The sequence below is a fragment of the Tiliqua scincoides genome, chromosome 5, assembly GCF_035046505.1.
Source record: "Tiliqua scincoides isolate rTilSci1 chromosome 5, rTilSci1.hap2, whole genome shotgun sequence".
Lineage (NCBI taxonomy): Eukaryota > Metazoa > Chordata > Lepidosauria > Squamata > Scincidae > Tiliqua > Tiliqua scincoides.
The window spans coordinates 84,166,316-84,235,536 of record NC_089825.1 but is presented as its reverse complement, the minus strand read 5'-3'; the positions used below and the strand labels follow the sequence as shown (position 1 = coordinate 84,235,536).

Sequence of the window (69,221 nt, the reverse complement as noted above, 5' to 3'; positions counted from 1 at the left end):
AGTACAATTGATCAGTTGTTCACTGAAGGGAAAAAAAAATCAAAGAATCAAATTTTTAAAAAAATCAAAACATCAAAAATCATTATTTTCAAGGTTGGTCTAAGAATGGGACAGCGGGCACAGGGGTTTGATGCCATCCTCAGAATGGTCAGGCTTCCTAACTCAGTGCTAGAAGTGAAAAATCGAAGCCACCAGTTTTCATCCTATAGAGGGTACAACAGTACCCCCTTGTGGAGGGTGCTGACTATAAAAGGTACTACCAAACTAGAAAAGATACCACCTATCATCACTGCACTAATGCCAGGGTCAGAGCATGGGATTTATCTTATCTAGTTATTCAGTCGTGTATATTCTGCCTCTCCACCTCTGAAGGGGCCTCAAAGGAGGCTCTTAACATTTCAAAAATAAGGATAATACAGTAATAAAATTAAACTGTACAACAAATCCCAACGCAACTGAATTAAACACCCCACACACACACACACCCCTTTTGGATGCATGATTTTTTTTTAAAGTTCCAATAAAGGTTCTGATATTGATATTTTAAAAAGCTCCAACCCTGGAAACTCTTGCACCTAAGAAGGCCTCCATGCTCTGCTTAAGTCGAACCAACGCTCATGCCAGGAAAATGTCATACCATTGCATGGATTGTTTCCTGTATGTCAAATTTGGTTTTAAATACTTAATTTGCCACTTTGGAAGCCTTAAAATAAATTTAAAAAATCATTCACGCAAATATGAACTAATAATCTATGGAGAATTCCTGAATGATCAATTGCCTTCTTCCCCTCCACTGGACTATCCCGGCTAACAGGTTTCTCTCCATCTTGATGGCTGCTCCTTCCTTCTGTTTCTCAGGCATGGTTGGCAACCTTCAGTCTCAAAAGACTATGGTATAAGCCTACAGCACCCGGTATTCCCAAGCGGTCTCCCATCCAAGTACTAACCAGGCCTGACCCTGCTTAGCTTCCGAGATCAGACAAGATCAGGAGATAGTGTTCAATGATTCAGCAAAGTCTCTTACTGTAGGACCCACCTGCAGACGGTGACTGCAACTGTTATCTTCATCACCAGAGCCTCTTTCTTCTCCAGCATTCCTCACCTGCACTGTGTATGGCTCAAAGAGAGTCCAGGGAGAAGTGAATTAAGGGAAAATGCCCTACTGCACCTCTTCCTAAACATGCACACCAAAGGCTGCTTCTTTCAATTCAAGTCATTCTCCTGAACTACTAAGGAGTACAACACTACTACTTAGAAGTACAACACAATTGACAAGTAATTGTTGGAGGAAAAAGCATTGAACTAGAACAGGTATCTCCAAACCCCATCTGGCAGGCCAGATCTTGAGTATGGGAGAATCCTCCCTTCCGTGAGCTGTTACAACAGTTCTGGCTCTTCAGTGCACTAGATTTGGACAATGCAACTCTCTGAGCAGTCGTGTCTGCCCGGAAATCTGGGCGCAATGCCTCTAGGGCATTGGACCATAAATGTGACTGCCCAAAGTGTCACATCATCCAGATCTGGTGCCCTGAAGAGCCACAGCGTGGCAGAACGGTAAGAGCAGGCCTGAATGGGGACCACTTTTTTGTTGCACAGCGGTTGCAAGTTTGGCAACCACAGAACTAGAAGATGAACTATTGAACTAATCCAGTAAGACACTTTTCATGGTTTGTAAATGAGTTTCACAAACCACAATTTGGCCACCTTGTGGTCTGTAACTTAAACATTTATGATGATAGCTATTTGTTTTAATTTCTGATCTATCATACCCCTATGATTTACATCATTTTAATAAGACTAAAAATTAACAATAAACATATTTCAGCATGATGCAATTAAAACCTCCACACTTTTCATCAAAAATCTGTGCAAACAAAATCATGCCAAATTATCTTCTTATGCCTGTCCCAAACCTCGGCCTTTGTTCACACACACAGAAACACACAAAGAGATTATAACTCCCTTTTCCATTACGTATTAAAAAAGTATTTTTATCTCACCTTTCCAAACCTTTACAGGCAAAGCAGTTCAAGACAGTTTACAGAGTAGAATTAAAAAAAACAAAAACAGATTAAAAATAACCAATACTATAAACAACTGAACCATATCAAAGAGTACATCCAGTCCAAAAGCATCCAAGATCCATATCTTCTATAGAATCATCTTTAAGAAAATTCAGCACCATCAAACTTCCTCCATCTCCTGCTCTTCCCGTGCATCCCACCCAGCAAGAGCTTGCCTCAGTATCTTTCAAATTCTTGTAAACTGATGGACCCAACTCAATAAAGGAAAATACATATTGAAATGAGGACACAGCAAAGGACGTATGCCCCTGCTAACTGGGTAAGGGCCCAATCCTAACCAACTTTCCAGCACCGGTGCCACCGCAGTGCAGCCCTGAGGTAAGGGAACAAATGGCCTTGAGGAGGCCTCTGTGACTGTCTCCCCACCACATGATGCAGTGAATGCCCCATTGGCATGGCTGCACTGGCACTGGCAAATTGGATAGGATTGGTCCCTAAGAGGCACTTTTCCAAGAGGGTGCTCCTCTTTTATTTAGCAAGGGGAGAGTAATTGGCCCTCCTCAACCCAGCAGTGTCTTTTCTAGTGGCTGTCTGCTGGTGATCTTTTTAGATTGTGAGCCCTTTTGGGACAGGGAGCCATTAGTCATTTGATTTTCTCTGTAAACTGCTTTATGAACTTCTAGTTGAAAAGCAGTATATAAATATTGTTAATGCTAATGCTAATGTTAATGCTAATGCTAATGTTGTTGTTGTTGTTGTTGTTGTTGTTAATAATAATAATAATAATAATAATAATAATAATAATAATAATAATAATAATATAGCAGCAGCAAAGAGAAATGCCTGAAACATGGAAATTCTGAAATCAGCAAGCAGTGTTGATACATAACCACAAGGGGGAGCTTAAGTACCGTTTTGCTTGCTACAGACCTTTGTGCCAGACAAATAATTATCAGAACATTTCATTTCACCACTTGGTGGCTCAGGCAATCATGGGTCAGAATGGATAGCTTTGCAAAGAATCCCACTGTTTGCTACAACAATGGGAAATCTACTTTAGGAATCCTTGAATTAAAGTTTAGTGTTTAGTAGTCCACTACAGTGGTGTAGCGGAAAATTTTAAAGTATCATTATGACCCACCCACCCCCATAGTCACACTGCATTAAGACTATAACACTTTAAATTTCTTAATTAGAGTTAATAAATTAATAAATTAATAAACATTTTTCATCCAAAACTCACAGAGTGGATTGCAATAGCTTAAAACAAACTGAGAAACGGGATTAAAAGAATATCTGAAATAAATATTAAAGGTGCATTAGAGTGCTAGTTTCTGCACATTTACTCAGGGCTTTTTTTGTAATGGAACGCGGGGGGACGGAGTTCCGGCACGTTTTTGCAGGGGCCCCTCCCCTTCGGAGGCATTCCAGGAGGGGGGGAGCAAAACAGAGGCATTTGCTGGGTGGGTGCTGGGGGGTGCAGGGTGGGCGGGCGCCTGGCCCCTGCCTAACCACACAACGACCCCCTTCTGCCCCCATCCCCAAGCTCTCGCCTGAGCCCAGCCCGCCTCCCCTCCCCCCGCGTTCTGCTTCCCCGCGCAGCTTCCAAGCCGGTGGAGGGCGCGGGGGACACACGCCGAGGAGGAGGACATACAGCCAGCCAGCCAGCCAGCCAGGGAGACGGGCTGCAGCACCCACGGAACACCCAGGTACTGGCTTGGCGGAGGAGGGGAAGGAAGCTGGCTGGTACAGCCCCCGTGCCAATCTGCAGCATGAGCCTAGGCATGTCTACTCAGAAGTAAGTCTCATTGTGCTCAATGGGGCTTGCTCCTGGGAAAGGGTGCATAGCCTTGCAGCCTGAGAGCCCAAGCCTATGCATGTCTACTCAGAAGTAAGTTCCATTGTGTTCAATGGGGCTTACTCCGGGAAAGTGTCATAGCTTTGCAGCCTGAGTAGACAGGCAGAGGAAGGGCTCTGAGGCTGCAATCCTCTCCACACTTTCCTAGGAGGAAGCCCCACTGCCTCTAGTGGGACTGACTTCTGAGTAGACAGCCATAGGCTTTGGTTATAAGGCTGCAGTCCTCTCCACACCTTCCTGGGAGGAAGCCCCATTGACTCTAATGGGACTGACTTCTGAGGAGACAGGCACACGATTGTGCCCTGAGGCTGCCATCCTATCCACAGTAAGCCCCATTCACTAAAGTGGACTTCTGAGTAGACATGCATAGGATTGGGCTCTTAGGCTGCAATCCTAGGCACTTTCCTGGGAGTAAGCTCCATTTACTAGAAAGAGACTTACTTCAGAGTAGACATACCTAGGATTGGGCTCTTAATCCTGGCAGAGATATGTATCTGCACCCGTTTTCACTTGCAAAGGGCAGGTGAAAAGGGATTCTACGTGTGTACAACGTGCTGTCCAGCCTTCCCAGAGATCTTCCTCGTCCTTCCCCCACAAGCATGCCCTCCGCCAGCCAGCATTTGCAGCTCCTCTCCAGCAATGCACAGCAGCTGCTCAGGGCAGCAGAGAACATACAATTGCATGCCAAGCACATTCCCAAAGACACAGAGTATTCTGATACCTGAATTAAATCATATTTAATCGCTTGTTTGCAAACATAGCTGTTTCTATGTGCACCTAAGGACCCCTCTCGTGTAAGAATTCCTTTTTTGTTCTTACTCCCACAGTTGCTTAGAGTAATTTTATTACATGGAACTCATGTAAGCCATTTTTTTGGAATCCATTCACTGCTTCCTCTCCTCGAAGTAGTGCCACACTACATACTACACGCTACAAGTGCACCTGTACAGTATTTTTCCCCATGTGTAGAAAAAGTAGCTAGGGGGAAGGGGATGTGGAGATTGACAGCCCAATCCTATGCATGTCTACTCAGAAATAAGTTCATCTTTAGGGGGAAGCACATAAAAAAATATTTTATTTCTCCAATAAAAAATGGTTTAAAAATAAATAAATAAAAGATTAACAAGTTGTGAGTTCCTGCACCTTTTCTTTTACAAAAAAAGCACTGCATTTACTCAGAAGTTAGCCCCACTATGTTCAGTAGACCTTACTTCCAGATAAATTTGCATAGCATTGTTGCCTTAATATAACATTAGCTCCATACTGTCTCTCAGATAGCCTTTGGGGAAAAGGGTGGCCTAGTTGAGAGTAACATAGACCCCTGGGCAAATGTTTCAGTATGCCTTCTGTTGAACCTGATGTTTCTTTGCATCTAAGGGCCTTTGAAAAATGTTTTGAAGACAACAGCTGAGAAATTCCGTTGATGATGTCACTGCTCCTGCTATACGATAAGCCCCAGAGCTCCACGCTTTCCACCCTGCTCCCTCCTCAGTTACATCCCTAATACATTGCCTAACCAGGTTCTGAGGGACTTAAATTTAGAAGATGACCAGGAGTGCCTTAAACTGGAGAGGGGCCATACCTCAGTAGTACAGCACATGCTTCACATACAGAAAGATCCAGATTTTATACCCAAAAAATATTTCTTTACCCAGTGTTTGATTAATCTGTGGAACACCTTGCCATAGGATGTGGTGATGGCATCTGACCTAGATGCCTTTAGATGGAAATTAGACAGACCGATGGAGGAAAAGTCCATCACAGGTTACAAGCCATGACAGATATACACAACGTCCTGGTTTTAGAAATAGGGTACCCCTGAATGCAAAGTGCAAGTGAGTGGCAACAGGATACAGATATCTTGTATCTGTACAAGATACAAGCCTTGTATCTTCTCTTGTGTACACCCTGAGGCATCTGGCTGACACACAGGATGCAGGACAAGGTGGACACTTGGCCTGGTCCAGCAGGGCTCTTCTTATGTTCTTATGTCTGCTTAGTGCAATGCAAGTGATTGTGAGGAGCCCCAGAAGGATCTCTCCAGACTGGCAGAATGGGCAGCAAAATGGCAGATGCGCTTCAATGTCAGTAAGTGTAAAGTCATGCACATTGGAGCAAACAATCAAAACTTTAGATATAGGCTGATGGGTTCTGAGCTGTCTGTGACAGATCAGGAGAGAGATCTTGGGGTGGTGGTGGACAGGTCGATGAAAGTGTCGACCCAATGTGCGGCGGCAGTGAAGAAGGCCAATTCTATGCTTGGGATCATTAGGAAGGGTATTGAGAACAAAACGGCTAGTATTATAATGCCGTTGTACAAATCGATGGTAAGGCCACACCTGGAGTATTGTGTCCAGTTCTGGTCGCCGCATCTCAAAAAAGACATAGTGGAAATGGAAAAGGTGCAAAAGAGAGCGACTAAGATGATTATGGGGCTGGGGCACCTTCCTTATGAGGAAAGGCTACGGCGTTTGGGCCTCTTCAGCCTAGAAAAGAGACGCTTGAGGGGGGACATGATTGAGACATACAAAATTATGCAGGGGATGGACAGAGTGGATAGGGAGATGCTCTTTACACTGTCACATAACACCAGAACCAGGGGACATTCACTAAAATTGAGTGTTGGGCGAGTTAGGACAGAGAAAAGAAAATATTTCTTTACTCAGCGTGTGGTCGGTCTGTGGAACTCCTTGCCACAGGATGTGGTGATGGCGTCTAGCCTAGACGCCTTTAAAAGGGGATTGGACAAGTTTCTGGAGGAAAAATCCATTATGGGGTACAAGCCATGATGTGTTTGCGCAACCTCCTGATTTTAGAAATGGGTTATGTCAGAATGCCAGATGCAAGGGAGGGCACCAGGATGAGGTCTCTTGTTATCTGGTGTGCTCCCTGGGGCATTTGGTGGGCCGCTGTGAGATACAGGAAGCTGGACTAGATGGGCCTATGGCCTGATCCAGTGGGGCTGTTCTTATGTTCTTATGTTCTTAAGTATTACTTCAAAGTGATACCCAGATCCGAACTCCTCATCTGGAAATTGACACAGATTCTGCTTCTGATTCAGACTATAACATAGTTTGTGTTTGTAACTATGTCCTTGTTGTTTCAGTATTGATCCAAATATCTATATGTGAGCATATACATGCCTTCAGCAAAGCTGTGTCTTTCCCACAGTTGGATTTAAAAAAAAAAATAGCATTAACACTGGGATTATTCTCTTGGAAGAAAAGTTAGAGTTGGTATGGCTGAGTCAGGCTGGAAGGCATTCCTAGGAGAGAAATCTGATTATCCTGTCAGTAGTTACGGGTTTCCAGAAAGGTAGAAATTTAAAACAAGCCTGAACAGCACGTGGAGGTTTCCCCACCCCAAGAGTCACCAGAGGTTTCATGAACCAACAGCTACAAGGTGTCAGAACAACCCCCAGCTGGTGTTGATCAACATGATAGAGAAGCCCATTTGACACAGCCTCAAAACATCTCAACCAGTTGAGAAACTAGACCACACCAACCAAGATGATGGGTTGCACAAATGAAAAGTGGTTGGAATCTGGAAAGGAATGTTTCCACAGCAGGAAGGGGAGTGTCCCTGGGGCTAGGCAAAGTCCTCCCACAGAGAAGGAGCTGTGTTTAGGGATGGATGAGACCAGGCAGTTGCACTGCAGGAAAAGGAAGACGTTTTACAGCAAGACATATTTCAGTCATTCCATTGCAGTTCCTGGTTCTAGGTCTCCACTCTGAATATATGAGGTTTTTGCGAGGTTTGGATGTGTAAACCAATGATGTAATTGACTTGTGCCGAGGCCAATGGACTCAGCAAAGACTGGGGCTTGCCAAGTCAACTCTGACTAAGCCACTCCTTGAGATTTTGCTTCCCATGATGTAATGCCATTAAACCACAGAGACCCTGTTAACTTCTTGAATGTGTGCTTTCAATGGTGATCCAGAACTTCTCAAATGTGTGCTTTCAATGGTGATCCAGTACAGGAGTCTGGCACTTCCCCCCTCCCCCCACAAGATATTATCTCTCAGCAACTTAAAATATTTGTATTGCTACTTTTTTTTTGCTAACATTTGACAGTTTTATTCAATATACATCATTTCTCAGTTTAAGCACCACATTTTTTCTTTATAATTGTCAGTTTTCTTTTGTTCTGAATCATTTCATGCTGATTACAGAAAAGATCCAAGTAAAATTTACTCATTCGTTTAAAAGTCAGTTGTTCATTTATAAAACGAATTTTTTTCTGCTCACAAAAATGTGTACAATGTGGCCCTCCTATTGAAATATTTGGAGACCCTTGATCTAGAAAGTGAAGCTGATTCTGAGATACTCCTTCAAGGTTGGCAACCTACAAAAACAACCCCTGCTGCCCCAATGGGACAGTTGAGAGGTAGAAGACGGTGATACCTGTATGAACAAGGTTCTGAATGTTATAGCCCACCTATCAGGCAGGGATTACATCTGGGTTTAGAGGTGGGAAAGAGGAACATCACTGGATTTCTAACTCCTGTTAGATCTCCTTGATTGCTGCTGGTTGGTTTTAATATTATGTGTGTATACATAAAATTATGTATTTTATACTTTTATTATATGTATTTTAATGGTACCTCGGGTGCTCTTTGGGGAGAAAGTCAAGATATAAATCAAACAAACAAGAAGTTGGATCCCCAGTCCAGTCCAATGATTTCAGTAGTGCAAGCTGACACCTAAAACCTTCAGCAAAGATTTAGCATAGCAACGAACCTACTTAAACCCAAGAAACTCACCATAAAAGGTGGTAAAGCAGCGCCCTCCATCCAAAATATATTCAGTTAGTCAAAGCTAATGACAGGACCGTTGCATCCTGGACAACCATGTCCCAATCAAATGTGTCCTGGTACTGGACATTTGCATCCATTCTTTTTTGCATTCCATACATTTGTGTCCCAACACATCTATATTTATATTATATATATATTTTTAATTTTAAAATACAAAGGTAGGGTTAGGGCTGGGATAAGAGGCTCAGGGTGCAATCCTAACCCCTTATGTCAGTGCTTTCCAGCACTGACATAAGGGCAATGCAGCACTGAGGTAAGGGAACAAAGAGTCTCTGAGGAGGCCTCCGTGAGTGACACCCAACTGCAGGATGCAGCGCACATCCCATTGGCACCCCTATGCCAGTGCTGGAAAGCACTGACATAAGGGGTAAGGATTGCACCCTTAGGATATATAACATGGAGCTTGTTGCCCAGTTATTGTGGGATGTTGCCCAGTTATAGTGGAAAGTAAATGACCAGAACACCAAAAAATCCAGACACGAATGTCCAGGGTCATCAATGACTAGGATGACTTTGACCAGGGTACAATCATCCAGGAGGTAAACACCCTAGTGCAGTCAAAACCACATAAATCAGCTTAACTGTCAGTTGGAATGGAATTCAGGGGCAGTTCAGGATATCTATTGATCTCTATCTCAAACAGGAAGAACAGTGCCATAACAGGGTATCACTTCTACGTCTGGGTTTGTGCCAATACCAAGATGGTAAAAATTAGCCACAAACTGCAATCTAGTCCAGAGCTCCACGCAAACAGACTTGCTTTGTTCTCTTCAATAACATGGGGGTGGTCACTTTCCCCACTGTGTGAACAAGGTACTTGCCAACACAGAAGACAGTGGGTGGCGCACACATGCACGGAGATTTGCCTATAAAAGTGACTGGTGTCTGCCTCTGCAAGGTCAAGGCGGACCCAAGATACTGACAGCCTTCAGACTGTTTTTGTTTCGCTAATTTCTCCTCTTGCTAAAAAAAAATAAATAAAGACAAAAGTTCTATCGTTCACTGCATGCTTTTCAAGCCACTGTCAGACAGGACAATGAAGTCATTCTCAGGTTCCACTGTGTCCCTGAACAATCTGCAGTCACCTTGGCACATGTGAGCAAGGGCTGAAATTGTTCAGAGGTTTACGTTATCTTTAACTGTATGAATAGGAATTGTGTAACAGCATGAGACACTTCAGTAACATGCACGCATTGCACCTCACCCCACCCACAGAAATACACTCACCCAAAACCTGGAAAAGCAAACAGCCTTAATGCACAGTGGTTCGGTTTTGCACACCCACAGTTTGCACGGTGGCTTGTTTTCATCTGTTGCCACACCATTTGTGGTTTCAGCTCCTTTTTGCCAGAGGCCCTCCTTTATTGTAATGGTTTTAAGGGGCACGTTAAACAAAAGGTCCTGAACAAAACCCAACAGGAGCATGACGTTTCATTAGGCAAAGAGGACATTTGACAAATCAAAATAAAGACATGAATGAATAACAGGCACTTTCATAACACATCTTCATACAAGAAGATGGGTGTCATAGCCCACAAGGTGGAACTTGCATGAGATCGAACGCTGTTGCGCAAAAGCAGGCCCTGTGTGCAGCTTTGGAAGTGAGACACATCCAGCTGTTTGGGATCTCAGGTCTAAAGCCTGAAAAGTGATTGTGAGAGGAGGTTCTTGCTGAACCAGGTGGTCACTAATTTTATGCCATCTGCGCACATGGTACTTTGCACAGAATGAGAAGACAGGAGCTGAAAGTTTTAAAACAGATGTGAGGGAGACAACAGTTTAAAAAAGGGAGTGAGAGGGAGAACAGGAAAAAACAGGGAAAGAATGTATGTTTATGCCATGTATTTATTACACAGGCCGCCCCGCCCACCTTTGTTTTAGTTGCCAAGGGTGTTTGAATGAATTTAGGAAGTGAACAGTGAGGAGACTACCTCTGTCTGCAGTAGCAGAGTGGGGGTGGGTCCCTGTTTACTACCCCTTTGCTTAGGCCCCAGTCCAGCACCCGATGCCAACAGGCTCATCTGCACCATGGATGAGCCAGCCCTGGGAACTGGTAGCCACCAAACTGTCAAAGTAAGGGCCAATAGAGAAAAAGGCGCTTTTTTGCACGATCGAGACTTGTGTCTTCTGTTTTTGAAAATGAAAATAGCAACCACTTCAGCCATCAGCAGTTGGCCTTGATGCAATCCCAATCCACTTCCTACACATCACAGGAATTGACCGAGGGAGAAAAAAAAAAAAAACTCCTGTTGGAGTCTACTTATTACAGCTGAGGACTGGCCATGGAGAAATAGAAAAGCTGAGGAATCCAAGCCTGTGGAAGGCAATGTGCTCAGAAGACACTGGTTATGCAATATGTAAATTCTGTTTGTGAATCTCCAAACATCTTCAGGCACAGTTGAGGGGCAGAGCACTGGGGGGGCGGCAGTACAGGGCTCCGAAGGCCCAATCCTATCCAATTTTCCACTGCCTTGCAACCATGCCAACGAGGCATGCACTGCATTCTGTGGTGGGGAGGCAGTCACAGAGGCCAAGGCATGCAAACACTTGTTCCCTTACCTCAGGGCTGCACTGCGGCTACACCGGTGCTGGAGAATTGGATAGGATTGAGCCTTGAGTCTCTAGCAGCCTGGGGCTGACACTGCCCATCTTGCCAGCCCAAACCTGAAATGGGCTGCTTCAGGCAGCAAATTGTGGGCTACTTCTCCAGGTTAGACTGGCAACTCACATAGCAACCCTGCCACGGACAGCCTACAGAGGAAGGAGGGCGAAATGTCTGCTTTTCCTTTTTGCTTCTTATATAGAAAAGGAAATTAGGGGGAGAGATTTTACTAGAAGGAAGGAATTGGAGTACAGGAAGTCCTCACTTAAAGTCATTTCGTTTTAAGTCGTTTTGTGATACAGTTGATGAGGAAAAACCCATTTCTGGTCGGGGCCACTGTCTATGTGGAGTGTGCATGTTCTCCCCATGCCTGTATGAGTTTTCTCTGGCCTGGAAAGCTCATATTTATTTCAATGGTTAATATTAGAAGTGTTTTGGGACTGTAGGTAGTGGTGATGTTTTTGTGAGCAGAAATATGCTGTAGGAACGTAGCTCTTGTTCACAAGTATCAGCCTACGGGAAAATTGTTGCAAGTCATTTTGCTTAAAGTTGCAGTTTCCAATAACCTATCGACAACTTGAAGTGAAGACTTGCCATATGTGGTTTTAGAGAGGAAAAAGGAAAAAGAAAAAGGAGCTATGTGGTGCTCTGCTCATGGAGAAACTGTCATGTGAAAGCAACTCACGGCAGAGAGATGTTTGGGTGGATCAGCTACAAATAGACATTGACTGAACTCACGGAACTCCTTTCGTGCAAATGACCTTCAGTGCAAATAATTTTAAACCTGGAAATTATGTAATAATAATAATAATAATAATAATAATAATAATAATAATAATAATAATAATAATAACTTTATTTCTACCCCGCCTTTCTCCCCGAAGGGACTCAAGGCGGCTTACAACATATTAAAAACAATTTAAAAACAAATAAAAACATATTAACACATACTAAAAACAGCAGTCAGAGTAAAAATAGGTAAAAAGAGCATAGAGCAGCAGCAAGTCATAAAAGAATCAGGCCTGTAAAAAAAATATTAAAAGATGTTAAAAAGATGTTAAAAGGCCAAGAACTCAGAAGGCCTGTTTAAACAGAAGGGTCTTCAGGCCTTGCCGAAAGGTCTCAAGAGAGGGAGCCATTCTTAAGTCATTCTTAAGCAATGTACTTAATTGCTTTATGTCCCAGCCCACTGCAAGCACAAAACAGCCTTCATTTTTTTTTCCCCTTGACACTCAGGATTACACTTCACCTACCCTTAAGAAATTCTCATGACATCATTATTTTTTTAGGGTAATTATACACTTACTTCAATTCATATGCTGTGTTGGTTGCTTGGACTTGCTGAGGAGGGTTGAAAATCTCATTTAAACTTATCTTGTACTGTATAGAGACAACACCTAATCATGGAACACACACACACCCCTTCACCTTCAAGGGTTGTCAAATGGCTTTTTATTGGTATATACTAGTGTGAAGGAAAAATATGGAAGAAAAAAAAGAGTGTAGCATATAGTGGTTAGTGACCAGTACTCTGATCTCTGCTTACCCTTCTACTGGGGAGACTGGGATTAACTGGGGAAATGATGCAACCCAAGACTAGGAAGCAGAAAGGAAGTGCCTTGAGGACACCTTTCTCACAGGTTAACAGAGAACTTCCAAAATCTGAGTAAAGGACTTTGAAAACTAGACAACAGCAGAACATGATGGTCTAAAAGGCCAGGCAAACCCACTCCCTCCGACATGTCCAAGTAAGAAAAACTTATACAAGAAGTGTAATAAAAGGCTGAGGAATTAAAACAATGGATGGTAAAATGTAAGGAACGAAAGTATGACACTAGTTATTTGCAAAAGGAAAAAAAGAGGGAGTACTGACAAAGAGGTTAATGGACAAGCTGAGAACAAATAAATCCCTAATGTGGGTAACTGCATGCTATTCCTATCCAAGTTACTCACATTGGTTCAGGGCTCTGGTTTCTACACTCACACAGTGAGCAGGTGTTCCTTTCACAAAGCAGCAGCTACTGTCAGCAACACAAACCAGGGAAATATACCTAAGCATCCTTGTAAATGACTTTATAAAAACTAGCGTTTATGCGGTTATAGGCCCACCTGGACCCCCACCTACCTTTTCATCTGTTCATGTGGGCTTGGATGCCCAATCAACTAATACTTGCCAATTTCAGCAGATGTCTCTGGGGGAGACAGACGAGAAGGTAGACAAAGCAACCTGTCTGCTTGGCCATTTGGGTTTTGTTTTTTGTTTTTTTGCCACAGTACTGGTTTCAAAGTGTTTTAGGGAAGCATCCCTGGACAATGGTTTTTTCATCAGGATGATTTGGCAGCCTTTTTAAGATGCTGAGACATCTCAGAAGCTTGAAGGGAGCAAAATGAGGAAATGGGAGGGAAAATATTAGAAATTTTTTTAATCCGCAAGATTCTGCCCTGATTGCATTATCTTAATGCTCAGAAATTTTTGCCAAAATGTTAATTATAGCTGCCTCCCCACCCCAGATTCGTTTATTCTGGAGCAACAAATATTCTTCAGCCAAAGAAATAAATCTATGAGCAAAGAAAGTGAATTCCACTCACAATATACCATATTTTTCGCTGCATAAGATGCACCTGACCATAAGACGCACCTATTTTTTAGAGGAGGAAAACAGGAAAAAAAATATTCTGAACCAAATAGTGTAATAAAATATTTAATAAACTATAACAGAATAACATTTGAACCATCCCCCCCTTCTTAGGGTGAATGGGATAATAAACTGGCATGAAGATCCCTCCCTTTATTAGGGTGAATGGGATCATAAACTGGCATGAAGATCCCTCCCTTTATTAGGGAGAATGGGATCATAAACTGGCATGAAGATCCCTCCCTTTATTAGGGTGAATGGGATCATAAACTGGCATGAAGATCCCCCCCTTCATTAAGGTCCCCAACGTGCACTCTTTTTTGCAGTATTCGCTCCATAAGATGCACACACTTTCCCCCCCACTTTTTTGGGGGGAAAAAGTGTGTCTTATGAAGCGAAAAATATGGTACATGCTTCTTATGTTTAGATTTGGAAAGCTCTGGAGGGCTTTCTGAAATCCACAGTGTTCATGCACGTGTTTGCGGCCTCTGTGGGCGTCAGACTGCCTCCTAGACGCAAAAAAAAAAAAAGTGACTCCTGGTTTTTGGCCGAAACCAGGGGACCCATGTTGAGCCAGGTCTGTGGATGGAAAATCTGCAGATATGCAAACTCAACCCATACAAGTGTATCCACAAGGGATAAGTTTTGGCAGTGTAGCTTGACTTATGGTATCACAAAATGCAATGCTTTACAGTGTGCTGCTGGACTGCTTCCAGAAATGGAGAGGGGTGCTATGCAGCGACCCCTTCCTGGAGCCTCTACTGCTGGTTAAGTCAGCAGCGGGGGCGGATCATGGACAGGAAGGATGAGGATGAAAGCATTCCCCAGCACTTACCCAGAGGTAAGTAGGAGGCAGTGGATAGGATTGGCGCCTTCAACAATTAAATGTCATGGCCAGGGAGCATTTTTGAAATACCATATAAAATAATCTAATCTATAAGTTCTTAAGCGTGAATTTCACATACGCACCCAATTCATTTCAGCGCTAATGCAATTAACTCAAGGAAAACCAGTGATGGATTCCTCAAAAAAAGATGACAATACCCAATTCGGTATGAAATATTGTATCTTCTTCCTATACCCTTGTTAAAAAAAAAAAATAACTGATTGCTCAACAGTTTGTGAAAAACACTTGCACAATTCAGACGGGCTCTATATTATTAGTTCAAATGCCCTGCAGGCTCTGGTGAGTAGGAGTTGAAATTAACCTCTGCTAGCATTAAAGAGGCCTCCAACGAAAGACATAATGATTCCACTTCATTTGGCTCTCCCCTCCCCCCAATACTCACACAATGTTGCTTTCGCCTCTATTTTTCTTACTCGTTTCCCTTTCCATCTTTGCATTTTTCTTATTTGAGATCTGGCAAGGGTATACCCTGAAGTAATATGCAGGGTGGGGCTAGAATCTGTGGGGGGCGGGCACTGTTTGATGCTTTGTACATACTGATCCAAGGCAACGTTATGTTGCTATTGGCTGTAGTACAATAAACATCAGAGTTAACTTTTTTTTTCACCTCTGCTGAAAACCTTTTCTTGTGGCAAGTGTTCATCCCTCCTCCCAATCACCTAAAAAGTGGCTGGGGAGAAAGTCAACACATGAGGGACATTTCATATAACCACGTGATATATGAAATCATGTGACAATTACAGATAATAGGATTGTATTAATATAGAGCAGGGGTGCCCAAACCCTGGCCCTGGGGCCACTTTTAGCCCTCGAGGACTCCCAATTTGGCCCGTGGGGAGCCCCCAGTCTCCAATGAGCCTCTGGCCCTCCAGAGACTTGCTAGAGCCTGCGCTGGCCTGATGCAGCTGCTCTCAGCGTGACGGCCAACTGTTTGACCTCTCGCATGAGCTGTAGGACGAGGGCTCCCTCCACTGCTTGCTGTTTCACATCTGTGATGCAGCAGCGGCAGCAAAGGAAAGGCCAGCCTTGCTTTGTGCAAGGTCTTTTATAAGTCTTGAGCTATTGCAAGACCTTCATTCAGTCATATAAGTTCCATCTCTAATATATTCATTTATGTAAATTTATTTAAATTTTAATTGTAAATTAATTCTTTTTTTTCCTGGCCCCCAACACAGTGTCAGAGAGATGATGTGGCCCTCCTGTCAAAATGTTTGGACACCCCTGATATAGAGTTATGTGGTGCTTTACTATGGGGGTATGTTCCACAAACCCCGCCATTAAACACAACCGTTGTTGCCCACAAAACTGTGAATGACAGCCAGGTTGCATCCCAGAATGCCTTGTGGCAGCCAAGTAAACACCCTAGAATGCTTTGCAGGGTGGGAAAACAGGAAGAAGGTGACTAGCTGGTGAAAATGCAAACAGAAAATGTGGAAAGCACCAGTTAGCCAGTTGAGCTGGCAAAGAAGGAGGGAAGGAAGCTAGCCTTGGTGGGGTGAGTTTGGCGGGACCACCGTCATATATATGCAGTCTGTCGCTGGCCAGAGCATTGCTAGGTGGTACATACCTGTATTCTAAATAGCCAACTCCCATCACTGCCCAACGCAGCCAACATTGTTTCAATCTATGGATTTGTCCAAGTGCAAACGTAGCTTTTGTACGCTCCTTTCCAGCCCACCAGAGGCCATGTATTCATTACATTTTCCTCTTCTCTCCCTGTCACTGAGCAAGGAGCTGTCACTGAAGTGATGTACATGGTTTCTCCAACATTTATACTCTGTATAAGTGTATTTAAAATATTTACACACCATGTTTCCTATGTGCAAAACATTCATGTGAGACAGGTTAGACGTGAGTGAGTGGGTGGATGGGTGGGTGGCTGGCCCAAGGTCACTCAGGTTGCTTTCTGGTCAAGCAAGGATTTGAACCTGGGATCCTGAACCTGGCCTAAATACAATGCTCTAACCACTACACTACAATGACTCATGTTGTTTGAAAACATCTTAAAAGAAATGGGAAAACTATCCCATTAAAATGCTTTTGTTTTCTTCTTCTAGACTCCTATGAAAACAGTTGCCATGACTGCCTGAGGGATGCTACAACCTGGTCATAAACAGGAAGGGAGGTGTCTACAAGGTCATTTTCTTATTTAGCAGTAGTTCAATAGCACAGGAAAGGTCCTCCTCAAGAATGTTTGCTATTCAGTTAGCCTAAACATGAGAATGAGGATGGCAAGCCCTTTCCTCAAACAGTATCTAGTTTACCTAAGGTTAAAGAACCCTCTGTAAATGCAACAGGTTTACCAAGTTCCTATAGGATTTAATTCCTTCTGCACCAGTATAATTGTCTAGCAAAGGATATTACTAATTGGGAAATTTTTTTCCCCCACATGATCCTCAACCATTGGGTCAATTCACTTGACCAGTGGCAACATACAGTCAAGGCAATCTATGCTAACTTGAATGTAGCTGGTTACTGTGTCTTTTCGTGCAAGGGGCAAAGTAGCTTCATGGTGGCTTAGGCTACAATCCTAACCAATTTTCAAGCACTGACATAAGGGCAATGCAACTCCGTGGTAATGGAACAAACATTGCCCTACCTTGAGGAGGCCCCATGACTGGCCCCCAACTGCAGGATGCAGCACATGCCCCACTGGCACAGTTATACCAGTGCTGCAAAGTTGGTTTGGCTTGCGTCCTTAGTTACAAATTCACACCCCAGTGTTTCAATGGGTGGATGCAATTTTTTTTCCTGACTAGAAACTTCAATTAGGTCATCTGAGGGGGCTACACTACAAGTGCCACCTTTGCCCCAAGCTAGAGAGATGAGGGCATAAGGGGGAGCTTTCTCTATAGTGGCACCACAATTATAGAACTCCCTACCAGGGGAATTAAGACATATCCCTATCAGTACGTTTGCACGTGTTGAGAGATTAACAGTTTGTTCAGGCGATCACAAAATGATTTCACCTTGTGCAGAAAGTTCCGGTGATCACAAAATGATTTCACTTTGTGCAGAAAGTGAGCATGGGTTGGCCCAGCATCACCTCATCGGAACAAGGTTGGAACTATGACAGTAAACACAGGGCTGCTGACAACCACAGAAGCCCTGCACCAAATTCTCTGTGCTCTCTTTCTAATAATCCATAATCATTACCGGTGGGGACATGGTGCAATTCCCTGCTCTTGACCATCAACGATATGGAATGCTGAGAAGCTAGGATGACACAGGGTGTTTTAGCACACGTTATGAAGGAAGAAGGTGAGAGGAGAACACCAGGCTGCTATTTTGGGTTACATTTTACCATACTCTACAATTCTGTCATCTCTCATCATAATACAAGTTTGTACTGTGCTAAGAGGCCCTGAGACACCCGGCACACCCTGCCAATTCATTGAAGTTGCTCTTTCTAGCCACACTCACAGCATACGGGTTACAGGAACTGAGCCCAGGATTGGGCTCTAAGGCTGCAATCCTCTGCACACTTTCCTGAGAGTAAACTCACTGAAAACAATGAGGCTTACTTTTGAGTTGACAAGCATAGGATTGTGCTTTAAATTTAGTTTTTCCAGAGAACATGAATGGGCTTTTTAAGGCCTCTAACTACCACTGGGGAGAGTTGAGTTCCCAGTTTTCTGTAGCTTAATAAATTGACTTGAAATAGAATTCTTATTTACGAAGCACCCTAATAATCTGAGCATTTGCTGGGGAGGAAAAAAAAAACTACCAGTCTCTAGGCCTCAAGAAGAAGACTGAACGCTAGGCAAGCAACCATAGCACACTAGCTTTCCGTGATGTGCTGCCACCCCGTGTCAGGGTATGTTCTGGGAAGTAAGGGGTAGTATGAAGGACTATACGGCAGCAGGGAACCCTCATTCCATTGTGAACCACAATGAGCTGGATAAAATTCAGGGAAGTGTGGACTGTTTCATTAACATAATACAGTTACAGACATGAGATTAGAGGTAAGAACTTTCTTGGTGTTCCAGCTCAGCTCTGGTAAATATGTTCTCCTCAAGCCCCACAGAGGGACTGACTCCGCCCTGAGACTTCCTGCCCCAAAGCTTCCTGCTGCCTTCCCCAATAGCTTTCCCCTCTAGCTCCTCAGTCTCTCCACATAGTTTTGTTACTCATAATATGTGGACCTGGTGCAATCAGTGCAATCAGTTTTCTAAGAAAAAACAAGAAATCAGCCCCCCAAATCAAAGTGATAGCTTTCTTTCAATGTCATATGGCCAATTCCTTGGTTTAAAGAGAGCATCCTCTGGATACAATCAAAGCATCATATTACAATGGCATTGAAAGCATGTAGAGATATATTCTTGGTATTGCTGTGTAGCTATCAAACTCCCCCTAGAGCAGAAATTTTCATCTCATGGTACATGACAAGGCGCTAAATTTTTCAGGGCATACCATCAGTTTTTTGACAACTGACAAGGCACATCATGCTGCAGGTGAGGGGCTCACATCCTCCCACATCCTCCAGTGTCCCTAGTAATAAATTCCCCCAAACTCCTGTGAACCACCTGCACACCAATATGCTGTGGCACACTGGTTGAAAATCACTGCCCTAGAGACTCTCCGAAGGCTGAGCTTGGGCAACTCTGAAGTTTGGTTTGTAAAACGACACAGAGTTTTGATGATTGAGGTTGAACCGGGTGGAGGAAATTGTATTCCTCATTTTCTCCACAATAACATGTACATTGCTGACAGTGGTTCTCAAACTTCTTAGCACCTGGACCCACTTCTTTAGAATGACAGTCTTTCAGAATCCACTGAAAGTGATGTCATTAACCTAGAAGTAATGTCTTGGCCAGAAGTGACATCATCAAGCAGGAAAATTTTTAACACCCCCATATAACAACATCAAATCAAGCAAGTAAATTAAAATTTTACAATCAGTATAAATTAAACATTTATCTAAAACTAAGAACTCTCCTAATCCTAAAAAAAAAAAAAAAAAAAAAAAAGTTGTTAAAAAAAATCCCCAAACATCCCAAAGGCTGCAATCCTATCAACACTTACCCAGGAGAAAGCCCCATTGACTGTTATTGTTAAAAGCATATACATAGTAGTCTGTTAAAAGTATAGATCCATCATGTTTTCCCAAATGTAGTCACATACAATGGTAGTATCAAGTCTAATATATTAAAAATAAAATACACAGTGAAATGAATGGGGTCCCACCTGAAATGTGCTCACAACTCATCTAGTTTGACCCATAGTTTGCGAAATACTGATGAAGAAGTTTATTTACAATGACAAATCTGCGTATAACAATGCCACAAAAAAGCGCATTAAAGCTGAGTATGAGCAAAGAAAAGCTCAACTAAACAGAGAATAACTTGTCCTACAAAAGCACATACAATCGTCTTAAACACCTCTTGCGCTCCGTTTTCAGAGTGCAGAATTAGGGGCTATAGCACTACCCCCAGCTCTCTCCCCCTCCATCACCCTACACCACCATTTAACATCCAGCCTACTGAAGGTATTGTGGAGAGCTCAAAAGCTTGCTACTGTGGAGACCAAATGAATCCAACCGTGAACAAAGGCAGTTGGCAGAAACGAAGAAGTTGATGCTGGGTATGTGCTTTGGCTTCTCTGACAAAGGGCACCATGGCTTGGGTTTTGTGGTGAAGAACAAGAGAGCTCACAGTGTGTTTCCTCAGCTGCAGGGTTAGTCCAGCTTCCCAACAGAAGTGTCGGGCATGCACGCAAGCAAACAGAACCCAGCCTCAGCTGTCAGTCTTGCCCTTCCCATGCTTTAGGCAGGCTGTCTACTTTTTTTGTTTTTCAGAATACTGCATCCATGTATTTGTTACCTTAGTAATATTTAGTAATATTTCTTTTACGTGGCGAATGCCTTTTTAGAAAGCACAACTGCTCCAGGGATTGCGGGTGATGATGACAAGGAGGAAGCAGCCAGTCAGCGCCATGAAAAGCCAGATATAGTGGGCTCACCTTATGTGCTGGCTTAGCATCCATGAATTTCAGTATCCATGAATGCCAAGCCTGAAGCTGGAGAGTGTCAGAGGATCTCCCATCTGGTTGCATTTGAGAGGTCCTCTGAGGCCCTCCAGATGCGGATTTAGGACACAATCCTATGCATGTTGACTCAGAAGTAAGTCCTATTGTGTTCAATAGGGCTTACTCCCAGGAAAGGGTGGATAGGATTGCAGCCAGGCAGCACAATTCTGAGCTGCTTGGCATGCGGGCCAAAATGGCTATCTTGGCATCCTGAGCGCAACCGGGCAGCCGGTGGCGGTTCCTAATGAGAAGGGGACTTTTGCCCCTTTATCCCAGAGAAGGGAAATGGCCCCACAATGGGGCTTCTTGACTGTGTCGGCTGTTTAGCCAGCACAGAATCAAGAAGCCTTGTGTCAGGCCATGAGACCCAACATAGGGCTCTGGATCTGGGGGAACTGAGCCCTTCCCTCACACCCCGCTCTCGCCCCCTGCCACATGTCCTCCCCACCCTCCCCCATGCCCCCACTCACCTCTCTTCCACCTGACACTCTGGGCAACGGCCGGCGGGCCCAGCACTGTTGCTGATCCAGTGCAGGCTCACGTTGGGCTAACTCCGGCACTGGGCCTGAGATACTGCTCACAAATGTGCTTTATGGCATGTTTGCAACAGTGCACACCAGCAGTAAGCCAGCACACATGGGACTGGATTGGACCCTGAGTTATCTGTGGAATTCAGTATCTGCAGGGAGTCCTGGAATGGATCCCTTGGAGATACCAAGGACCTGCTGTATTCATCTTGCTTCTGAAAGCAGAGCTGGAACATACCAAATTGTTGGCAACCTTCAGTCTCGGAAGACTATGGTATCGCACTCTGAATGGTGGTTCTGGCACAGCGTCTAGTGTGGCTGAAAAGGCCGATTCGGGAGTGACAATCCCTTCCACACCGGGAGCAAGTGCAGTCTGTCCCTGGTCTGTCTCCCTGGCTATGGGCCTTCCTTCTTTGCCTCTTTGCCTCAGACTGTTGGCCAAGTGTCTCTTCAAACTGGGAAAGGCCATGCTGCACAGCCTGCCTCCAAGCGGGCCGCTCAGAGGCCAGGGTTTCCCACCTGTTGAGGTCCACTCCTAAGGCCTTCAGATCCCTCCCAATATGATTCCAAATGAGTCATCTCGCTGTGATACAGAGATGCGGGGGGAGCAAAGGAGAGACTGGGGGTGTCCTTTCCATGGTACTCCCAATCTCTCCTCTGCCCCTTCCACATCTCTGGACTTGATTAGCTAACGGTTTCTGCAGGATTAGGTCACTACAAGATGGCACATACTACACTGTTAACTGTAGACAGCCACACAGTTGCACAGCCTTTGGGGGAGCTGATTCACTTGACCCTTAAAGATGAAGCAAAAATGTTTCTTGTTTAAGAATAGAGGAGAGACCAGCTGCCTCACCAAATTCTCATTGGGATGAAAACCCTGGTTTGTGCATTGCTTCAGTGTTTCTCAGCTGCTGAAGAGAAAAGAAGAGATCCTGATTTGGACCGCATTCACTCCTATACACACCCAACATTTTGACAAGGAAACAGCACCCCAATCATGCTCTAGAAGTGGCAGATGTTTTCCCTTTAGCTGCGCAGAGAGGAAGGGGAAGAGGAAAATGTATCTCCACCTCAAATAGTCCTTTCCAGCTACAATAGGTGTGGAAAGAAAGTGGGCAGATTGTAACTCCTTCATTTCTATGGGGACAAAAACCCCATTCTGTCTTTCAAGCAAGGGTTTACTGGTAACAAGAGAAGAACAGCCACACCCCTGTCACCAAAAGGCATTTTCAGATGGTTACTCAATAAATGCCTCCTATATATATTGTGAGTATAATAAAGACCTTTAAACTATTGTTTTGGTATTGTCTTAATAGGGTATGACTGTGGGGGGGGGGGCAGTGTCATGACAAGCTCCTTCACTTTAAAATTGAGCACTATACCACTGGTGGAGGTGATCAGGCTGAAGGTGAGGCACATGACACTTGAACCGTCCTCCAATAGGTGAGGAGGCATTCTCTCCACAAATGGAAGAACTTTTGTACATGCTTAAAGGCTTCTGTCCACACTCGCTCTGCCAGAATAGGTGTCCCAGCTCCACTCACCCCCACAATGGATTTCTGCTACATTTTCTCTAAGGAATATCACTCAACAGCAAGAAGATCTTCCCATTGCAAGCGGATATGAAAAAGGATGCAATTCTTAAAAAAGAAAGGACTCCCTGTTTGGAGAGAGGTGGGGGGGGGAAAGAAGGGATTGGTTGACAAGAGAAGGGAAGGCGTCCTTGATATAACAGCAGATCTGGCAAGTTCTTAATGATAACAAAACCTGGTTGTGGGATTTGGCAAAGTTTGACACAGTTTAGCATACTAGCAAAACACAGATGTAGGCACAGGACAAGTCGGAATTTGTTTGAACAGGGCTTTACAGGGCTTTGCCATTCTCTCTGCTGCTTTATAATTAGAAACCACATTAGGATTTCCTTTCTGACTGATCCGAGCAACTCAGGCAGAGTGATAACACCTTTAGTGGAAAAGGGGGTTGGAGAGAAAGGGGGGAAATTATAGGATCTTGTGCTTGGAAGCACAGGAAGAAAGCATCATAGAAAGCGACCAACCGGAATGAAGGCTGATATTTTGTCATCTTAGAAATACCTTTAAAGGCTACAGGCGCCCTGTATCTCCACTAGCTGGCTCCACATCACAACGCTGGCTGCCATTTTTTTCTCTTCGCAGTAAGAATGTACACTATTCGTCTTAAGAACTGACCTATTCAAAACCTGTATTCATTGGTTATTTTTTTTTAACTAATACTGAACATTCTTTGAGGAGTAAACGTGGCAGCCAATGTTTTGATGGAAGGATGTTCCCACAGCTTGAAGATGAGAGTGAAGTAGTGAGGGTTTAGGAACCACATCTCGCTCAAGGTGTCTCCTAGGCAGTTGCCCACTATATGTATCACATGTGGAAACAATACCATACCAGAGGCCTAATTCCCAGAGAGCCATTGCCTGTGTACAAGGGGACCAAGAAACCATTGTCTGTCTGTCATGAATGAATGGTTAATTGCTGTCTGGAAGGAATTAGGCCAGAGCCCGGCAAACAGCCAACATCTCCAGCCTTGCTCCAAAGCATATGATCTTGCTGCTCTAGTTCAGGGGTGGCCAACCTTTCAGCTTTAGGGCTCCTGGACCTTTAACAATTGTGTAGGACAGGGAATTTCAGCAGGTGCAGATTGTCATCTCACAGGTGCAGATGACATGCACCTTTTGAAATTTCCTCCTGTACCCAATTGTTAAAGGTCCAGGAGCCCTAAACTCGAAAGGTTGGCCACCCCTGCTCTAACCGATTCACTATCTAGGTTAATTTAGATCATGAAGGATCTGCAATGAGTTCTCCACTCAGAAAAATATCAGCTGTTCCAGTTCATCAGTTCCACCCTTTGGAGGATTTTGTACTGACTTAGCAAAGCTGTTATTAGTGTCCAGTACTTGGACATAAGGGGAAAAAAATTCAATTTTCATGTTATTTGCTTGCTAGTTCAGCAAAGGATTCTCCTTTGCTGAGTTAGACATTTTGGCACAAAAATCGAAATTTGTGAAAAAGTGACTCAGCTCCGTATTGTGGTGATTATGCCACCATTGTAGGGTCTGTGCTATGGAGGTTAGGATATTCAGAAATTTCAAAAAAAGTATTTTGTATAGCATCTAGCAGCATACTGGGTAACAGTGATGATGAGTCGCAGCCCGGTCCCAGCTCTCCTCCCCTACACAGTTTTGCTCGGTCCCCCTTCCCTTTACCAATCCAGGGAATGAGAGAAGCAGAGGCTGGCACATCACCAAAGATGGGGAGGCGCATGCTGCTTCAGGCAGTGACCCTGCATGTAGAGTATGTATATAGCACTTTAGGCTCACAATCTAGTATCAATAAAGAGGAGGCAACAAAGGCAGGGGAAGGAAATGGAGGGAATTAAAAGGGAGAAGAAATCAGTTACGTATATTTTAGTTTAGTTATAGAAAGGGAAGGAATTAAGGGGTTGTGCCAATGGCTTCACAGAAAAACTAGGATTCATGCTAAAATGTTAACTAACACAGGAAGAAGCCTAATTTTTGCGGGGTGGGGGGGGAGAACACTTGTCATGGAACTTTTATTGTACGTTTAATCTTGTTACGTTAGTTACTAAACTTGAGTTGTGATTGCTCTATTTTGTATTTTTAAGTTGTGCTGTTTTCTAATCAACAGGCAAAACAGAAATTTTAAAGGTAAATGAAGTAGAATGTGCAGAACGTCCTGAAACGGTCTATTCCCCCTCCCCTTGTGTTCTTAAGCTTTGTATAACAGCCTGATGAGGACCCCGGGGGTGCTTTGGAGAAGAGCAAGTTGTCGAAAACGTGTGATAAAATGTGGCCGTGTAGGAATGAACTCGTTAAAGCAAGCCTCGGAAAGCCGAGCCCATCTTCTGGCCTTCAGGACTGAGCGTAATTTTGGCAGCTTTTCACGCCACTGCGAGCAGCAAAACACAACATATTCTGGCAACCATGTGACTGAAGCAAATACTTGCTGCTTAGCTCTGTTTCACCCCTCCCTATGGTGGCCACTCCTTATTATAATGTTATAAAGCAAAAAGAAAAAGAGGGGGGGAGAATAGAGCATTTGATATGTCGTCCTTTGAAAGAATGACAACTGTATTTGTAGGTTAATAAGGACTTCGGCAAGGAACAAGAGGAAATGCATATTTTCTGATGACATAATCTCGTTGGCACAGTTGTTTAACACAAGGGAACTCCCACGGGGAAGGCTTAAAAGCACTTAAGGAAGGTGAGACACTTCTCAGGCAGTGCCAGTAAGTCAAAAGAGAGCGACTGTGCTTCAGTCCTCCCTGGATGTCAGAATGAACTCCAGCCAAGGCCTCCATTACTTCTCTTCTGGATCTCTCAGGGGTGCTACAGGATGCAACTTCACCCAGGTGGGAACCCCCTACAGAGCATGCAGTTTACAGAATATTCCCTCCCTCGTCCACAGAGGGTGCAGCAGCATCCCCATGTCCTCTGGAGGACCCATCTGGCTAGCCTCTGATGCTGAGGCAGGATGGGGAAGCTTTGGTGGGAGCCACGGGAACCTCTTCTTGGGAAGGAACGAGAAGCAGACCATGCAAGACCTGAATGACCGCTTGGCTAACTACCTGGATAAGGTGCGTTCTCTGGAGGAGGCCAACACTCAGCTGGAGGGCTGCATCCGGGAGTGGCACAAGAAAAGGTCCCGTGGCCAGCAGTACGACTTCAAGGAATATGAGAAGGACATCTTAGACATGCATGAACGGGTAAGTGACAGGTGCATACGGTTTTACGATCAGGGAGGTGGGGTGAATTCAGGTGCTCATTCCACCTAGCTGGCTGGTTGCATTCTAAATATCTGAAATACTACTCCAAGCGGCTACTACTCTTGATGTGATTTATAGCAACTGATCTCAAGGGAGGATAGGAAAGGTGAAGGAGAGGGGGTAGAACTGAAATGAATGAATGAAAGGAAAAAGATACACATTCTCAAGTTATGTCTTCTTATACTTGGGGGGGGGGGGAGGAAACAACCCATCAGATTGATATTTTCCAAATCAATAAATTTATATCTCACCTAACAGCATACTCCTATGCATGTTTACTCAGAAATAAGTCTGATTGTATGGGGCTTAGTCCCAGGAAAGGGCATATAGGATGGCAGTCTAAGGATGTTGCGGGGTTTTGTGAGCCTGTAAAATATTGAACTTGGCACACTCAGGCTTAACACTGTTTCTCAACATTTTTATTAGCACAAAATAAGATTTCGTTTTTTCCAAGTCTCTCTCAAATACGGAAATATTTATTCAAAACTGAAATGCAACACGTCAGATTCAAATTATTCGCCCCATTCCAAATTTGCATGAACCGCCATTTGAAATTCTAAACTGAAGAGGATTGTTGCAGTCTACTCTTGCTTCTTGTATGCATAATTACCAGGTGATCTACTTGTTTCCCAGTACATACAGAAATCAATCTTGTGGGCAAGATCCTAAATTCCTGCTGAATCCAGTAAGTTAGGTCATCTTGGAGCAAGCTGAATGGTTGATGTATTTCAGTACATTTCCACGTGCTTGCATCCAGGGAACTTAAAAAAACAACACACTGAATGGATGCCAGACATTATGCTGACATTGACCCTGAATAACAAGCAGCTGAGACTGAGAGCTCTTTCTAAACTTTTAGTGCAGGGACGCCGTGTTAGCAAGCACTACTAGAGAAAATAAATGGATTCCTTATATCACAGGCAGATGAGGAGGACTGCATTTCTCAGCTTATTCATTCTCCTGCAGTAGCCCTAGTCTAGTTCGCAAAAAAAGCTGATGGATATAAACTGTGTCTGGACTATACTGTGTCTATACTACTTCAGACTGTAGGTAGAGGCTCATATAATTGAATGCTTTTTTCATTCAGATGCAATGCTCTTTGTATACAGAATACTAGATGCCTGATTGAAATCTTCCAACCTTGCTTGGTTGTTGGTTGGCAACCTTCAGTCTCGAAAGACTATGGTATAAGCCTACAGCACCTGGTATTCCCAGGTGGTCTCCCATCCAAGTACTAACCAGGCCTGACCCTACTTAGCTTCTGAGATCTGACGAGATTGGGCATGTGCAGAGCTGTTCCAACACCTCCTAGCACCTAGGTGCCATGCCAAATGCTGCCCCCTTTCACTGGTGATGCACCAGCCTCTTCCCCTGCTTTGGAGGACAGGAGAGTGGTAGGTTAGAGCAAGATACTTCTGCTCTGTCCCACTCTTCCAGTTCAGGGGGTGGAAAGCAGTGGAAGTGAGTGGATGGACAGAAGTGAAGATCCCCCAACAATCTGCTGCCTGAGGTGACCAACTCAGTTGATTTCATGGAATGGCCAGCCCTTGATGGAGTTGCTGGTTGGCAACCTTCAGTCTTGAAAGACTATGGTATAAGCCTACAGCACCTGGTATTCCCAGGCGGTCTCCTGTCCAAGTACTAACCAGGCCTGATCCTGCTTAGCCCTTGATACAACTACTAGAATGGGTGTCTGTCAGTACATATGAGTCCAAACCAAATGGGGAAATGGCCCATTCCGCTCTAACTCTAAAACCATTCCTTAAACACACGCACACACCCCTGCAAATTTCACTATAATTATACAGAATTTCTGATTCCCAGTAAGAATTTTACATTAACCTTCAATAAACTGCCTCCCAAGCTCACAAGTCTCCACGCTCAGGTATGATGTTAATGTGGACTAATAATAAAACCCATTTCACTAGACAATAATCCCAGTGACTAATCTGTCTAATTGCTTTTACCTCCATGCTGCCATATAAGGCAAGAAGCCAGGTTTTTTGCAGAGTTGTGGTTTAGTTTACAAAGAACATTTCTGTTTCTGAATGGAAATGACTCGTACTTCCTATAATCTTGAGAGATTTTCATTAAGAGTTCAGCAAGATGCTATAGCTCCCAGGGGTTACACAGTGCACACATCTGGCTGGCTTGTGTCAAACTGGAGGAGTGAAAGAATCCTGAACCACTTGGCCCAACAAGCAGCAAATTTCATCTGTCTTTCTCTTTAAATTATAGTCCATTTGTGCATGTGTATGTTGTCTGCGTGGGGCATTGCTCTCTTGCTCAAGACATTCTGGAGCTGGACAATGGAGCGCATCATTGTCTAGATTGCAGAGGCTGAGGGAGGCAAGAGAAGACCAACGCAGGTGGACTGGATGGCTTTCTGGTTCCGTTCAGTGTGGTTGAACTGGGAGTGATTGGAAAGTGAATGTGACTCCCAATCAAAAAATCTGGGCATTCTAAGGGATTTTGCCCAACACATGTGTCATGAATCCAGAAGCCTGAGCAGAACCTTTTTGATGGTCCCTTGAACTGGGAACGATGAACACATAAGTAATTAAATCATGTGGACTCCCCCCTCACAGTGGTCATATTACCACCAACAGCCCTGGGAGGTGAAGTAATAGAAAATAAGGCTGCAGCAACACCTCCAGCTATGGCATTCTCCTTAAAAGTAGATTTTCTTTTTTAGGATTGTGAGCCCCTTGGGTACAGGCCTATTACTAAGATGGAGAAACATAAACAAATACTTTAAGCCACCTTGTGCACCTCCCTTTGGGGAAGGAAAATGTGTTATGCAAGTATTTTAAATACATTCTAAAAAAATAGATTCCAAGTTTTCAGCTACAGCCCTTTTCCTGTTTCACACTCCAACAACAACCACACACCTTAGAACAGCCATTTTCAACCTTTTTTCAGCTCACGGCACACTGACAAGGCACTAAAATTGTCAAGGCACACTACCAGTTTTTTTACTTACATTAAATTACTGCATTACAGTTAATCTTGAATTAATAAAATTAATACAATTAAATCATTACATGACAAAAGAATTGACAAGAAGCATGGAGAGGGAAGTATATGTGGTTTCTGAAAAGGAGGAAAAATTCTATGTTCAAATTCTTATCCAAAGTGCCAGAAAGTGTTGGCAAAGACAGGGCAAGTTGGTCACATAGTGGAGAATGTGGGTGAGGGGCAGTGAGGAGACATGATTGAAACAAGTGCAGGATTAAACTGGGGGTGGGGGAGAGAGAGAGAGCATGTTCTCCCTGCCAAAGCAGCCGCTTCTCCTGCACGCGGGCGTGCAGCTGCTGCCTGCCTCCTCTGATCCCGCGGCACACCTGAGGCAGCCTCGCGCCAGTGTGCCACGCCACAGCGGTTGAAAACCGCTGCCTTAGAACTTGGAACAAGGAGGTGGCTGTGAATTGTTTTTCTGCACCAGCCGAGACCCTCAGGGCCTTCTGCACTGCACTTGTGACAACATCTGAGGTGCGCTTAACTTGCCCAGGAATGCAGCTTCCTCTCATTACTCCAAGACAACATTTCAAGCATGGATCTTCCCAGTTCTGTGATGCTACTGAGGTCTTTCAAAGAAATACTGACAGGCATCTCTGGGAGATGCTTTCGATTCCAGGCTGGGGTAGTGTAAATTGCACCTCAAAAGCCATTTACAAACATAATTTGGATGAGAGCCATGCCGTAGCTAGCATCCCTACCACACCTTCCCCCTTTAATAACCCATCTATACACCCTGCAAATTTCCTCTACAAGAGCCTCATCTTGGCAGCTCTTGCTACTTCCCTCTGCTGAACAACTTCCAAACATAATCATTTTTCACTACCTTCTAAGGGCACAAATTGCCGCCATTTGATGTTCATTTTTGAGCACGTAACACATTTTTAACCACAGTTCTACCAAGGCAAGTAGGTGGCTAGGCCAGGGATTCTAAGCCACCCTCCTGATGCTGAATGCTGCACAAGGAGATGGTAGTTATGTCCTGAGCATTAACGCAAAGTACACAGTGCACACCTTCATTCGATCACATGCTGATTCTCACTCCCATCATACCTGTTGTTGCTGCAGCATTCCACACAGTACTTGTCTCTTTCCAGAAGAGGAAACTGAGGTCTTGAGTCAGTAGATAAAAGGGCCAACGTAGAGAGGACAGGAGTTATTCCTGGGGTATACAGGGATGGAACTACTCCTGGAACAGGAAGGTGGGTCCAGATAAAGAGTGACTATGGATGCAATATCTCATCGCTGTTCCACAAACACAGCATATTAACACGTTTGTGCCCACATTGTGATGTTATTCTTGATAAGTAGTTTGGCATGGCGGCTGTTTAGGATTTCATTCCCTAAAACCAAATTACTGTTCCTCTTAGGTAAGCCATAGGGTGATCAGTTACCATTAAAAAACAAACCAGTTTAATTCTTTATCGTAAGTCTGATGTGTTATGTGGAGGAACAGGATACAGGTCAACAGAGACAAAATAATACACATATTTACAGCACAATGCTATGCATGTCTACTCAGAAGTAAGTTCCATTGTGTTCTATGGGGCTTACTTCCAGGAAAGTAGGTATAGGATTGTAGCCTCACAGCCCAATCCTGAGCTTCCCAGCTCCCGCAGGAGCAGCAGCACCAAAGCAGCTACCACTGTATCCAGCAGGTGTCAGGGAGTAGTCAAAGGTCTCCTAAGGGGAAGGGGACTTTCATCCCCTTCCCCCAGCCCTGCAATGGGGCTTCTCAAGTCTGCACTGGCTATTTTGCCAGAGCGGACTTAGGACCCAATCCTATCCAATTTTCCAGTGCCGGTGCAGCTGTGCCAATGGGGCACGTACTGCACCCTGTGGTGGGGAGGCAGGTCACAGAGTCATCCTCAAAGTATGGGAACATTTGTTCCCTTATCTTGGAGCTGCATTGCGTCTGCACCAGTGCTGGAACATTTGATAGGACTGGGCCCCCAAGAGACTCCATGTTGGGCCAGAAGGCCTGACGGAGAGTTCAGGATATGGTGGAGAAAAATTTGGCCAATCCCGCTCCTTTATGGCACCCAGCGGTGAAGCTAGGACTCACTGGCAGCGTTAGGGCTCAGCGCTGGCACTGTGCCTCTGTAGGATTGGGCCCTCAGAAAGATACTTCTGATAACTTAGAAACAAGCAGAATTTAGAGAGATTGCAGATCTATTGTCAGAATAATTGCCATCTTGCAGGAAGTCTGTGGCAGGAGGATACTAGAGGTATTCTCCTTTCCCATTGGCTGCCTGAGTGGCCCTTTGCAAAAGCAACTGCAACAAAGGGATAAGAACAACAATGCAACAATGTAATTAGTGTGGGATGGGCACTGGGAGATTCTTAACATCCTGAGTGGGGGGAAAGAGGAGAGGTGCCTTTAGCAACTTCCCAGCAGCATGCCTTGCCCAAAGGCATGTAGATGTTGGAATCCAACATAGCAATGGGATGAGACACATTGCAGGGAGGAGTGATAACACCCACTGTACAGGAACAAATCACACTTGGGACAGGGATTAAAATTATGCAGGTATCTGGAAGAAAGTTGATAAGGTTACCTAGGCCTTGCATACTACAGTGGTGGGGCTTGTTAGCGGGAATGATGAGTCTGCTTATAGGAAGGAGGTACAGGAGTTGTTATTGTGGTGCAATGAAAATAATCTCTCATTTAACATCAAAAAAACTAAAGAACTTATAATTGACTTCCAGAAAAAGAGGGATGTACACACACCATTATATATAAATGGTGAGGAGGCGGAGAGGGTTGCTAGTTTCAAATTCCTAGGTATTTACATCACAGAGGCCCTCTCATAGACTATTAACACCAGCATGTTGATAAAAAGGGCACAAAAGTGGTTATATTTTCTGAGGAAGCTTGGGAGGTTACATTTGTCACAGCAGCTGCTTGTGTCTTACTATCGTTGCACCATTGAGAGTGTCCTAACCTATGATATCTTGGTGTGGTACGGAAATTGCTCTGCAGGGGACAAAAAAGCTCTGCAGAGAATTATTAAGATCGCGCAGCATATCATCAACCTTCATCTACCAGCTTTGGAGGACATCTATACATCTCACTGTCTGCAAAAGTCACATAGTATTCTGAGAGACCCCTTCCATCCGGCTAATAAGTTCTTTGAACTGTTGCCTTCGGGTAGACGATACAGAACTATTAGAGCATGCACCACACGATTCCTGAACAGTTTTTATCCCACAGTCATAATTACGTTGAATAAGGCGATATAGTTGTTAACCATGCTCCTAAGCATTATGGTCTGTTATACTGTTTTACATTATGATACATGTTGTATAGAATGTGTGGGTGAGTGTGTAGAGTGTGATTGTTGGAATTGTAGTATATATTTTTGCTTGTATCTCAAAGGTGCATAAATTTCGTTGTGCTGCAGCACAATGACAATAAAGTTACTACTACTACTACTACTACTACTACTACTACTACTACTACTAGGCCACCTTAGATGTTACTTTCAGAGTCACCTGCTGCCTACATGCCAGCTTGGTCTTCATAGACGGATAAATCAATAAGCCTTTTCCCAGTCTATTTTATAAAGAATTATTAATTTCTTTCATAACGCATGTCTTTTTTAGACCTTCCAGGTAAAATATGTCATCTGTTGTTGGCTAGTGATGTAAAAAACATTTTGTTAGCAAAACGGCCTTTACATCACTAGCTGACAATATATGACATATACGAGCTGGAAGGTATTCCTCGTATTAGCTGGAAGGTAAACTTCCTCGTATTAGCTGGAAGGTATTCCTCGTATTAGCTGGAAGGTAAACTTCAATTGCTGCATGTGTCTTCACGAATATTATACATGTTTATGTATGTCTCACTATATTCATGTTTTGCAAATGCAATGTGCTAAGAATTAAATCCCCACCCCAAAATATTGCCCGAACACCAATGAAAATGAGATTCATTCATTCAGAAAATTTTCATTCTCGCCCACCCTCTAAATACTGCCCAAACACCAAAGAATATTGTAAGATTTTCAGTCAGTAGATTTTACCTTCCTTATCTACAGATTGAGACTGGACGGGTCACCAACGCAAGCCTTGTTCTACAGATTGACAATGCAAAGATGGCAACAGAAGACTTCAGGCTCAAGTAAGTTCAAGATTGAATTTGAACACTCATTGAATTCCTCACTCATTCTTTCAGAGGCAAGGACATAGAATATGGTTTAAATCAGTGCTTCCCAAACAACTACAAGGGAGTTGGGAGCACTGTAAGTTGTTATGGGGAGGGGGGAAGACAGCAGTGCAATCCCCAGGAGTGGAGTTTTCTACTTACCTGCAGCCAGTAAGAACATAAGAACAGCCCCACTGGATCAGGCCATAGGCCCATCTAGTCCAGCTTCCTGTATCTCACAGCGGCCCACCAAATGCCCCAGGGAGCACACCAGATAACAAGAGACCTCATCTTGATGCCCTCCCTTGCATCTGGCATTCTGACATAGCCCATTTCTAAAATCAGGAGGTTGCACATACACATCATGGCTTGTAACCTGTAATGGATTTTTCCTCCAGAAACTTGTCCAATCCCCTTTTAAAGGCGTCCAGGCCAGATGCCATCACCACATCCTGTGGCAAGGAGTTCCACAGACCAACCACATGCTGAGTAAAGAAAGTGCTGCAGTCCTGGGGAGGATCTGGGGTCCATGCTTGCAAAAGTAGCATGGACAAAATCTGAAGTCCCCTTTTTTTGTATGGGGCATTGGTCAGTGCTTCCCAGGCTGGTGGGTCGTGACCCACCCATTTGGGAACCATTGGTCGAAATCCATCACTACCCAACTGTTAGACGTTCTTGGATGGCATGTGGGCAGTAACATCAACCTGCCTCCCAAAGAATATATTACAAGTTAAATATAGTTAAAATTCACATGCCTTTTGAGTCACATTATTTATTATACTGCCCTCAGGTTATGTCCCACAGACAGTAGGTCAATGTTTGGAAACCAGGTTAGCCAGCTAGCCAATGCACACCAGAGCATAAGGGTGTGTCCTGAGCTGCTTACTCCCTTACTGCCATGACTTCAAGTATGGTCATAAGTGGTTGAGGCTGAACACTACAGCCTGAGAAAAAGCTGGAGAAAAGTTTGGCTGATCCCACTCCTTTATGGCACCCAGCAGTGAAGCTAGGACTCACTGGCAGCGTTAGGGCTCAGCGCTGGCCTTGGGCCTCTGTATGATTGGGCCCTCAGAAAGATACTTCTCATAACTTAGAAACAAGCAGAATTTACAGAGATTGCAGATCTATTGTCAGAATAATTGCCATCTTGCAGGAAGTCTGTGGCATGAGGATACTATAGGTATTCCCCTTTCCCATTGGCTGCCTGAGCGGCCCTTTGCGAAAACAGCTGCAACAAAGGGATGGGAACAACAATGCAACAATGTAATTATTGTGGGATGGGCACTGGGCGATTCTTAACATCCTGAGTGGGGGGACAGATGGGATTTCCTAGATTTCTAGATTTCCTAGATGGGAGAAGAGACTTCAGAAATTATGTGGGCAACACCACTTGTCTGTTTTGGTCAATTTTCCCTGCTCTTGACACTTGTTATGAGGCAAGTGGCTAGAGCTGAAAGCTATTCTAACTTCTGGTTCATAGCTTGGTGGAGTTAAGAGGGTACAGTCTATTCATGTTATCCACTGGAGTTAGGTTCCCAGGAAATGCTGGATCATTGATTCTATGGGATCAGTGGGGTCAGAAAGATAGGTAGCTAACCTGGTCAGGAATACCTGTAGCAAATAGCCTCAGAATGGCTGTGGATGGATTCAAAATGGCTGTGAATAGGGTCAAAATGGCCATGAATAGCTTCAAAACGGCCACCATGGATATGGAATGGCCACCACAAATAGCTTCAGGATGGCCATGGATGCCACAGAATGGTTGCAGATAGCCAAGGACAGGCAACAGATGGCACAACTAACACTCCTGTTCCTGTGGATAAGTGAATCCATGGGAACAGAGTGTGCAGCTGGCAAGAATTGGCTGTATATTCAGTTGAAAGCGTATAGAGGGACAGAGGAAAGGCACTGGTCTCTTATATATGTAGATGCCATTTATACTAACTGAAACTTTCAAACGGTCATCAAGGGAGCCCAATATAAGGCATAACACAGTAGTCTAGTCTCAAGTCTACAAAATAAAAAATATGGATTACAGTTGCTAGGATTGATATAAATATAAATCTAATATAAATGGTCACAGTTTTCTCAACAAAAGGAACTAATGGAAGTGATCCTGGTCACCCACCCACCCTGAACTTTGGAATTCAGACTCTAACCATCAATCCAGGAATTCCCCAAGAATGGAAACTTGATTGGCGCCTTCTGAAGGTTTTTCCCTCTTACAATAGATTGCAACAGCCAGTCAGAGCCACAGAAGGAAAACAGACTCATAGATGGTTAAAACTTCAAGGGTAATGAAGAGCAGAAGGATGGCTTTAAAAAAAAGACAGGCTCCATTGAATAGAGAGCAAACCCATTCTTGAATACTCTGTTAGTATCTGGTATGCATCAAAGTTGGGGCAAAGAGATTGTTCCTGAAACCACTCTGGTCATAAGTAAAACTCATGGGGCAAGGTGATGACGTATTGGAGAGAATGCTGGATATGCTGTAGCAAATGTGCATTTAAGCCGGGAGTGTCAGCCAAGAGTGTGAGGTAATCATGATTGCACAAGCATTCAGTGTCCTGTTATGACAAACCTCTTTTACATGCACACACACACACACACACAGCACAGTTTACTTGTGACTGGTGCACTGCTGTAAGTTCATTTTGTCCAGTATGGTTAGGATGAAAGTTGTAAAAAGTAATCATTTCCAATTGTGGAAGTCAGTTACCAGTGTTGTCATGTAAGACCAGGTGGCTGAGATGTAGCGCATTGTGTTTACCTAAAAACTAGTAGCTCAGGTTAAACTATTGGTGAGATTGCTCTCAAGAAAATCCAGTAAGACAACTTTTTGGACAACTCCATTAAATGCCATGACAGCGACTCAGAACTGTCTCCTTGAATTGTTTTCTCCTATGAGACTCTATGGCAAAAAAAGAGGTTTGGATTAGGGTGTCGGCTATGAAGAGTGAATGATGGAGCTCACGGCAAACCAGATATTACATTGAGGTCAAGACAAGGAATGGGGCATACCTTGAGGGTGTGTTGATTATTGGACACCTTTTTAATTTGCCAAGCTCTGTGGATAGACTAAACCTCATGAATGCTTTGGGGTAGAAAACCGGGATAGTCCATTGTGTCTTTTCAAATTTATGTTTTATGGTAGTGTTTCTCAAACTGTGGGTCGGGATGCACTAGGTGGGTCACAGGCCAATTTCAGGTGGGTCCCCATTCATTTCAATATTTTATTTTTAATATATTAGACATGATGCTGCCATTGTATGTAACTGTATTTGGGGACAAGTTACAGATCTGTACTTTTAACAGGCTACTATGTGTATGCTTTTAACAATGATAGTAAATGGAACTTAATCCTGGATGAGTGTGGGTAGGATTGCAGCCTAGGATTGTTAAAAATGTTCCTGCTTGATGATGTAACTTCCAGTCATGACATCACTTCCAGTGGGTTGTGACAGATTCTCATTCTAAAAAGTGGGTCCCGGTGTTAAACGTTTGAGAACCACTGTTTTATGGTATGAAGGTAGGAGAGAGAAAAGGGAACGCATGAAGTAGACTAGCCAAGTAGTTAAACTTTAAAAGTTATAAGTTCAATCCCCATGTGGGTTGCTGCTTCCAATGTTCTCAACTGTATCACTTTTTCTTCTCGGGTAAGATATGAGTCAGAGAAGGGCCTCCGGCAAACTGTACAGTACGATGTTGAGAACATCCGTAAGGAACTTGACAACATGACAATCATCATAACAGACCTGGAGATGGAGATTGAAGCTTTGCGAGAAAATCACATCCTCAAGAAAAAAGAACATGAGGAGGTAGGACATATAATCATGGAGGTATATATACTGATTCTCATAGAGTGTAATTAATCCTTACATTTTCAAAACAACAAACCCCCAAATCTTCTTCAGCTTGTTGTCTGGCTCTAAGCAGAGGCTTTAAGAAGTCACATTGTGTTTGAATCTTTGTTTTGAGTAAGTGTGAATATTAAAAGCACACTACATAAGGATGATTTCGGTCAGGCCAACTTAATGACAAATACTAGCCCTAAACTAGCCATGTTGCATTGTTTAATGCTTACAATAACTGTAACTGGTTTGTTAGCCCCCACATTTTCCCTAAGGCTACAATTACAAGCCATTGAGTAATTTCCAGGGAACAACACAGGGTGATGACAGTGTCAGTTGCTTGAGGACTAAGATCATGGTTAACACGTCTAGTGAATTTTACGTAGAATCTAGCCATAAACTGCACTTTTAGAGACTGATCTTAGTTAAAATACAATTTGATCTAAAAAGAAATAGAATGTTTGCTTGAATCCCCAAGAAACAGAATCACTTAAATTTGTAAAGCTGTTTAATCACAACTGAGGGTGCAATCCTATCCAACTTTGCAACTCCAGTGTAGCCACAACACAACCTCATGGTAAAGGAACACATGTTCCTATACCTTGAGAAGGTTCCAGTGACTGCCCCTCCACCACAGGATACAGCGCACACCCCACTGGCACAACTACACCAGCACTGGAAAATTGGATAGGATTGTGCCCTGAGTTGGTTGAGTTAGCACTTTATGAGTTGGGATGTGGGACAAGGTCTTTCTTCCTCAGAGCCCCAATTAGCCCCAAATGTACTTTCTTTTAAAGAGGCAGTGAAGACTTTTTTTGTTTAGTCTAGCTATCCCCTACATTTTCTACTGCTGTTGATTATTGATATTGTTTCTGTGTCAGTTGCATTATGCTATCTTATAGATGTTCTTTTAAAAATGAGTTTTAATGTTGTTTTGTTGTTATATATTGCTCGATTATATTATTGTAAGCTGCCTTTGATAGTTCCTTTAACAGGACAGAAAGGCAGCCTAGATATTTAGTAAACAAACGAGTAACTAAAATGATCCCTATAAATTAAAAATGGACACACCATATTTTCTCCCAGTTATGTGGCCTTATATAGCATCCCTCCAACACAGCATCCTGCCATTTTCTGGCGCCACACTATTGGTTTTCGCCATTGAACCACTTCAATAGCATTCTGACATATTGAGTTGTCTGTCTATTCCACACTTATTGTCTTACTCACAACAGAGGACGCGGTATACTTCAAAGAGTTTCTATAGCTATCACTGTTGGAGTGGACAGATCTAGACACTGCAAATTCTACACCTATCTTTAATGTCCCTTTAATATTGAACTGCCAGGAACTGTTTACCAGCTCATTTCAAGGTAACTCTGTCTGATTTCAGTTACCATAGGTGAAGTGCAAATGCTACGGAGCAAAATCATGCAATGTTCCCACAATTCAAACAGCAAAGGGAACCCTGTCATGGAAATACAGACCATGAAACTAGTGTCAGAGAATGCTTCATTGATTGACATAAAGTTGTCCTTCAAAAATACTTTGGGACAGATGGGCAGCCCAATCCTGGGCTCCCGTGGCACGTGGCTGTGGCGGCACCAAAAATGGATGCTGCCAAATCCTGCATGCCAATGGCAGCCGCGCGCAGCACCTAAGGGAAAGAGGACTTTCGTCCAGCCCCACATGAATGCTCTGGATCCGGTGAAGTAGAGCCCCTCCAGACCCCCTCCCTCCCTGCTCCTTCTTCCCCAGCAAACCTCCCACCTACCCTCTCCCCGCCTCCCCCCTCCCCTTCATGCCTCCTCCCCCCTCCCCGTCACGCCTCCTCCCCGCCCCCACTTTCCTCTCCGTGGCTCAGCAGTCTGTGTGACCGCCAAGCGGCGGAGGCAAGGCACCCACCCGGCACTAGCCAGTGCTGGCCAGCGCTGGGCTAGGACAGGTGCTCGTCCAGTGGTAAGCCTAGCAAACATGCCTCACAGCACGTTTGCGACAGTGCGTGTCGGCAGTAAGTCAGCGCGTCAAGCCTAGGATTGGGCTCTAAGTGCAATTGTCTCCGGTTACCAAGCTATCAGGATAGTCCATCAGTTTAAAGGCTGTCTGAATCCTGGTTCATTTTAGCATCATTATCTTGGCTTCCCAAGGGTATCTGCAGCCTGTAAGTCACAAGAGGAGTTCCCTGCAACGAGGGAAACTTTACCAAACCAGTTCAGCTTGTCTAATAATTAGGTTGTTTACATAGTAATTATGTGTTTTCAGTCAGCTGCTCCTATAGTAATTACACAGAACCTTCACAGCTTTGCAGGTAAACTTGATCATGCACAGGTTGTGTACAAGCTGCTGGCATGCAATGAAAGACACGGTCACAGGTTTAGAAGAAAAATGTACCCTCCCCTCCCCCAATAAGGAATCAGTAAAGATCCAGGAATCGTTTACCTGTATTTCAAGTTGCCTCACAGGACCACATTTTCCACAATATGCTTTGGGCCAGCCCTGGTATTCTTCCACTAACAGAAGTATATCCAGCAGAATGTTACTGCATCCTACAACTAGCTTCTGCTTTAAACCTGCTCTCCTGATTGCCTACCTTGCACAGGCATATACATCCTGTCTATCCTGAGCTCTTAATAGAATTAATGGCCAGTTAATGACCCCAATTGATGCTTCTTTGAGTCACTAACCACTGTGATATTCCCTCCATAAGAACATCAGAAGAGCCCCACTGGATCAGGCCAAAGGCCCATCTAGTCCAGCTTCCTGTATCTCACAGTGGCCCACCAAATACTTCAGGGAACACAAAAGGCAGCAAGAAACAACCTGTGTCCTGGTATCCTCCCCTGCATCTGAAGCGGCCTACCTCTAAAACCAGGAGCTTGCACATACCTACCATGACCTGTAACCTGTGATGGACTTTTCCTCAGGAAATTTGTTCAATTCCCTTTTAAAGGCATCTAGGCAAGATGCCATCCCTTCAATAAGTTATCTAAAATCTTTAAAAGCTCACTCTCAGAAAGCAACAGCCCAATCCTACCCCCCACCCCCACCAGACTAACTCCACACAGACCACTTGGTCTCCAATGGGTCTCTTTAGACCTATACCAGATATTTAGCTAGAACAAACCCGAGTTATCTAGGAGAATGGCAGACTGGGGAAAGGATCCTGGTATATGATACTGCCACCAAAATCTACCATTCCCTCCCCAGATCCTTCTCCAAATGGTCCCTACCACTACTTTACCTGTTCCAGTGGGGCATCCGGGAGCTGCTGCCGCATTCATGGGGTCTCTGGCCATTTGCACCAGTAGCTCCAAAGAGCATCATGACAGCATGACCTTCGTGCCACGAGCCCAAGACTTACAGCAGCGGATCGTGAGATATGCTGCTGTAAGCCCTGGAGAAGATCAAAGCACATAACACTCAATTAATGGTGGGGGCACGGGGGAGATTTCATTTGCTCCGTTTGTCCTGTGTGCAGAATTTGGGTTATTTCCATACAGGAATTGGATTCAAGGAACTTTGGGTATGCAGACCACAAGCAAGAGTGCCCGGCCTCTTGTGTTAAGACAATGTGTGAATCAACTGTCTGTGAGAACTAGCATTAAGGGAGACAAAAAAAATTCAGTTCCCAAAATCACTAGCACATACAGATCAGCAGAGTTAAGAGTATGCATGTATACACGAATAATAAGCAAATCATAGAGGAGGAGATTCAATTTTTTAAGAAAGGTATACATGAAAAAAGATGAGATCCAGGTTCATGTTTTTTTTTAATTTGAGGACGAGCAGGTAATAATTAAGGGAGTAGCCTCACCCTTAGCCAGGCTCTTCCCTTCCTCAGAGTGCAGCCAAACCAGCTCCAAATCCAGACTGAAAATACACAACTGAGGAAGTCTTGCCTCCTCCAAATGGGGATCAGGAATCCAGTTCTACTAGCATTGGCCTCCCAGGACTAGAGATGGCTGTCAGGATCTCTCTCCGGGCGAAAGCTCTGCATTTTCTTAATTACATTTTAATAGGTGGGAAAGCAAAAGATGCAGTTGTGAGTTAGGGTAGGTTTGGCTGAATGACTGTAGCTCCACCACACCTCCTTTCCCATCATCATCTCTACTGTTTATCTCCAATCCCTAATCCCTTCTCTAAACATTGTTTCAGCTAACGGTCGATTATGGGTCCTTTGAAAAGAAATGACCACTGGCGTCGCTAGGGGGGTGCGGGGGGTGCAGGCCACACTGGCTGACACGCCGGAGGGTGACGTGCCCTTGGGGGGAGGTTGTGCTACCTTTGCGGCATTAGGAGCTACCGTATCATGCCATACACCGCTGGATGCAGAATCGCCAGCGGAGTACGATGCAAAAAACAGAATTGAAAGAGCTCATTTCCTTCAAAAGTTATGGCCAAAAAACCGGAAGGAAAAAATGCATGGAGCCCTATGGAAAGTGAAAGCGAGCCATATCGCGTGTTTACTCGTGAGTAGGCGTACTTGCCATATGGAAAGGGCAGGTGGAGAGGAATCCAACGACACCAGAGTGGTCCCAATCCAATGAATGCAGCCTCCAAAAAACACCCGAGAAGTTCCCATCCCTCATCCCTCCCAGCTGTGAGTCTGAGCCGGAAAAGAAGCCACGTGGCTTTACCCTTTACCCTTTACTTGCTGGAAAGGGCAGGCTGAGAGGACTCCAAGGATGTCAGAATGGTCCTGATCCAATGAATGTAGCCCCCAAAAACACAAAAGGGAGAAGGAGGTCCTTGCCTCCCTGCCAGCTGCAGTCTATTGAGCCCTATGGAAAGCCAAGCAGCCTCAGTGTTGCGTTTACTTGTGAGTAGGCAGACGTGCCTTGGCTGCTGGTCAGGCCAGGCAAAGGGGAATGTGAGGACACCAGAAGGGTTCCGATCTGATGGAGCTGGACATGCGCCAGAAGGGCCGTTGCCCCGCCCACTGCATGGGGTGATGCTCAGGCCTCCTGCACCGGGTGAAGTAAATCCTAGTGGAAATGACACCACTGTTATGCTGTGCAAAGGTCCCAGGAATAGTAGGTGGTGGTGCTAGCAGCAGAGACAAAGGATAATTTGAGGTGGCATAGTCCCACCATGCCAATTTTGAAAGGAAATTGTGCCCCTCTCTTTACCACTCTCTCTCTCTCTCTCTCTCCTCTTAGTAACACTCTAATGTGTCCAGCAAGCATTCAAAAACAGACTTGTGCAACATGTGTCTTGTGTAAAATTGTGGACAGCCAGAGGGGTTTGAGGCAATGGGCCCTAAATATCTTTTAGGGTTTGCAGAGCCACCTCCCATAGTTGGGATGCGGAATTCCTGGGAAGATTCATCAAGCGCCTGACTAATATAATGCTTTCCCTCCATACTCCTCCAAAGTTCTCCCAATGAATCTGGGAAGGCTTCAGGTCCCAATAAACTGAGAAACTGTGTGCAACATGTCACCAACTTTCTGAAGCGCATCTCAGACCAGATTACTTTGGCTGATCCCGTTTCTGCACACAGACCAGGCTTGTGTCCTGTCCGTGTCCCCATTCTTTGCTCCTGCCAATCACCTGTTATGTACAACGGACAGTAGCATGTTTTTTCCCCTCTGTCTCATGCCCCGCTCCACACCATCCTGGGAGCTTCCCTTATGGTTTTGTCTCACAAATCCGGCTTGCTGTGATTGGTATTCTTATTCCATCACCACCTTGTAACTTCACAACTAGGCACACTCAAGGCTTGTGCATGTTCATTTCAATCAAACTGAGGCATCACTGTGGAGGGTATTATTTTTTTCCAAAAAAGGGAATGTTTATTTTCTCTAAAATATGGAAAGGGGTGAACATGGCCTGAAGTTTGTTTCTGTCAGATCACCTAAGTTCTGCTTGCAAAACTACATCTGAACTTTCTAGTAATTTATGTTCAAAGAAGTTTGTGGGTTTTTAAAAAAAAAATTTTTTAAGGAAGCTTCCCTCCTTTACTGTATTGTTTACAAAATATCAGTGGAGATGAAACTGCTTAGAACAAAGGTCGAAACACAGAAGGGAAGCAAGTTGTCATTTTGTCAAAGAGCAGAGGAAGCAAATCTGAATGCAACAGTGCCAAATGTTTGGTTCACTTCTTATATGTTGATTGCCCTTCTTTATGTCATCACCTACAGGATATGGAAACACACCGCTCTTCCGACTTCAAGGTGAACGTGAAGGTGAATGCCACTCCCCAGGCGGATCTGGCCAAAATTCTGGCAGGGATACGGAAGGATTACGAAGCAATTATTGAAAAGAACCACCAAGACCTTGACGCTTGGTTCCAAAAGCAGGTAACAGAGCAAGACATTAATACCTTTCGGAAACTACACTGCCTCCTTATGAATGCAGAAACCCTTTTGAGAAATGATCTGGATGCTTGGGTTATCCATAATTAGAAACTGGGATGAAAAGTATTCTGATCCAGTCCCACTCCAGGAACCCACAGCGTTCCAGGGAACTGTTCCACACTCACTGTCCCCACAATCATAATAAACTTACTTTCAAAAAAATTACCCTGTTAATGTTCCTTCCTGACCCTTCTGCCTTCAGTAACACCCTGACCTTGAACAGTCAGCTTCAAAGGTAATTTTCCCCCATTTGACTCAAATTAACAAGTAACATCAAGTTTCATGCTTCACAACTGATTGGCTATATTGCCCAAAGGAAAAGTCCCTCCCAAGTGTGCTTTTGAAAAACTGAGTTTTTCCTTGGTCAGGCATCAACCAGGCAGGGAAGGCTATTCATCAGTTTGATGGATGTGAGTCCATAGAAGTGTCATTTTGAAAATGCAAATCTATGGATGCTGGTTCTCAGCCTAGAAATTCATGGCTGCTTCAGCAAACTCTGTCATACTAATGGCAAGTTACAGACGAGAAATCAAAATAACACAAACCTTTTATGTCCTTTCCCAAATAATCCTTTTTTTCCCCTCTGTTTTACAAGACAAAATACCTCTTTTGGCTGAATGTTCTAGGTTATCTTAGGGCAGCGGTTCCCAAAACTGCTGTAGTCACAGCACCCTTTTTTCACACAACTTCTTCCCAGCTCTCCCAGGTGCCACCATCTTGGATTGAGTGATCCAAGCTGGATGGTGGTGCCCATCTTCCTGGCACTCCCAGGCACTGCCATCTTGGACTGTGTGAGATCCAAGATAGCAGCGAGGCTACCAGGGACATCCCATGGCACCCCTGTGAGTTCCCCCAAGCACCCACAGGTAAGGTTTGGGAACCACTGCCATAGGGGAAGTGCCATAGCTCAGTGGCAGAGTACATGTTTTGCATGCAAAACACCCAAACTTCTACCCCCCGGCATCCCCAGGTAGGGCTGGGAAAGATCCCTCTCTGAAATTCTGGGCAAAGCAAATCCTTGGCAAAGCAGCCTCTCCATAAGGGGGCCAGAGATAGGCCTTCAGTGGGCAGAGAGGGGCTGCCTGTCATTGTGGAACAGACCGACCTAGATGAGCCAATACTCTGATTCAGTATAAGGTGGTACTGCAGGGGTGGCTTGGTGGAACAAATAATGCAGACCCGCACCTACATAAGGAGCCTCAAGGATGCTGCCAATCCTTGAGGAAGTAAGGGTATGTTGCTGTTGCTGTCATTTCCCATTTTTCCTAGTAAGCCAAGGCTCATGGTGATGCTTATTGGGCAGCAGTGGACCATCTTCTTTTTCTGGTGCCATTTTTACAACTCTAAGATGTTCTGTCCCCTGACACTGCCAAGGGAAGAAAGATTACAGCCCACTGCTGTCATCTGCACCCCACTATCTCTCTGCTAAGCCTCCCCATTGGACAGTCAACCAGAAGAATGAACCCGTAACTGTGCAGCTGACTGACTAGAGTCCTCCTTCATGACCATTGCTGTAGATATGGGAAACAGCATGAGAAAGGATTTGTATTGGTCTGCTGCCCAGTTCCCAAGCACTATTTATTTGTTTATTTTTCATATTTTTATACCACCCTTCCTCCAAGGAGCTCAGGGTAGTGTACATAGTTCCTTCCCTCCTTTTGCCCTCATAGCAACGCTGCGAGGTAGGTGAGGCTGAGAGACAGGATCACCAAGATCACCCACGAAGCTTCATGACTGAGCAGGGATTTGAATTGTGGTCAAGATCTTCCAGGTCTAAGTCTAACTCTCAAACCACTACATCATCCTGGTTCCCACCGTGGGGTAGTTGTCATGGTGGGAGCCTGCCTTTGGGGGTCCATGCAGGACTTTTGCCCTAGGATGCCCCAAATGCTGTAGCTGCCCTGAGTGGCTTCATACTTATATCAGTCATTTTGGTACAAATCGACAAGCTCAAATATAACTCTAGCTCAGTAACCTTACTGGTCCAAAGAGGAGTCAGGTCACAAAGGTCACACAATATGCCTCTCTACCTAGTGATTTTTCTAAGCAGGCTCCTACATTAGGGAAGCTATAAGTATGTGTGTGGGAGAAGCTCAAAGGAAGAATTCTCAGTCAGGAGTCACAAAGGGGGTGCTCAAACATACTCCAGTTCGTGACTGGAAGTGTAAGCAAAGGCCACATCATCTGTTTTTCCTCGATAGGTTGCAAACAAAACTTTGGAAGCAGGCCCAAACCACGAAGAACTACAAAACAGCCGAAAAGAAATCAGTGAGCTGAATCGCACGCTACAAACCTTGGAAATTGATTTGCAGTCACAGCTCAACAAGGTAACTACCAAGGACACGGGAAGCCCTATAGTTGATCACTTTGCTGTCTAATTCTGGGAAACAAATTCCTCCACAATCTGCTCTTGATTCAAACATGTGAGCCCATGGCCAACCCCCATAGTGCTACACAGTTGTAAATAACAGCAGAATTTAGCTTCAGCAAAACACACACAGACACACACACAAAGCATTGCCTTGCTGGATTCAAATGAATGGGATCAGTTGGGCCTTTTGTGCATTATAGCCCATGATGTGCTCTTATTCACCTCTTTGTTTCTCTGTAATGACTTCTGTATTACATACAAATGAAGACCAAGTTGCTGGTTCAGTTGCAAGATCCAGTCCAACATTCTGATTCCAATAGCAGCCAGCCAAATGCCTCTGGCAATTCACAAGCAAAAGGCAGGAAGGAGAGGTCTTCTCATATGTATCCACAGGATCTGATATTGAGAGGTACACTATGCCTCTGAACATGGAGAGCAATTTTGCTATTGTGACAAATGGCCAAGGACAGAATGTGGTGCCCCATGCGTTTGACTAATGTTCAGCAGTCAGATTCACGGAACATCATTCTATCTACATTTACATCATGAAGACTTGTAGTTAAATTCTCAGAGTCACCCATAAGGCAACAGGATAGTTCACGGACAGTGATATTCAAACTCAGGCGTCAGGACGCCCCAGCCTGTGGGTCCTGGCCTCTGCCACCTTAAGGGGCGGGGGCAGCCAGGAGACAGGGGGAAGACAGCGGATTGCACCGCTCAGAGGGGCTGCAGGGGCTTGGGTGCACTTGCCCAAGCCTCCTGCAGCCTCCCGGGGGTGCAGGGAGCCCCGCGCAACCTTCGGCAGGGCTCCCCAGGTCAGGAAAAGTGAAAGCGGAGCAGTCGTGCCCCGCTCCGCAAAACCGGAAATGGAGCATGATTGCGCCACCTTCCCTTCTGACGGGACTGCAAGGACTGGGATGCACCCTTCAGTCCCTGCAGCAGCTGTCCCTGTGTGCAGGGAGCCCTTCATGAGCACCTGCAGGGCTCCCCAGGTCAGGGAAAGGTAGAGTGGGGCAATCGCACTCCACTTCTGCTTTTGCAGAGGCAGAGCAGATCCCTCCACTCTCCCTTTCCCTGACCTGGGGTGCCCTGCAGGTGCTTGCGCAGGGCTCCCCGCACACAGAGACGGCTGCTTCAGGGACTGGAGGGTGCACCCCAGTCCCTGCCTTCCCCCTGCCCCTGCTGCCTTCCCCCCGCCCCCGCAAAGACTTACTGCGGGTTTCAAACTCCCAGAGAGTTTGAAAACCGCAGTTCACGGGGAATAAAGTGCAAGTCAGAAGCACAGTGTTGTGGCTGCAGTTTGAATGGCAAACAAACTACATGCCATCATCATTGCTCTGAAAGGCAGACACTTCACAATAAAATGAAAATACCACCAGCAAAGAAGTTCATTGACTTGATGCTATTTGCACAAACCGCCTCACCCAGGACCAGCCCAATACCTCCTGGGCTTCAGGCAGTGTGCCAAGTGTTGCCTCCACCCTCACCCATTAAAACCTCAGCTTCTGCTCCTTCCAGTGGCATCTTTTGCAGGTGGGCATCCCCTGCCAATTTTCTGTCAGACAACTGCCCTGATCTTATGAATTCACACACAAAAGTTTCACTGGAAACACTCCTACAACTGTAGAACTCATTTCCCTTATAATGGTTTTGCATTAAATCTGTTTTAGATAGTACCATAATAAAATGCGTAGCTTACAAAGAGACAAGCGTTGAGGGTTTAAGCCTGCTTGCAAGTGGCACCCCAGGGGCACTACATGGTTAAAGCCTTTTGGCTGGCAACCTTCAGTCTCGAAAGACTATGGTATAAGCCTGCAGCACCCAGTATTCCCAGGCGGTCTCCCATCCAAGTACTAACCAGGCCTGACCCTGCTTAGCTTCCAAGATCAGACGAGATTGGGCATGTGCAGGGTAACAGTTGAAGGGCTTTGTCAATGGTGAAACTAGGACCTCTTCTCATCCATTTAATGTTCAACTCTAGCCAAAATAGGCCCCACTGAACATCTAAGCATAGTCAAAGAATAGCAAGCCAATGAGTAGATCAAAGTGGTGGATAGATCAGAGGTGGGCAAAGATCTGGCCTGTGGGGGCCTCTAATCCAGCTTTCTGACTTGCTCCCCAATCATGGCTATCAATCCAGCCTCAGATACTTCTGTCATGAGTGCACATGCACTGGTGTGTGTCTATGCATGCACACACAGAAGGAGTCAAGCACATGCTCACTGATCAACCATGCAAGGGCTGAGCATGAGTGAGCAACCATTTATGCTGTCTGGGAGCTGTGGAGATCTAAAAGTCACCAGCTGTAAATGAGAAAGAGAGATGAAATCAATTATGATGGTAATTATAACAAGAAGTTATGCTCCTCTGTAAGTCCCCTACCCTTATCAGGACATATTTGAAAGGATAACATTACTACCATTTTGCCATTTCAGAAATATGCCTTAGAGAACAGCCTGGATGAAACCAAGTCTCGCTACAGCTTCCAAATTCAAAGCATTCAAGACTTAATCTCCAAATGTGAAGAAGAACTCAGTGAGTTAAGGCATGACATCAGGTGTCAGAACAACCAATACAAGGTCCTTCTTGGAATAAAAACCCGTTTGGAGAAGGAGATAGCCACCTATCGCCAGCTTCTGGAAGGAGAAGTGGATGGGTAAGGCAAAACCAACTGCAGGCTGGAAGGGAAAATTAAAAAAAAATAAATCTCTGAGATCTGTTTATTAAAAAAAAATATCTCTCTGAGATCTGTTTATGAAAAGCACCTTATTTTGTGCAGTGTGTGTGCAAAAAAAGACTGTGTAGTGAAGGAAGAAGTTTGAAAGCAGGCTTCAAGCAGCACTTATCCTGTCTACTTACAAAGTTGTTTTTTTTAACTTGATTCCCCACTGTGCATACAACTGTACTCCTTAAGAGAAATTTCCTTAAGAATGTAGGGTTATGTTTTGGTGGTGTGGTACCCCATGCGTGTTACTGGATTTATATCCCCATACATAGTAGAAGGGAAAATATATGCAACCCTCCCCATCCCCCTAGAACAGTGGTTCTCAAACTGTGAACTGTGGCTCCTCAGGGAGCAGTAGAAAACAGCCAGGGGAGCAGCAAAATCTTCATAAAAAATTTGCCGCCCTGTACAATGTATAGGATTGTAGCCCTATAGGGGGCTGCAGCCAATGGGCTAATAGGTCAAGGGACATGCTAGTCAAGAAAATTTGGGAATCACTGCCCTAAACCATTGGTTCTCAAACTGTGCACCCTGAGGTGCTGTGGTGAAGTCAGAGAAGCACTGTGAGATGTCCCTAGTGGCCTCTTCTTCCTGGTTCCCCCAAGTGCCACCATCTTGGATCATGCAAGATCTTGCGTGATCCACAATGGCATTGCCCAGAATAGCCAGGAAGAAGTGGGCACTGTGAAACAAGGGCACCTTTACCACGGTACGTTTGGGAACTGCTGGCCTAGACATTAAATGCACTAGGGGCCCAATCCAATCCAATTTTCCAGGGCTGATGCAGTTATGCCAATGGGGTGTGCTCTGCATTCTGTGGCGGTGTAGCAGTCATGGAGGACTACTCCAGGTAAGGAACATTTCTTCCCTTACCTCAGGGCTGCACTACAGCTGACCTGGTGCTGGAAAGTTGGACAGGATTGGACCTTAGGTGCCGATCTGAAGATACGTGCAAGTAGCCACTTACAGGACAGAAAAATGAACATGGTTTTGCATTTTTAATGAGATGTTTGTTACTTGGGCTAGTTGCACACTAAAGGTGCATCTGTATAGCAGCTTTGGATAGATATGCATCTAGTACACAACAAAAATTGGGTTCCCCACTGCTCCCTTACATGTCTACTTTGCAGGCAGAAGCCATAATACTGGGCCATATACTGTGCATGCCAGGAGTCGCAAAGTCTATCTGCTTAAAAAAAGAAAAGAAAATTATACATCTACTTAGCACACATGCCCAGTTCATCTCATCTGGTACGTTGCTGCCCTCTGAATGCACCCCAGATCAAAACTTCCTTAACAGAACCAGGACTAAATTATTGTGAACCACCCATCAATCACCCATCAAACCACCACTAAACCACCCATCAATCCCATGTACAACTTTCAAAAGATTCCCTTGGCACCTGACATCGTACTTTCTACAATGCCCACACCCAGCTCTAGGAATCATGGTCTAGTGCAGGGGTATCAAACCCGTTTCATACAGCGGGACGAAATAGCATTGATGATGCCTGCTGAGGACCAGAAGTGATGTCACTAAGCAGGAATTGATGTCATTAATCAGGTCATGACCAGAAATAAGCACTTTGATCTCTCTTAGCAACTCATCAGCTGCACATGACAAGAGAAAATATGCAAATCGTGATTCTGTTTCAAGATATGGAAGAGCCCAATTATCATGTGGGCTGCCCTTTCAGTGCCACCTCAACATAGCTCAGCAGCTGATGGTGGTGCTGGTAGAGCCTGAGGGCTGGAAAAGAACTTCTGCAGGCCTTCTGTTTGACAACCCTTTTCTAGTGTGATGAACAGAAGAAACCTCACTAAGGGCGCAATCCTAACCCCTTATGTCAGTGCTTTCCAGCACTGACATAAGGACACTGCAGCTCCGAGGTAAGGGAACAAACATTCCCCTACTTTGAGGAGGCCTCGTTGAGAGACACCCAACTGTAGGATGCAGCACATGCCCCATTGGTACCACTATGCCAGTGCTGGAAAGCACTGACATATGGGGTTCAGATTGCACCCTAAGCATATTAATATATTTTGCCTTTGTTTTATCTTCTTACAGGATGATGGGCTTCAATTCAGGCGTTAGAGGTAAGTGTCCTGATTATTGCAGAAAAAGCACCCTGCTTGAGCTCAACTTCAAATAAAAATCCTTTGTGGCTGGGTGAATAAACATTCTGTTGTGCAGGCTTAGAGAAAATGTGCCACATCTCACCCTCCAGAATTCCTCTTGTAGAACTCCTATTTTCTTGTGTAACTCTGGGGATAGAGAATGTTTATTTGTTGCAGAGTTTGCATTCATGTTTTCAGTACGCCAAAATGCATGTAGACAAACGTGTTCAAACATTCTAAGCCTTGTGGAACCCTGAGGAGGGCTATGTGGGGCTCCCCACAACTCCTGCTGCTTGCTGAAACCCACTATAAGTGAAAGCACCCTCTCGGCCCCCTTAGCAACGTGATCCTGGGAATTGCATTGCTACCTTCCCCCTTCCCCTGCCCCTTAAAGGGACTAGGAAACTTTACACAAGCTGGTGGGTCACAACCCACCAGTCTGAGAACCACTCATGTATATATAGGATTGCAGCCTTGATGTCCCATATTTTGACTGTCGTAACTATGTCATATTTTTTTATTTTCTCAGATACTGGGATGAGTGTTTCTAGGTCATGTACTAATAATTCTGATACCCTAGTACAGCCATTTTCAACCACTGTGCTGTGGCACACTGGTGTGCCACGAATGGTCTTCAGGTGTGCCCCAAGAGTTTGGGGCAGGGTCATTTGTTAGTAGGACCAATGGGGATGTGAGCTCCCCACCAACAGCACAGTGTGCCTGACAATTGTCAAAAACTGATGATGTGCCTTGTCAATTTTAGTACTTTGTCAGTGTGCCGTGAGGCAAAAAAGGTTGAAAACCACTGCCCTAGTAACTCAATCTCAGGCATCTTTATCTATACAGGAAACCATAACACTGCTTCTTGCATATAACACATCCCACATTATTCCTTTCAGCCAACCAAAATCTAACGAAAATTGTTCAAGAGACTGTGGATGGGCAGGTTGTCTCAACGCACACTGCTGAGATCAAACGACAGAAGTGACTTCATTGATTCGAAGAAAGGAAGCTCTTACATACAGAAAAGCCAATGGATGTCAAAACTACCTAATGAAACTACATGATGAAAAAGAGTTCACCTAACAAAAAAGAGTTCACTTCCTTTTCGGGAGTGAATATAAAAACATATCTTGGGGGGGCCTTGCATTTGCTGTCCTTATTCTATCATTTTCATATTGTTACCCAAACCAACTGTAACTTAAGTTAACCTGAATGCAAATAATTTACATCGCCTCTTGGCTCTCTGCCTCTTTAAAGACCACAAGAGAAATAAACATGTTATTATGTTATCACTGTGCCTAGTAACTGGAGTAGGAACCTGGCAAGAAGTCAACAAAGATATTTGCGGATCTCGAGAGGCCTGAAACACTGCGCCGTTGTGCATTTAAAAATACGAGTTTAATGAAAATGAAAATGAAAAGGAAAATGAAAATAACACGGTATGGATTATACAGCATACTAAAGGTGCATAAAAACAAGCAATTTATTAGGAACTGCCTGGAAGTTTCCAGTCAAAAGCAATTATTTGGGTTCAGATTCATCAGCATTTTAAAAAACAGATGCAGCCCTGGAAAGCTTATTCACCCAAATGTTATTTCAAGTGGCTGCTGAAAACATACAGAAAATTCGGGGCTTTTAGATACAACTGAAATAAATGTTCATGTGTATCTGAAATGTTGAAAGTAGCAGACTGGAGAACCTTGCACTGCATCCTGCAAAGAAATTCCATATGAACCTTTGCCCCAAGAAAAGTCCCAGCCTGCTCAACAGATCTACTTGGACTTGTGCCAGCAAAATCACTGGCGCGTGTCCCAGTTGATCCAGGTCAGTGGATCAGGCCCAGGATAGAGGATAGGATACGGAGAGCATTGGCCCTCCTGATCTCACTCCCCTTCAGGGCCCAATCCACCTAACCTAGTTGCTGCCCTCTGCCTTGTTTTGCCCTCTCCTCATCCTTCTCTCAACCCAGCACTTATGGGGGGGGGGGACATGTCTGCTCCAGCACATGCTGCTTCCTGCTCTGACAGGACGGTGTAGGCCTTCCTGCTGGCAGGCCTAGAAACTGCGCTGTTGTGTCATGCTTTATAGCATTTTTGCCACAGTCTGCACCAGTGGAGCGCACATTCCACCAGCACAGAAGAGGGATGGGATTGTGCCATCAAGTTTAAATATTTAAATACCCAGCCACAAATTACTAGAATCTGTCTGTTATCAAGAACGGCTTGTATTACCCATATTGCTATTTTTTAAAAAAATAATTTGACACTGGAATTTCAGAAATGTGTTTAACACTTGAAGTGATTACAGTGGTGAAGCTGCACACACGGCTGACTTGCTGTGGGCTGAATCAACTGGAAGCCAACATAGGCAAGACTTTAATAATAATTCCTATGCACCAAGTAGTGGTCAGAAAGGCAATCAGGGACAGACGAACAATGGTTGAGACCTTGTGCCCAAAGAAAAATGAACAACACTCCTACACCAGTCTTTCAGAAAAAGCACAAAAGAATTATCACTTCTCTCCCTCTCTCTCTTCATAGTCCTTCTTCTCAGTTATATGTCACACAACAATATGATCAGTAATGTCATGTGCAATCCCTTGCAAGCAAACAAGAAAAGGAGTAATTTACTACTACAACAGCTAACATTTATATTTGACACTTCCCCCAAAGAGTTCAGGGCACCATACATAGGCTGTGTGTTGTTGGCAACCTTCAGTCTCAGAAGACTATGGTATCGCGCTCTGAATGGTGGTTCTAGAACAGCGTCTAGTGTGGCTGAAAAAGCCAATTCGGGAGTGACAATCCCTTCCACACCGGGAGCAAGTGCAGTCTGTCCCTGGACTGTCTCCCTGGCTATGGGCCTTCCTTCTTTGCCTCTTAGCCTCAGACTGTTGGCCAAGTGTCTCTTCAAACTGGGAAAGGCCATGCTGCACAGGCTGCATACATAGGCTACCCTCCCATTTATCCTAACAAGAACCCAGTGAGGTAGGTTAAGCTGAGAAATGTTGACGCTTCAGACAAGGTAGGCTTGTTTCCACCCAAGGATCATAATGCGCAAGGAAATTTCTTTGGGAGGATCGAGAACTCAAAGAGGTCCAGATGCATCAGAAGACTGCATCTGTTGTGTAAACTGAATGGATTTAAAGAACAAGACCATGAGCCAGCTGGAGAAACGCTCACCAGGACTGATCCCCTCCTGAGTGAAGACTACCCCTCTTTGGGTGGGATCGCAACCTGCCTAGTGGCAACACTCCCTCCTCCCACTTTCCTTACTCCCAGTTCAGAACTATGCTGCTTTGGACAAGAATTGCCACAGTCAGGCAGAAGGTACATGAGTTTATAGGTGGGCAGAGAGGCATTAAGATGATCCACCTTCACAATGCAAGCTTAGACAAGGTGATCTTTCGCTTTCTTTCAACTTTGTGGTTCTATAAAGTGGAATCATTCTCATTTCCACTGCTAGCTTGGGACAGGGGACCCCTAGAATATCATGGTTATATATTCTGAAACTGTCCATAAGAGGAATGTACACAAAAGCCATTACCATGAGCCAAATCTTTCTGCAGGCATGTCAGGACAAATTGGTGACGACAATGCCTGGTTGCATAAGGAAGATACTACAAGACCTTGAGTACATTACCTAATTCTATGTCTAAATTTGGTAGAACGGGTAATACCAGATACACAGCTCATGGCTTACTGACAGGTTCTTTCAGTTTAATATCCAGCATCAACCCAGCTAGTGAGATCGCTCCTGGCTAGAAGAGAATGGGCATGGCTTCAATTGCAGCATTATTTCACACACGGTTCATCTATCCTACTAGATCCTTTAAAGAATGTGGCAGAAGTGAATAATGCACAAAAATGGACAACTACAATAATGAAAGGATTGAAAATACATATTGTATGAAGACAGACTTAAGCAGTGGAACGTTTAAGCTTATTTTAGAAAGAAGGAAGGCTGGGAAAGGATTGATTTAGGGCATGTTGAATAAACTGAACTGAACCACCATCTCTCAATGCACAATGTATTTGAGGTCATTACATGAAATTGATTAGAAACATGTTCAGGATCATCTAAAGGAAGCACTTCCTCATGGAATCCTTAATGAATCTATGGATACATCTCCAAAGAGACGAAAAATGGCCAGCGGCACCGACAGCTTTGAAAAAGAACTTCAGAATCCATGGGGAATTATTCACTGCATACAAAATCTGTCATGTTCACACCTCTAGGGCTGAGGTTCCCAAACTAGGGCATCATGACACCCCTGCCTGAGAGCCTCAGCCACTTGCTAAGGGGCAGGGGAAGATCCAGAAGTGGTTTGCGATTGCTTATTTTCAGTACTCTAAGACTTGGGGAGCCCTGCAAAGGGCTGCAAGAGGCTCCCTGCAACTCCTGGACCTTGCGGCAGTCCCCTGTAAATAAAAGAACCCCCCCTTTTGCACTCGTTAGTGATGCAGTCCTGGGGATCATGTCTCTGCCTTCACCCTGCCCCGTAAAGACTTACCTTGGGAGTTTTACTCCCCAGAAGTTTGAGAACCCCTGCTCTAGGGTGATAGTGTTGTGTTTGTTTAAGCCTTAAGAGGAGGAGGAAAACTCTATCAAAGTACAGAAATAGGTGTACGTTCCATTATGTTTTTAATGAGAGTCTGATTTTTTATGAATGGCTAATAAATCTTCTCTCTATATAAGACACAAGATACACTGACAGATGACAAACTTTCACAGGCTATCCAGAGTTCTTTCATAATGCTAACTGAGCAAGGAGATCAAAGGTCTCTCTAATGAATTTGCACATACAATGTTTTGCCATCATCAAACTCACCATCGGTTTCATGTTATTTGAATACAGTACACACCTCTTCACTGACAGCTTTTGGAAGAGACGGTAAACACCAGCCAGTTCAAATGGTAGGTCCAAACTGGAATGAGAGCAGAGCCCCATAATGTTCAGCAAGTGATTTAATTTTAGTACACATCTACCCCACCTTTTCTGCCAGTGGCAACCACAAGGTGTTTTACAATCACAAATAAAGCAACAAAATAACTGACCACAAAAAAGAAATGCAGTAAACCAGAACAAACTAAAAATAATTAAAAGGCAGAAGAAAATATGCCAAAATCTACACTGAGAAATGCAATATCACCTGCAGCCGCAATATCACTACTCCAAAAACAAAATGGAAAAATTAGGTTTTCATTCACACATCTCTTCAAGGAGCACAAAATAGGGGCCAACTGAGCCTCTGTCGGGAGAACATCCCACAAAGTTGCTACCACTACTGAAAGCCCTGCTCCTGGTGGATGCCATCCATGTCTCCGAAGGCCAGGGCACCCAGAGGAGGGCTTCAGGTGATGACTAAAGTGTATGGGACTAAAAGACGATGGAAGCTTTTCTTCATTTAAAAAGAGTGTGTGGAGAGGTTCAGAACTACTGAAGGAGTAAATTAGTAAATGCCCCTTCCTCACTGCAGTTTTCTCCTGTTTGGTGGGAGTCCCCCACTTGCTATTTACCCCTAAGTCAACCCCCTCCCCCAATTTGGCCTAATTGCACGATTAAGCAGACATTTGGCCAGGGCATTACCTTGCTTTGGCAGGTGATTTTTTTTTTTTTTTGTCTAAGGCCTAATCATGCAATTATTCCGTGGAAAAACACATCCGTGATTCACAACTGTTGAGTGTCAGTTCACAAGAGATCTGCAGTCACACATGCACTACAATCCAGGGCTTTCTTCACAGCAAAAGCTGTGCTAGCCATGTTTTGGCACTGTCAATCATCCTTTGGCAGACTTTCTGTGTCTGCATGTACACCAGCAGCACTTACCAGCCAAAAAGGATGGGGGCTTCCATCTTGAGACTTTGCCCTTCTGTGGGCAATAAACGTCTTGCTCTTGCCAGTGACTGCAGGATTCATGTGCTATTTGCTTTCTGTGCCAGCATGCACAGAGTTCACCTGCTCATGTGACAGCAAGCTGCCAACCACGCCTTGGGGTTTTCAAATAAGCAGGCATAAGATCAGGGCCCATGAGAGGGAGTGCAGGGGGTAAACTGTAACTAGGCCTGGAGTCAAAAAGGGGGCCCTGGGATCTTAAATCTTCCGATCTCGCCAGGGGTCATGAGAAATCGCTGCTCTAAGTCAAATCTAGACTTCTGGATGCCTAGCCCTGCAGTTACCAATTCAGGGGCAAGAAAAATTTGTGGAGGGAACAGGAGCCACAACCTAGGAAGCTGTCAACAGTGCACTTTGATGGAGAAGATGGGCCCCTGTCCAGCCACCACCACCACCAACCCCTACTCAGTGGCCATCCAGTAAATCTAGACGCTAACCAGTCCTACATAGGGTTCTACATAGTTCTACATAGGTAGATCATTGACCTCACCCAGGGCCCAATCTTATCCAACTTTCAAGCACCGTTACAGCTGCAATGCAGCCCCGAAAAAAGGGAACAAACATTCCCTTGAGGAGGCCTCTGTGACTGCGTCCCTATTGCAGGATGCAGCACACAGCTTTGTGCGCATGGCTACATCAGCGCTGGAAAGATGGATAGGATTGGGCCCTTAGTCCGGTAACTGCCAACATGCCTAGCACAAGATTGAATTAACTGGTAGATGATGTAGATTATGCTGTAACTTTGATGAATGTCAGGATGACTGATTAGTGAAGATTGTTGAAATAATTCCTTTCTGTCTCCTTCAGTTCTTTGTTATCTTCCTGGGAAGTGACGAAGGCACCAACAGTTTGTGCGAGCCATAGATTCAAAAACCTGTCTTTTTTCCTACTACAAAAGTCTATGCATTTCAGCATAATTTGTAAGGTTATAAGGGGAAAAATATTGAAACAGGTACATTTTTCTAGTAGGAAAACTGGTTTATGAATCTATGACTAGTACTAACTTTTGATGTCTTTGTCACTTCCCAAGAGAAAAATGAAGAACTGAAGGAGACAGAAAGGAATTCTTCGAACATTCTTAATTATCAGTCATCCTGACGCTCATCTCCAGGCTAGTTTACCATTTAAATCATCTGTGGGCTGGTTTATCCTTTAAGGCTGCTGCTATGTTTCTACTTGTGTCAACAGGTTGCCCGGTGAGGAAGCAGAGGTGGTCCAATTAGAGCAAATTGCCTCACTTTGACATGACAGCCTCAAACCACTCATGGAAGTACAGCGGCTCCACCCTCAGAAAATAAAGCCACAATTAGTCGCTCAGAGACGATTAACTTCATTATTTCAAGGCAAAGGGTTTTCCAATTTAAGGATTAACTTTTTAAGTCCCTTACAAAGTCTCCTTGTGACTTGTCCTCCCCTTCAAACAAGACACTTTTCACAGTGCGCTGGGCTGAGTTTAGTTCTCGTGTAAACCCATCTCTGGCGATTATTTATGGCTGCCTTTAAGTGGCCCTTTTGATTTGCAACATATGCTTTTTGAGGGAGTCCACTATCATGCCCATCTCACATACTAGAAAATATGCTGAGAAACAGTGATTCGCTGGCCTGGGATTATCAGGTGGTACTTTTATTTTTGGTCATTTTAAAATTACAATTCAGCTCAGAACAGTGTTTCTCAAACTATGGGTCAGGACCCACCAAGTGGGTCGCAAGCCATTTTCAGGTGGGTCCCCATTCATTTCAATATTTTATTTTTAATACATTAGATTTGATGCCGCCATATGTGACTGCATTTGGGGAAATGTGACAGATCTGTGCTTTTAATAGGACACTATGTATATCCCCTGGGGGCTGGGGATAAGAATAGGCCCTCAGTTTGGCTGTACTTGTCATAAGAGGTGACTAAACAGCCACCGGGTAGATGGGACTCGTCAGCCTGGGAAGGCAGCTCATCTGAGAGAAGGAAAACTCTGATCCCAAACCTCCACTGCCTTCTGGCTACATCCAGTTATGGAAAACACTTTAGGAGTCAACCTCGAGGCAAAATCCAGAGCTGGAGTCCCTGAGACAGTCCATGGCTGAACATAGTCACATTCTGGCAACTCCTGCGATGCCGCTGGAACCAACCGTATTGGCCTCTGCCTTTCCATTGGACCATTTCAGTGACGTGGAGAGGGGGGGGTTTGCTGCATGGGTAACAGTCTATCCTCCATATCTACTTTACCCAGGCTTTGCGCACTGGAGAGGACACTTTGTTCCAGAACCACTTTTCAGAGCGCGATACCATAATCTTCCAAGACTGAAGGATGCCAATGTATGTATATGCTTTTAACAATGATAGTCAATGGGGCTTACTCCTGGGCAAGTGTGGGTAGGATTGCAGCCTAGGATTATTAAAAATTTTCCTGCATGATGATGTCACTTCCAGTCATGACATCACTTCCAGTGGGTCCTGACAGATTATCATTCTAAAAAATGGGTCCTGGTGATAAAAGGTTGAGAACCACTGATATAGAAGAAAGATAACAGTAAAGATCTGACATGAGAAAGGATAACCCTGGCTGCATTTTGAACATATCCATGATTTATTACTTTTCTTTTTAATACAGGTTGAGTCCCATTATTCACGAGGGTTCCCTTCCTAGGAAAAAAACGCACTGATCTTCCCAGGATGGCAAAAAACGCACTATAACAAATCAATTTAAAAAACAAAGTCTCCTTGTTCTGGTGATTTAAAAACAGCCTTGCTGACCTTTTTAAAATGCACACAGAGGCAATCAGTCACTCTCCAGGAGCTTAGGCTTCACTAGAAGGAAGCAATCCCACCATTCACCAAGAGCCGCAGCAAGGGGGAAATAATAGAGAAGGTGATAATCGCTGCCATTTAGCTTTCTTTCACGTGCTCAGGGGGAAGGGAAGAGTGAAGCCTGCAGAGAGAATGATTGATGGATTGTCAGCCAGCTGCCCTCTCTGGCATTATTAAACAACTGTTTTCCTTTAATTTAAAGGGCCCATCTCATCAGCATTGAGATAGAAAAATCTGTGGATACGTAGGTTATACCTGTAATCACCTGTATGACTGTCTCTCTGCAACAGTAAAAAGCAGTTTTTAAAACTGTGATTTTAAAGGGCTGCATTTTTCCCCTTCTCCTCTTCTCCACATTCCCTCTCATTTGCAGGGGCCATTCGTGTTGACTCAAATCCGTGTATAAAAAATCCGTGTACAACAAAGCTGGGCCTGTATTTCTTTTCAGTAAAAACATTTCAAAGCAATTTGCAGCTAAAAATCAAATTCAAATATAAAAGAATGAAATTAACCAATAACAGCAAGAATTAAAATGACTGCAATTTCTTAATAAGTATATGTGCCCAGAATCAATTCAAATCAGTATCCAGATTTTAAAGTCCTTGAAAATGAAAATATCTTCAGCTTGAAAGTGGAGAAAGAGAAAGCTAGGCTGATCCTCCAGAGAGGAAGTTCCAAGTTATAGTGTTATCCCTAGGAAGGCAGTACTCTAAGTAGCTACCAGTCTCACATTGGTGGACCAGAGATCCAGGCAATCCTTCCAGATTCAAATCCAGTTCTACATTGGCTCCATTCACAAGGTGAAACTGTGATGTGTTTGTCTGAGCAAACGCTCAGGATTCCAAGTGCTGATCCTGAAATAAATAGCAGGAGTGGGCAGATCCAAAAAACACAAATGGAGTCAATGATGTTCTGCTCTGTAAATTGGAACAGGGTCTTTTCAGTCATATTTCTTGGAAGAGATCCATTGGCATCCATTGGCATCCAGGGTGCACTTAGAACACTTTAAAAGCAGTGGCATATTTAGGAAAAATGGTGCCCACGGCAAGCACTGAAGTTGCACCCCTAACCAGAGAGCGGGGGGGGGGGGAAGATCATGGGGTAGGAAGCCAGCTCTGTTCAACCCACCAAGTGAATTTATTCAGCAGGCTACACAGAGGAGGGAAGATTATGGAATGGGAAGCAGAAAATGATTCCCTTTCCTACTAGCGTTGCACATTTGCAATGCCTCTGTTTCAGGTATATGAAAACACCTTGAATTTTTTTCTGCAGGCATTTACCTCTTTTTGGAGGTCCCCTGAAACTGGTGCCAAAACACACCATTGGGGTGGTGTGGAAATACACCTTCAGTAGAATATGGGTAAGTTCATGCCTGGCGCCCCTTTTCAAGTGGCTCCCAGGGCAGATGTCCCCACTTGCCACACCCTACATATGCCATGTTTAAAAGTTACTGGATCTCTTATTTATTTCAACCTCACACTTTCTGGTTATAAAAGGGGAATAACATTCATGTGACAAAAGTATTAATTAACGAGCTGATTCTTAGTCATCTCACTATACTTTGAAGTTCTACATCATCATAAGTAGCAGTATTTATGTATTAGAAATGCTAGCAATAGTACCCAACAGGTCATGTTAATCCCCTAGAAAATGTATTGCCTGCAGTGCACTCTTGTGAATATTGATGTGAATTCAATCACATTTAATGAGGACAGTTATGCTGGAGCTCATATTAAATTTATTATACAGATGGGATGTAGTAGCTCACAGCTATGCAGGCATTTATGTTTCCCCCAAACATTTGGAAAACTTTTTGCACATTTTGCCAGGTTCTCAGTGATAACATGAACACTATCCACAATTTCCCCCTGACAGTCATGCAATGATGCTATGCACAGTTGTCTCAGCAGTAGTGGATGTACAAGATGGAGGAGGGGGCTCTACTCCCACTGCTTCCTGAATTGGGAAAGGAAGAAGGGAATGGAGCAGAAGAGGAAGTGCGGAGAAGAGTGGTAGGCTAGAGTGTCTTTCCTCTTTTACTTTGTTCTGCTTTTCCTTTTCTAGTTCAGGGACTGGCAGGAGTAGGGGCAGTGGAGAAGAAGCAGTGGAGGCAAGTACATGCCTGGAGGTGGACAACCCCTGTCAATTTTCTACCTGAGGCAAACTCCTCAGTTGGCCTCATGGATGGGCCAGTCCTGCAGAGTTCCCTGCTTACTCATTTCATTTCTCACATTAACAATGGCCCAAAGACAAGATGTCTGTACAGTCCTCTCCAAAACAAAGAGTTACAAGTGTGCCTATACCAGAGGGATTAGCAGAGCTAGGGTGTAACAGCAAAACAACAGAGTCTTACGGCACCTTAAACATTTGTTGGACTGTAATCTACAGAAGTTTGCGCTACCATACATTTATGAGCCTTTAAGATGCCACAAGACTCTTGATAGATGTGACATTATTTCTCAAAAAGGAATTGTGAGTACAAATTCGATAGGCCGGACTACATGCGACACTAAATGTGCCAGTATGTAGCCACAGGCTTGAGTTCACTTGTTTGTAGCAGCTGTGTGGGGCCGCATGTAGATTGCTTCCACAGCATGGAGATGGAGGATAACTAACTTTTACCTCTGCAGTGTTTTCCTGCTGAACATGGCTTCATGGAAGAGCTACGTAACCCTACGAATGCCACTGCGGCAAGCGGAGAGAGACAGACACGCAGGTGTTAAGGCAAAGAGATGAGTTGAAGCAGAAGGACTATTATGGGTGTGTCTGTTTCTGTGGGGGCGGAAGCAGACTGCAGGAGCAAGACAGTTGCTGAGTTATTTAATGAGAAGTAAATATATACTACAGGAAGCAGTCGGGCTAGAATTATAGACACAAAAACAATAATCCAGAGGTATAGATCCCCACCTTAGTTTCAGGCCCACATAATGAGTCACATGAGTGTTTTCCTCAGGGATGCACACTGGATGGAACATATTAAACATAAACCAATTCCTGACCACATAATGTTCTGCTCATTTTGAGCCTCTCACAAAAACGTCACCTGTCCAATTCTCAACTGAAGGTTTGCCATTGTCAGGACACCTGTCTTACCTGCTCTGCCACATGTAGTTCTGTCAACCTATGGAAGTGATGCAAAGTTCTGGGGATGAGTCACCAGGAAGTCACTGAGATTCGGAAACTGGAAAACATGGAGAAGATAAAAACGCCTGAGGCACGCTTGTGTATACAAAACTCTGTACAGGTATGCGAAGCTTAACTACCAGGATACAGTCTCCGAAATACGTTTTTAAGCAAATTTGTCACTGTGTGACCTTCGGTGACTATGGCAGCTGGGTAATAATAATAATAATAATAACTTTATTTCTACCCCGCCTTTCTCCCCGAAGGGACTCAAGGCGGCTTACAACATAATTAAAAACAATTTAAAAACAAATAAAAACATATTAACACATACTAAAAACAGCAATCAGAGTAAAAAAAATAGGTAAAAAGAGCATAGAGCAGCAGCAAGTCATAAAAGAATTAGGCCTGTAAAAAATATTAAAAGATGTTAAAAAGATGTTAAAAGGCCAAGAACTCAGAAGGCCTGTTTAAACAGAAGGGTCTTCAGGCCTTGCCGAAAGGTCTCAAGAGAGGGAGCCATTCTTAAGTCAAGGGGAAGGGAGTTCCATAGCGTTGGTGCCACTACTGAGAAGGCCCTATTTCTTGCAGCCGCCCCACGTAACTCCCTAGGCGGCGGCACTTGTAAAAAGGCCTTCTCTGATGACCTGAGAGGGCAAGCCGGATTGTACGGGAGCAGGCGATCTCTAAGATACCCTGGTCCAGAGCAATATAGGGCTTTAAAGGTCAATACCAGCACCTTGAATTGGGCCCGGAAACGAATGGGCAGCCAGTGCAGCCGCTGGAGAAGCGGACTGACAGAGTCGAACCGCCTACCTCCAGTAACCACATTTTGGTAGCACCCCAAAATGCCTTGCAGCAGCCAAGCAGCAGGCCAGAATGCCTTGTGGCCCCACAGCCTGCTGTGACCCACCAAAAATCAGCACCACAGATTGCCATGACTGACTAAAAACTGGGTCACAGCCCACTGGTGAGTTGCAACCCACAGTTTGGGGACGCAGTTCTCCCTTCATATATGTGGTCAGTCGTTGACTGGCATGTCATCATGTGGTGCATACCTGTAAGCTAAATTAACTAAATGATTGCATCCCGTAAGGTGTTAGAAATTGGTTCTATGCATTGGTCACCCTTTTTACCAGTTGTATTTTCTTCAGCATTCTTTGCCAGGAGGAAATCAATTGTTTTAAATGAGAGGTGAAGCTGGAATGATACAGTCATTGTTTCTCAGGGTGTATACACACAATTCTTTGGTTCTACTGTTGCAGGTTAAACATGATGTATAAAAACCTGCCAAGCCGGTGAACAGGAGGCCAAAAACAGATGTAACTTCAATCACGTCATTTGCCCCAGGCAAGCTTGCTGTTTTCCTGTAAATAGCATGCATAGTGAGGGTGATCTAGATTGGGACCATGGTGGGGGGCAGAGGGTTTTAACCCTGCTGTGGTACTGATCTGGATGGCGAGAGAGAATGTGCACTATTTTCCTAGAGAATAAGCTCTCACTGGAGCCAATGAAAATTTGGGATTTTTTTTTTAACCAAGGAAAAAGAATGTCTAGAAGGCTTGATGCAGCCTGAAACCTCAGCAAGAGATGAAACCCCTTATCATTTCCCCATGACAACCTGAGTCTGTGTTCTCCCCCCCCCCCCGCCCCTTACAAGGGAAAAAGCAAGCATACTGAAGGCAAGGACAGTGTCAAAGTCACTCACATCTGGTTTGGTCTTCAGATACAGCAGGATGTGCCCTCACTGAGGACAATGACCCTTTCATCATACCACAGTCAGTCCTTAGAAAACACTATCACCTGTCTTCTGTTTCTGTTTTTCCCCCCACAGAATCATAGAGCATTATTGTTGAAAGGTGGCTTGGAGGTCATCTATTCCAGTCCCAACTCAGTGCAGTAACTACAGCAATACTTTGACTTCCATTTACTCGACTTTCATTGCTTTGCTCTTTCAGCTTTCAACCATACCCACATTTCAAATTTTGTCCACATGCTTTCCCTCTTTTCTCCAATGTCATCCAACCTTCCTCAATGTTCGTCAATGTTCTTTTGCTTATTTTTATTTTATTTCCGTTTATTTAGACTTTGCGCGCACTTGCATGCGTTATTTTGTTAGTTGTCTACATTTTGCGCCTGCCAAAATCAATTTTCAAGCTAAAGAAGGCTATGCTTTTGACACTCATCCATTTTTCACTTTCATCCATGCTCTGGTCCCTGTTCAGACAAAAGTGCAAGGAATTGCTGTATAGCATCCCTGACAGGTGGTCCTCCAGCCTCTGCCTTGTAAACCTCCAAGGTGAAAGAGCTTGTAACTAAGGCAGACTGTTCCAGTGTAAGGCAACTCTCACAGTTAAGGAAATTCTTCCTTGTGTCTAGCAAGCCTAAATCTCCTTTCAACTCATTGATTCTAGTCCTGCCTTCAGGAACCACAGAAAGTAAGTTCTCTCCTTCAACCCTTCCAATATCTGAAGATGGCTATCATATCTCCCCTTAGTTTTCTCATCTCCAGACTGATCTTGCCAAGCTGTTTCCACCATTCCTCTTAGGACTTGGTTTCTAGACCTCCTAACTGTCGTAATTGTCCCTCTCTGAATCCAGCCCAGCTTAGCCCAGTCCTTAAAATGTGCTGCCTAAAACTGGATGCAGTCTTCCAAGTGAGGTCTCATTACTGCAGAATACATTTCTTGTCCTCTTGGACAGTTTTCTCCAACTGTTACCCTGCACATGCCCAGTCTCATCTGAGTTCGGAAGCTAAGCAGGGTCAGGCTTGGTTAGTACTTGGATGGGAGACCGCCTGGGTGCTGTAGGCTTATACCATAGTCTTTCGAGACTGAAGGTTGCCAACCAGTTCTAGCCATGGCCTTAACCATCCTCACAGCCCATTAACATCAGCTTTCCAGAAATCCAGGGTACCTATTTGACTTTCCTTGGCGTGCCGGAAAGGCAAGTACCTTTCCTTTCCCTCAATTTCAAGCATTCCCAGGTGTCATGATTGCTTTCAACCAAAGTCTGAGCCACTTTACTTCCTTGAACAATTCTTCTCTGTTGGTAAGGATTGAACAGCCCAATCCTATGGTGCTCTGGTGCCACGAGGTCCAGCGGCACCAAAATGGGCACCACTGTGTCCCGCAGGGCCATAGCAACCGCCAGAGTCACCTCAGGGGTAGATAATTTTTGTTTGTAAGTTTGTAAACTTCGAGAACATTTGTAAAGCTTTCCTGCTGCCAATGGGTCTCCTCAGAGCTCTGCCCACTATTTAGCGGGTGCAGAACCGAGGCCCAGCTTGGAACCGCGGCTCGGCTCAGGAAGGGGCATAGGACTCTGCCACCATCTGATCCTCCCCTCAGTCCACCCTCCCTCCACCCAGTTATGCCCTCCTTCTGCCTTCCCCCTGCCCCAAAAAGCCTCACTGCTGGCTGGCAGTAGTACTTGCCACTAGCTGCTCCAGTCCAGCATCTTCCTAGTGCTGAGGCTCAGTGCCAACGAGTGCTGGCCTCTCTGCCAATGCAGTAGGTTTACCACTGCCGACAACAGGCCTTACAACACTCACACAATGGTGGTTGCCGGGGTAGTGCACCAACTGCTGGTGCTGACCCGGCATAGGATTGGGCCCTAAGACCAGTACAGCAGATCCTCTTGTTTGCAGTCCTTAAGGAAATATGTCTAAAATCATCTATAGTTTCTCTTAAGTGTTCAGTAGTCAGTTCCTACAAGGAATGCTTGATTCTCACAGAAGCAGCTGAAGTCAAAGATTTCGCTTCAAGGGTAAATATTGATTGAGGCTTCCTTTAACTAAAATGTTCATTCAGCAAGGAATAAAGCAGCTCTTCACCAGGTAACAAACTATATCTGATCTAAAGACTAAACAGATTACAAGAATTTAAATTACTTGGAGTGTGTTTTTTTTATCTCTCATTTTCCTAGAGCCAGGGTGGTGTAGTGGTTTGAGAGGTGGACTTAGACCCGGATTCAAATCCCCCTCAGCCATGAAGCTTCCTGGGTGAACTTGGGCCAGTCACTTTCTCTCAGCCTCACCTGCCTCACAGGGGTTTTAAGGGCAAAAGGAGGGGAGCAGCTGTGTATACCACCCTGAGCTCTTTGGAGGAAGGGCGGTATAAAAATGTGAAAAATAAAATAAAAAAACAAATAATACACAATGGGAAGGGCTTGAAGCACAGGGAATCCTGCACTGACTTGCATGGAATTTCCATGCATGGAAAGAGGAGATGGTAACTCAAGTGAGGATGAAAATGTCCTCTCTCTTTACATGGTACAGCGTGTGCATGAAAACATGTGAGAAAAAGACAAGACTTTCTAAACTATCAGAGCTCTCATCCTACCAAATCAAACAGGAGGGTCCAGGCAATTGTCTGAGAGCAGCTGATCCTGCCATATGGTAGTAGCTCAGTGGATGTGGGCCCACAGGCCCCCGGAATAGAAGACCCCCAAGAACTCCCAGGTAAGATCAGGATACCAGCATTAAGAAATACACATTTTTAAACAAGCAAATCCCCCAAAAGGATACATATGGTGTCATTCCATGAAAAAAGAATGCATGGTACACTCTACTATTTTGTCTACCAGACATCCAAACAGTAAATGAACAAAGGTCACATAAGAAACCATACTTCAGTGTTTCAAGTCTAGACTTTCCGAGGGAAGGGGGTGAAGTTATCTTTCACAGATTCTTTTGAAGGCTTTCACACATGAGGTTCAAAGTGGCAATTTAGTATTTTGAATGAAAACCCTACAAGGGACAGAATGCCCCTTCATGTTACAAATGCCTCTTTTTCACTTTCTGTCGGTAAACAGCACAAGGCAGGCTCAATGGCAATTTGCCTCATGTGAGGGAATACACTCTTACACGTATCCTTTGAAAAGAATTGTACGCGTAGTAGTGCTGAATGTTGTTACAAGCAAGCAACATTCAGGTAGGTGGCGACCTCTAGTGAGTAAGAGCTACACATTATGCTGGAAAAGAGGAAGACAGCACTGCTTTGAGGAACTATTAAGGGCTAAGTTCTATATTATGTTAAGACTGTCATTAGTGCTGCTGGGCTTAACAGAATATCTTTTTTGGCCCTAACAAGGACACATCTATGTGATTCTGGAAAACAAAAGAAAAAAATATGTGTAGTGTGTTGATGCATAAAAATTATGAAGTGAAATTCAAAATATAACATTTGATGAAGAGAAAATTGTAGTGAAAAAATATTGAAAAAAATACCTATGACCTTTGGTTCTCTGATTAAGGACCTCTTTAAAGACCACATTGGTGGTTCTCCCCTCAGATGCTGCTGGGTGTGCTCACTCTTGAGCAGGCCACATAGAACTGCCCATGTGAGAAACAGTCCTCCCTTAAGTCAATCCCTGACACCTTCATAGCAAATCAGGTCTTTAGGGGGAACTGCAGCCTTTTAAACTCGAAAGGTTGAGGTTCCAAAGCAACATTACCAGAGCTCCCACTTTGAGAAGCTTGTGGGCTGGGAAGCCAGGAGGGCTGGGGGTGCTGAAGAACTCCACAGGGTTTGCCTCCCTCTGAAAGCCATGTCTGCTCTGAAGATTTGCTATCTGAATGAAATTTCACAGAAGGAAGGCAGAATGAAAATAAGAATTCATCATTCTTTTGTTTTAAAGGTTGTATGGGTTTTTTTAGGGTATATTGTACAGTATTTGTTTTAATTGTGATTTTTATGGTTTTTGTATTTTCTGTACAGTGGGGGTTCCTGTATCTGAAGATTCTGTGTTCACTTATGCATTTAGTCTGTGGATACAGCCTGCCCCCCATGCCCTTGCATCCTTCAGAGGCTCTTCTGAGCCCCAAAGAGGCTGTGCATGTCCACCCATGTCCTCTGTGGGGCTCAGAATGGCCATTAGGCAAAAAAAGTCACTTCCAGTGTTTCTGTAAATCTAGAAATGATGTTTTTATGCCTTTAAGAGATATTAGAAAGGCCAGGGAAGCCCATTTTTGGTCTAAACAGCCATTTGGAGCCCTGCAGTGGATGGATGCATGTGGTCTCCTCAGGGTTCAGAAGAGCCTCCAGAGGTCCAGAGCATGGGTCCAGGGTGTGGGGGCCATCCCGCATATCTGCAGTTTCCAGTATGTGCTGGGGGGCTCTGGAATCCCCCTGTGAATAATGGGATACCCCTGCATTTGATTCTTTTCTGTAAACTGCTTTGGATCCCAGTAAGGAAAGAGAAGTTGGATAAAAATTCAGTAAATAAATAAAATAAATTCTCCTCTTACGGGTCAGGTGTCATGCAACATGAAAATAAGTCACTTCCAATAGATCTGGTGGCTGGAATAGGTGATGTAGCGGTTTGGGAGGTGGACTTAGACCTGGAAGAACCAGATTCGAACCCCCCCTCCCCCAGCCATGAAGCTTCCTGGGTGATCTTGGGTCAGTCACTTTCTCTCAGCCTCACCTACCTCACAGGGTTGTTGTGAAGACAAAAGGAGGATAGCAGCTGGGTACACCACCCTGAGCTCTTTGGAGGAAGGGCGGCATACAAATGTGAGCAATAATAAAATAATACGTTTTGGAAATTCCATGGGCAACTCTATGTTTTCTTACACAATTTTGA

At 44.4% G+C, this 69,221-nt stretch overlaps 1 protein-coding gene and 1 pseudogene across 1 annotated transcript; one reads left to right on the top strand and one right to left on the bottom strand.

Annotated features, from left to right (window-relative positions):
- Nucleotides 1-25,730: 25,730 nt before the first annotated feature.
- Nucleotides 25,731-51,863, top strand: LOC136650918 (keratin, type I cytoskeletal 23-like). Its single transcript, XM_066626867.1, has 8 exons — nt 25,731-26,159; nt 33,281-33,363; nt 37,049-37,205; nt 43,379-43,537; nt 45,796-45,921; nt 48,401-48,621; nt 50,759-50,787; nt 51,708-51,863. The coding sequence occupies exons 1-8, from the start codon at nt 25,731-25,733 to the stop codon at nt 51,794-51,796; spliced, it is 1,293 nt and encodes a 430-aa protein (XP_066482964.1). The 3' UTR covers nt 51,797-51,863.
- Nucleotides 47,775-47,891, bottom strand: LOC136654976 (5S ribosomal RNA; annotated as a pseudogene).
- Nucleotides 51,864-69,221: the final 17,358 nt, after the last annotated feature.

Excerpts from the sequence above, each read along its gene's own strand:
- LOC136650918 (XM_066626867.1), top strand. The coding sequence starts at position 25,731 with ATGAACTCCAGCCAAGGCCTCCATTACTTCTCTTCTGGATCTCTCAGG. Across the intron at positions 26,160-33,280 it reads TCTTAGACATGCATGAACGG|ATTGAGACTGGACGGGTCAC; the intron begins GTAAGTGACAGG and ends CCTTATCTACAG. Across the intron at positions 37,206-43,378 it reads AGAAAAAAGAACATGAGGAG|GATATGGAAACACACCGCTC; the intron begins GTAGGACATATA and ends CATCACCTACAG.